The 72,089-nt window shown below is 31.6% G+C and overlaps 1 protein-coding gene across 3 annotated transcripts; it reads right to left on the bottom strand.

Moving 5' to 3' along the window:
• Nucleotides 1–29,053: 29,053 nt before the first annotated feature.
• LOC129951801 (homeotic protein spalt-major) lies at nucleotides 29,054–59,007 on the bottom strand. 3 transcript variants are annotated; one of them, XM_056064122.1, is made up of 5 exons: nucleotides 57,615–59,007; nucleotides 31,718–35,611; nucleotides 31,399–31,535; nucleotides 30,625–30,701; nucleotides 29,054–30,444 (listed from the first exon to the last, which is right to left on the bottom strand). In XM_056064122.1, exons 1-5 carry the CDS (start codon nucleotides 57,757–57,759, stop codon nucleotides 30,441–30,443), a joined length of 4,257 nt encoding a protein of 1,418 aa, XP_055920097.1. In that variant the 5' UTR covers nucleotides 57,760–59,007; the 3' UTR covers nucleotides 29,054–30,440. The 3 variants fall into 3 exon arrangements, 2 of the variants coding, with proteins under 2 accessions (XP_055920097.1, XP_055920096.1); XM_056064121.1 differs by having other exon boundaries at nucleotides 30,621–30,701; XR_008782235.1 differs by lacking the exon at nucleotides 29,054–30,444 and having other exon boundaries at nucleotides 31,711–35,611.
• Nucleotides 59,008–72,089: the final 13,082 nt, after the last annotated feature.

Consider the following 72,089-nt stretch of genomic DNA (forward strand, 5'->3'; position numbering starts at 1 on the left):
AACTTGAACTTTTAATATTTTGATTATTCATAAACAAAAAAATAGAAATCAAAAGATTAAGTGAACTTAAAAAATAGGGGTTGAAGAATAACTGCTAATGTTAAATGCATCCAATGTACGTAGAAGGAGTAGTAGAGGAAAATATACACACCCATAGAAACATTTATAACCATATAGAGAGTATGTATGTATGCATATCTATAGAAGTGGAGGTGCAAAACTAAAATTCCATAAATTAAAGCTAAAGAAAATAAAACTTTTCTCCTGCATATAAATCACAGATCTTCAACATAAATTTATGGTTGCCTTTTGTGTGAATGGATGTGCATGTGTATGATGGTAGAATGGGTAGCAAAATCTCTTTATACAGTTATGTATCTGGGAATAGGTAGATATTACCAAAAGAAGGGGTTATATTTTTCAAACGTTATAAGGCAATGTACCTCTATAATGCTTACAACTTTGGGGTTAAAATCCACCCCCATTGTAGATACATATACATATGTAGATAATATAATATGCCAACATGCAGTTAAAATTTTTTTTTTGTAAAGCGCAAAATGCTCTGCGATCTTATGAACGAACATACATATATAAGTACATATTCGTATATCTGTTTTCAATTGCATATCGATGTGCAGATGTATATCCTTGCTAAATTGCACACGAGTGTGTTATGGTGTAAAATAAAGTTTACCAGATATTCCTATATCCATCTCCATGTATGGTATATCTAAGACTTTACGACTATAGGTATTACAATGTTAAAGAAAGTTACTTTCGAAAAGTAACTAAAGTTCGTGTATGAGGTTATTTATTAACGACATGATTGTGATGGAATATGGGAAAGGAAGAGGGAGCTGTGTTTAAGGGAGTTGGTATAAATCAGATGTGGAAATGGAAAATGTCGAGAATTTATCATGGAAACATGTTTTTTTTTCCAGGGGAAATATTTATTTGTAATTAATCAATGAAGTAAAGATAAATTCAGAGTCAAAAAAGAGGTTGGGATGCAACCCCCACAGATAACTAAACTACCCACTGATTCCCTTATAAAATTTGCAAATAATATTTTTTTGTAATAAAATACAATTTGCCGTTTAAAGATCTTTAGTAAGAATGCAATTAAAAATTGAAGTTTAAGCTGTTCGCAGTTAAAATATGTAAATAGCATTTTAATTTGGATTGTTTTTAAAACAGATTGTTATTTGATTTTTTTTTATTAGATGATAAAAACGTCATTTTTCGTAATATAAACTAAATATTATAAAGAATGTATTATTTTTAGCTAGCGTAGCATGATGGTAAGTATAATACTGTCATGTAAAGGGCGTTCAATCCCTACCTGTGCGACATAAAGTTTTTTCAATAGAATTGCTTTTTAGGAGGAATTGACAAAGCTTCCAAAAGTATTTCTTGTCATGAAAAGTGCTTTCTCAGTTTTGCCCTTGGAATTCCTTATACAAACTGTAGGTCCCCTCCTTTACTGAAATAAATCGCACACAGGAATGGTTGAAGAGTTGTGAGTTACTATAGGTCCCAGTTAACTGCCTTGTTTATTTGTTTGTATTCGTTAAAAATCAAGTTTTGAAAATCGGTCCCAAAAAATTGGAGGCCATGAATTTCTATAAGTGTGCCACCTAAAATGTTAAAAAGACCCGTATAGCGATATCAAAACACATTTGAAAACTTCCTTTTATTTGTGTTTTGTTTGGGGGTGTTCATCCCATCCCGCTTAATTTCGAAACTTGTCCTCTTTCCATTACTATCAGTTTCGAGAATTAGTCGTACTCTAATTGTGCTGCACAGGAGTATAAAGACGCCCGAAAATGGCCTTATGACTTTTTTTTTTATTTTTTTATTTTGCATGAAATAGTGCGCTCTTTGCGTTTAGTTCTTGATTATTTTGTTGGTCTTGCCATTTACGAGATATAAGCAAAAAAGTATACACATTTCATTAGTAAGAACACGAGCCTCTGTCTCTGCCCAGCATATTAGTCTGTTGTCTGTTCCTAAACATGGGAAATCTGCAAATCCGACTCGAAGGACCAAAATGTTCTGAGTTAAAACGCTTAAAGTAAGTTAAATTATTCAAATAAATTCTAAACAAAATAATGGGGCCAGAAGACAATGAAACACACTCTTTTAACGTTTGATAGTGTTCTAAGCTATTTGTGGCGGCAGCATCCAACAAACACTCGGAGCTAATATGCTGTAATAACTTTAAATTTCCAACAAATGTTCAAAATGAAAAAGAGAAAAATATTTTAGTCACTCTTAAAACATGGCTGATGAAATGTACAAAACTGATGGATTTAGATTCGAAACAGCTTAAACAGCCAAGAATAGTCAAAATTTTCAATTCGATAAAACGGAACGATTAAAATATGTACCAATTTGAAGTAAATAATAATAAAAAAAATAGAAGACTATTCTTACCAAGCTATTGCAGGAGTTCTGGCATTTTCAGATCAACAAAATGTTTTTTCATGTTTCTAAAATTACTAAATTATAAAAATTTTCATAAAATGCTCCAAGAAAAACTTTTTTAGAATACAATCATTTAGAAAATGACATTTATGTGACTCCTGCCGACAATTGATTTTACATTGGTCCATTATCAATGAAAACGGACATTCTTTATTAAAATTATTCTAATCTCGGCTGTTTTCACTCCTGACCTAATTTTGTCCACTTGTTGGAGAACCTTCACTTCTTCAACTCACAACAAGACATACAAAATATTTATGCAAAAGTAACTTTTTTAAGGAGCTATCAAATCTTAGTGGGTCATTAAAAACCAGAACGCACTTTCATTTCTATAATTAAATAAAAATTAAATTAAAATTCAAATTCAGTGATTAAACCTTTCAAAAAAGGGTTAATAACAACAATAATTATTATTATATTGCTCTGAACTATTAGCATCGTCGTCGTTGCCACGCCGGCCGCCGTCAGTCGGCTTCAACTCCCATAAATTGTTTGTCTAGTCAAAAGTAGGTATAGTCAAGGTACAGAGCTACATTGTCACGCGCCACACCTGAGCTGTGTTGAGCTTGACTTAGCTACCAACCGTCCACTTTACGTCACAGTGGGTATACATCGTCGTTGCAAGCCTATAACAGCAGCAGCCTAGAAGATTTACGACTCCAAATAGACGCGTAATGAAAATAATTAAAAAAACAAATTGTTAGTAATTTTCTTTAAATACTAATAATAACACTCAAAGCTTTGGCTTAACGGTTTTTCAACGACGACGACGACTACTCGACGTCTTATGACTCAGCCTAGGCATTATAGTAGAGAAGCTAAGGTAAATGGTAATATAAAACTATTAAAGTGGTCAGAATAATGTTGTCATAAAAATTTAAAAAAGAATTCTAACGCGTATTTGAACACCTCAAGACCCAAAGTATCTAATGGACAAGCTTAATGTCTTGTAATACAATTAACCAAAAAATAGTAAAGAAAAAAAAATTAATAACTGGTTTTTGAGTGAGTGATTCTTATCGTTTACACACGTGCCGCTCACTTATGTGTCGCTTTCTACTTTACGCATATCACTGTCACAGGCTTGCAGGTTACTTAAGGTTACGGTTTGGATTTGTCAGATACTTTAACAGGGTGTTCCAAAAAAAACAAGAACAATGTACATAAATCTATCATTATTTAAAAAAAAAAAGGAATTTAATGTGTAAAATTGTAAAAATAAACTTCAACTTCAATTGAAAGCAAAAAAAGAAACGTTAAAAAAAAACTAATAAATCACCGAAAACAACTTCGATTCGTGCTCAGCAACAAAATATCACGATTATTTTTTGGTTTTTAGGTAAAAATCTTGTATCAAATTGGAGCAGTTATATACCATGTATACCTTCCTCTAGCTCCTCACTGTTCCTCTCTTAACGGCCGCAGTGATAATGATGGATAAACATTAACGATGCAAATTTGCGTACGATTATAGTGCCTGTTTGATTTGTTTTTATTTAATTTTTTGTTTTTGCCATTTTAGTGTGAATCAAGTGTCGTCAATATAGCCCACTTTGAGCCATAAAAATAAATTTTATGAAAATCACGATTTCGGACTCTGTCACATTTGCCCGATCAGTGATTTTAGAGGTACCGCTAAATTAAATTTCAAAAAAGAAATGAATTTCAAATCGAATACAAGAGACGTTATAACGTTTAATGCGAACTAAATAAAAATAATATTATATCGTCTTTCATACTATCATTGGAGTAATAATATCTTTATATCGAGAAAGTGGATGGCGTTCGTCGTCGTTGCTCGTTGCTCGTTGCTGGAGCCGCTTCAAACGTACGCGCATGATTTCACGGATATTATCTTCATTATATTCATATGTAAACGGACACCAAAAATGTATCTTTTGTATATAAAAGCGATGGATATCTTTTGGGAAGCAGAAAAATGTGTGATTTCGTAAAAATATATTTTTTGATTGAAATTGATTGGACGTGTGATGGAGTTATATTGTTCACATAATCGACATCTTATTGGTTGCATTTTATTTGCATGCGAGTTGCAATTTTATTTTAACACTTGTGTAACAGTTTAAATTTGTATCTTATGTTGGTAATTTTAGTTTGATAAATTGTTCAGACAATCTTGGACTTCTTCATGAGTATATGAAGGGCATTTCAGAAAGCGGTTTATATTTTTAAAATTAAATTAAACAAACGGGTGTTGGGCATCATAGAGACTGTATTCTTTTGAAAAGTGAATAAATGCTTTTTGGATATAAAAGACAAGTTCTGGATTAAAAGGAAAGAATTCAGTCGGATTTCAACTTCAGAACCATTTTAACTATGATAAGTAAGCGTAGTTTCCGAGATCTTTCCAATATCAAAGAACCTTAAAATGTTTAAGGGGGAGTGGTATCAACCTACTTTCTTATAAAGAGTATAAATAAACTTTTCATGCATTTGGAGAGATTTGTATAAAATACTTCTGAGTTTTGTAAAGTTAAAAAATCTATTATAGTGAAAGAGTAAAAGAAAGAATAAAGCAAAAAGCAATAAAATCAAACTAAAACAATATATGTTAAAAGAGAAACCAAATTGTGTTGCCCGCACCAACTCATCTAAAAAATATGGTAGGAAAAGAAGCATGCCCCATGTGTGGAATCTCAGCATAGCTCAAAACACAAGAAATGAGACCCTCTAAATTGAGCCATCTGCAAAGGTAACCAGTCTCCTGAACAAGCATATAAGATAATTTCTGTCTTTTTGTGCAAACGTCTGTTCGTCAAGAAAATCATAGGTGTGGATTCAGACCAATAAAGTCCACGATTGACCAATAAATTCACATTACGGCAGATCTTCCCATTAACTTAATCAATACCCACCATTTCTTTATCGATTTTAAGCTGTGTATGACAGCATCTATAGAGAAGATCTCTACAGAGCAATGTCTAGTTTTGGCACCCCTGTCAAACTGCAATTGATGTCAAAGAGGTTATAGACAGGGCGATGAATTGTCATGCGACTTCTTCAACATCGTTCTGGAAAGAAAAACGTCACCCTGGCCAGCTATAACTTTAAGGAAGTTAAGGACTTTGTCTACCTAGGCACCGCTATAAATTTAGACAACGACGATAGCGCTAAAATAAAAAAAATTACTCTTGCAAATCGCGAGGGACCGTGCAGCAGAGGTAGACCGTGACTCAGGTGATGCATGCAGATGGGAAAAACCTAACCCAATTTAGTTAGTGATCCTGGAGACAGCTAGCTAGGGGCACATGCCACACAGCACGCGCAGCAATCTATAATAAACAATTATTGAGAAGCGAGTTTGGTGAACATTTTAATTTACGTTCAGGACCAGTCAATTGGCCGTCTAGATCGTGCGATTTAACGTCTTTGGACATTTTTGTTTGGCTATAATAAAACTCATGTCTATACAGACAAGGCCGCTTCAATCGACGTATTGAAAGGCAATATTAAAGCATTTATGTTGGAAAGAGTGTGCCAAAATTGGACAAAGTGGATGGACCATTTGACGTGCAGTCAAGGATAACATTTACATGAAATAATATTCCAACATTACATTATAAGGACCTTACTATCGATTCAAATAAAGATTGTATGCATTTGTTTGAATTTAATGTGTTTTTTTTTTTTGAAAAACTTTCATATAGCTTTTAAAAAATCACCCTTATTTCTGACTTTTCAAAAGATTCATACGGAGCAAGCAATTTGAGCATTTGGAAGTCAGATAAAAGAAATAAAGACAAGAAAAATATCGCACACAAATTGAGATATTGCAATTTCTGAACAAGTATTTCGTGTTTTGTGATAGAACACTTTATCACAACTCTTCCCGGATACCGTTTAAATTTCGAAAATTGTGAATGTTGATATTTCTATACTCTTTATCTCTATTTCATAAATAATTGACAAGTGCCAATTCTACAAACTTCTCACACATGTCTGACAAGTCTGTATATTTTATTAAGTACTGACAAGTGACAAATGTGTCAAAAAATACAATGACAAATCTGTCATGATAATTTCATAGCATAAATTCAAAATGTGTAATGATTGATTTCATCGTTTTTCCAACAAATTTCGTCGTTGTTGAAAGTTACAGAACGCTGACACTCTTTTAATTTTAAAAGTCAGATGTTGCTAAATCGTGTAGTAATAATAATAATCAAGAAATTAAAAAAGAATAATATTGTCAAAATAAAGTGTACTAAACTATATCATCTATCTTTTTAGGTCCTTTGACTTTCAACACTTGACCGTAACTAAGTTTCCTGTTGAAATTCTCAATTAAAACTGACAAACACATATATGCATGTAAATCATAATTTTTTTATTTCATAAAAAGTAGTCAGTCGTAAAATTCCTGACAATTGTAGAAGAACACTTTACAGTTCATTGTCGTGACAATATCTTCCTGAAACAAAAAGATGACAATTTTTCAGGTATTTTTCTAAAATTCTACAAAATTGTTCAATTGTTTATGGAACAGATTTTTACAATTTTTAAGTTCTAAAATAACAAATTGTCAACTATCACCTGTCGCAATTGTCAATGCTTATGAAATAGGTCCCAGCTTATGCTCCAGAGCCCGTTCAGCGAACACACGACATTTTCAATTCAAAACCTTCAGAGTATTTTCCGCTTTAATTTTGATTAGCAACTTATAATCAGCGATTTGCAAAGCTGTTTTACAGTAGAGGAAAAATATTCCAATCGGTATTTCGATTACGCGCTTCAGAAAAACAGTCTAAGCGCAAAGAACGTTTCCAGAATAGAACACTTCAATTTAATGAAAGAATTTTATCAATTGCACGTCTTTTTGAACGCTATATCAATTCGTGGTGATTTGGAAGAACGGAACGAATAAATGTCAATTTGAGAGACGTAACTTCAATTTTACCGTTAGCAACTATCAGAGTTAGGTAGTTTCTATGGAAGACCCTTTGTAATCAGACTTTAAAAACTTGTTACTTGTCTAACACATGGTACTTTAAGAAAACATAATACAATACAAAAATCTGAGAACTTAAAGAATAATTTAAATATTTAAATCCTAATTTCTTGCATGCACATTTTTAACTTAATTTTTACTGATTGGAGATACATTTTCTATGTTTTGTTTGTTTTTATTTCATTTTTTTGTTCATAAGGAACTTTTTCCACACTGCTCGAACTGGCGAACTAATATTTTGTTTACTATCTGGGAAAAAGGACAATTTGCGTGTGCTTTGGTCATGGCAATTACACTGTGACCACAATCGACTCACTCTAATAACCACATCCCGTTGTGTGTTAAACATTGTTTTTGTTGTCCTCCTCCGCCAATTTGATTTAACAAGTATTCGAATGCAAGTATCTATATACATTTTTGTATATCTAGCTTCAGATATATGGGTGGGAATAGGGTGGCAAACACACAAACACCTGTTCCATAATGTATGCACCATAATGTAGTTCTTTTTAACCAATTTTAGCGGATGTTTAATGTCCGCCTTCGATTATATGTACTATTTGCACTCTTGGCGCACTCTCGTCGTCGTGATCGTAGCCGTTAAACGTTGCTGCATATAGATAAATATGTACCTACGTGTGCACGATCACACGTCAACTTCAAATCAACTCTTTAAATCGCTTACCGTCCGCCGTTCGCCGTCGTCGGTCGCCGGTCGTTGTTGGACGGAAAAGCGCAGCCGGACGAGCGACGGACGGTCTTTCGTTGGTTCGCTCACTCGCTCGTCCAGGTGCACGAAACAGCTTTTAAGAGAGCAACCATAATCGATCAGGGGGAGGGGGCTGGAGCCATATGCAATTTTTGTCGAGGAGGTGGTTTAACCTGCTTGCGCGCCCGATGGGTCCAATATACCTGGATGTATAAAGATAGATATGGGTGGGTGGTGGATTCATGATAATTGGCGAATTATTGTATCTGAACGACTGAAATTGCCCCAGACATGCGATTCGATTTTTTGATTGGTTTTCTCCATCGAATACAGATTTGAAATGAATTAAATTTTTTTTTTATTTTACACAAATTTGTGTTATTTTGTTTTTCTTTTAATTTTGGTTTTTATAAAGTTGTTTATTTTCCTCAAGACTTTGCTTTGATTAACTTTTTTTCTTGAGGCTTTGGTATCTTTTATTTTTGAATTTCTTGCAGTTTGTTGGCTGTTTATGGGCGACAACATTTGCTACTCATGTGCAACAACCGAGTGTCATTTGAGTGAATTGTGTAATCAAACAGTTTGTTTCTTCGTCGTCGTCGTTTTCAATTGACGGTCGGTCGGTTGGTCTTAGTAGGATTTCTGGACTATGGTAAGGCGCATGGCTTATTTTCAATTTAGAGTAAGTATGTATGGAGGTACATCGATGATGAGGAGAGAAAAGCTGCAAAATAATTTAATTATTTTTACACGGCTGAGTTGAATTTGATGTTGGTTTGGTGTTTGTTTGTCTTATTTTTGATCTCTTTTTTGTATCTTATTTTTTTTATCAAAATACTTACCACTCCTTTAGGATTTAAGTGGGCTTATAAGTTGGTAAGTGGATGTTTAAATGCATTTTCCTAGTATTTTCTTTTTTTTCTTATTTTTCTAATATTATAAATTGATATTATGTAATTGATTGCATTTAAACCGAATTCGATGAGGTGTTTTTTTTGTTGTTGTTGTACAGTTTGTTGTCAACGTGAAATTGAATAAACTTTCGAAACATGTGTTTTTGTGTTACCGAGATTGTTATAATTGAAAACGAAAATCTATATGATAATCTAAACGCATTTAAAAGTTGAAGACCTGCTTTTGATTCGATTAACATGGGTGTCTATTTAAAGGTATATTTTGGTCTTAACTCTTAAATGCAAAACAGTTGTTTCACACTTTAGGAAAGTGAAGAAGAACTTATGTGTAGGTTGTTAAAAAAGTTTGTTTTATTAACAAAATAAAAGAATTGAACAAAAATTTGTTGACACTTTTGAACCACTTTTTCGAAAAATCGGTTTACAGTGTTGGCAAAAAAAAGCAACTTTAATTGTTTCGATTATTATATAATTAAAAAAAAAATTTAGTGTTCAATTATTGTAAATTTTGGATTTCAAAATTTAAATAAATGTTTGCAGTTTCTAATGGAATATAAAATATAGTTGTTTAATGTAATAGTGCATTAAATATAACACAATTATTTAAATATTAGGCTATTCAAAACTGAACCATTTTTTTTTTAAATACGTCTTCTTGAAATATTGCTAGTATTTGGTAGCAAACCCCTGGTTTTTAATTACTTCAGCACATCTTCCAAGTATGGAGATAATTAAATTGATTATAATGTTGTTTGGGATGCTTAATTCCCAAGCCAATTTAATTTGATCAAACAGATCGTTTTTATTTTTGGAAATAATCTTTACAATCCATCGATCTAGAATTTCAAATAAATTTTCTATGGGTTTGAGATCTGGGGACTGTGCTGGCCTTCTTCCGGTTTTCAATCCGGTTTTCTTAAAACCACGTCTTAACCGTATTGGACGTGTGCTTTGGGTCGTTGTCCTGCTGAAATATCCATTTTAGAGGCAACTGATCCTCAGCATTATATTTTGCAAAATGTCACGGTACATAAAACGATAAATTGTATCATCTTTTCGGTGAATCGGTCCCAGTCCATGTCCTGAAAATCATCCCCGCACCATTTCGTTACCTCACCTTGTTTTCAGTAGCGTGGAATTAAAGTGACTTTTTGGCTGATCTTTGAACACGACGCAAAACATCAGAACACTTAAAATTAAATTTGGACTCGACCGAAAAGAGAACGTTCCTAAAATTCAAGTTGATGTGGTCGTGAGGAAATTTTAATCCTGCAAGCTTGTTTTTGGTGGAAATAAATGTTTTTTTTTTGCATTTTTGAATTATTTTAACGACTCGTTCTCGATCTTCCTTTTTGGTTGAGTTGGGGTATATAACCCGAGTGAAAATGTTGGTCTTATTATGGTCCTTAAAAGGATCTTTTCTCCGCATTTGCTCCTACGTACAGAAAAATCAACCTCATATCATCCTAACCAATTTTGTATCGTCCTCATGCCATCTTACAAGAATCTATAGAATTCTTTCCGTTTTTCTACGCATATTTTGTGAACCTCATATTGTCCTAAATAAAGATTAAACAACATTAAAAATAGATATCGTCCTTTTTTCATACTTAAAAAGTCTACCTGTTCGTGTACCTGCTTTTTTTCTTGTTACTTTTGTGATGAAAATGACAAAAAAGCTTTCCTAATAAATAAAATGAAAAAGAGTGAAGAAAAAGAGCAAACGAAAGTAGGAAAGAGATAGAGAGAGAAAAGAAAATAAGAAAGAAAGTGAAAGAGAGTGTAATAAAATAGTATCAGATAAAGAGAGTGAGTAAATGAACAAAGAAAAGAGCTTTGGCCAAGATGAAAAAGGTTAATTTGAAGCTTTTTGCTGTCGTTCTCATTTGATCCCAAATATCGTATTTTGTCCGATAATTGCCACTATTAGGTTCAAATGAAGAGCATTTTAACAGTAAGTGACCCTCTTTTAAATCTCTTTGAACCTCAGAGAACCTGAATTTTGGGAATGAAAATAGGGCCAACATTTCGACTCGGGAATTGATTGTACTATAGCAGAATCCTGTGCTTTTGTTGTTTTTCGATTAAACATTTGTAATGACTCTTTTGGATTTGTAAAATTTGATCAATCTGCAAATCACTGATTTTGTAATTCAATGTTTTTCCGATATTTTTTTCATTCAACTTTTATATTCTTTTAAAATTTTGTCTACTATTTAGTTAGAGTATTCTGTTTCCATTCATTTTACAAAAGTAAGCTAAGAACACTGATAAGCTTGCCTATTAACTAAATAACACTATACAACTAAATAACTGCACTTAGATGCCATCATACTTATGTCATATTAAAATTATTAAAATGTCAATATTTATTTTTGAATGACATTCGAATGGGGGTAGTTTTAGTTGCGTATGTTTTGGCCAACACTGTAGGTATCTAATTAAATTTTAAACATTGAAGAAGACTTTGTGCCTCAAAGTTTGTAGTCAAATCAAGACACTTTATTATGAGCTTTGAATGTCCCTTCCATATATATCTTCTATACCTATGAGATCTTAACTACCTTAAATTGTCTTCTATAGGATCAGTAGAATGTGACAGTTGTGTAAAATTTCTTTTTAATAACTTTATTTAAATATCAATCTAAAAGTCTCCAAGGTTTAAAGTTTTACTAATAGAAAATATAATAATACAAATCTTTATAATCTCATTTTATTTTTCATAAAAAATTCATAAAGGGTTAACATTTTCCATTTAAACTTTAAACCACCATAAACATAAATCACAGCTTCTTTTAACAATCCACATAATAATCCCAGTTTCACCATAAAGTACTTCCTTTATATTCTGGCTTTCATATCCCCGCAAAAGTAACTTGTACAAAATTGAAAATGACAAACAAACAAAAAAAATCCACAAAATTTCCACTTCAATTATACCACACCATGTTTACACATATGTCGAATCTCATATTTGTCATCGAATCTTTTATGATGCTGAATCTATATATTATACCTTTCTACCCCCTTTGATATGGTGTTGTATATTTCTTCTTTAAAAGAAAGTTGTTTGCATCAAAAATGTGTATGATGACGATGACAAACAAAGACACCAGCAGTGAAATCCTCGCCTTCGTATACTCCGTCGCAATGGTTGACTATAAAATCCTTCTCCAGGACTTAGTGTATACAATATTCCATACCTTCCAAATATGCCCTGCAATAAATTCAATTAATTTCAAAAGAAGACAAAAAATAAATATCCTTTTTATTCGCCAAAAAGGATATATTGTAAATACATATGACAGGCAATTCTATAATTTCTTTTATCTGTCTCTCGACGACAACGACACAAATCCTCCTCAATATCGAACCATCATTGAACCCCTGTGATATTGTATAGTACTTCATAAATGCTTTAGTCAACCTCCAACCACTGCTGTACCGTTCCTTTGCTTTATCGAATATAGTGCATCATGTGTTCTTTGTTACATCCTTATACAAGTTACCTACAGCGGAAGGACTATTTATTTATTATCTTGTCACTTTGTTGGAGTTGCTCTGATTTCCCAACAATCAAAAAAAACTTTTCATAGTATCGCAGCGCGGTGGTGCGGCGCGGCGCACTGCAGGCCATATTCCGAATTCATTCATTCATATATACCTACAACCTCCTTCTCGATTTTTCACATCAATTTAATTTTTGTCAAGGATATTTTTTACACACACCAGTCGTTTGTTTTTTTTTTAAGTTTTATTCATTTCGATTTTTGCCGCCTGTCAACAAGTCCTTGTATAGTTAATAGAAGAGTGTATTGTAAATAGGATTTTTTATCATCCTTTTTTTTTGTGTTTGTCACTGAGTGTTGTCTTCTTCAATATTTGACCAGATGCGACTGTTCACGACCACGAATTATCCTGCAGCAGCCAGGATCTCATATTATTTGACTGACTGTACACTATCATACTATAGGTAGCTATACAGAATATATGGGGTGAAAATGAAACATCGTATCTGAAAGGATATGTTATAGGATTCATTTAATTATTTATGACCCATTTTTGGTGGGAGGATATAAGAAAAAAGGATATCTGTCATATTGAGGAATTGCTTTGGTTTGCATGATACCTATATAAATATCTACACCAATCATACCTACATGTCAAAAAAGAATGAACATTCATTTTAACCACACTTCTCTTTACTTGATACACATATACATATTTATATTTTACCGATATATGTTTGTAGCGACCACTTAATGAGCACCGTCTCAATTAGAACGTATAAGTTAGAAGGCAAGAAAATGCCTAATAGCCATTAAGACAATTGGGTTATGGTGCTGGGTTTAATGCACTACATATAAGTACATATATTTATAGCATTTTTCCCTATATCAACTCTGCCCTTAAGCAGAATGCTCATTAAGGCAACAAATTTGATGAAGTATAATATTATTTTCCTTCTAATATTCCTTTTTTTTGGATGTGATGTGCAACTTAGTATATTAATTACCCAAAAACAAGGACTCGTTGTATCGTTAGACAAGAAAAAACAGTAACAAACAGAAAATGTATCTATAAACGTTTGCATGAGCTTTTGGAGATTGTTTAAGGGGGGAAATTATGTTTAGAGTACGAGGTGCTTACAGCACTCTTTCTGAATTGTTTTTTAATAATTGGTACAAAATTATTGTACAAAAATTATGTAGAAATATGCATTATACTTCAGAAAAGTAATTATAAGCCCGAGTGAATAATCTGATGACTCAGTAGCACGAACTTGCTGCTATATCCAAAAAACCTGTTAACAAATATTACCTACGTTTCAAGATTTTGAAATACAGATGAATCGAAAATTGAAATGCCATTCAATTTTTCAAGAAAAAAATCGAAAACTATTCTAATTTTTCAACTTTTTTTTTAAATAATTTTGCTATGAAATTATTGCTCATACAGGGTGAGGCGTCGTTACTTCCTTATCTGAAATTATTGCAACAAGCGGCTATTATTAGTAGAGTATTGGTTTATGGCTTGTTCGAAAGAACGTTATCTAAGGTTTTCGTTATGACGCAGTACGTTAGCCTGATCGGAAATCGATTTGTTTGTATTTGGACACGTTCAGGGATACCAGTAGTGTGCAGAAGAAATATAATGGATTTTCCAGAATCGTCAGGATGCTAGAAAACATTGAAAGAGTAAGGGTGGCGATTTTGAAATCCCCAAGGCGATCTGCACATAAAACTTCGGCTGCTTTAGAAATGTATGGTCGCACAATGAGACGAATTCTCCATTAGGAACTTAATTTTCCACGCGACTTCCTCGAAAACCTGCCTCAGGACGCTCTTTTTTTCTTTAGTGACAAGGCTCATTTCCATATTTCAGGATGAGTGAACGAACAACATGCGCTATTGGAGGCCCAGTTACCTGAGAGAACTTCATGAGCAGCCTCTGCATACAGAACGTGTGACTATTTGGTGTGCAATATCCAAAATCGGAATTATTAGAACATGGTTCTTTGAAGAGAACGAAAGAGCAGTTACGGTAAATTCTGAACATTATGTCAGCATGATTGTGGATTTTTTTCTAGTCAAACTTGAAAAAAAATGAAGGCGAAGTGTGGTTTCAACAGGAGAATGCCACAGCTCATACGGCAAGAAGATCAATGAATAGTTTGCGTGAACACTTCACCAAAAGGCTCATCTCTTTTAGAGGCGATCTTCAGTGGCCAGCACGATCGCTAGATTTAGCCCCTTAAGATTTTTTCCTGTGAAGCTACATATGCATTTTTGACCATAAATATTATTATGACAGTTTAAAGAACTTGTTCAGAAAACAATATAATGTAAATCGGCTCATTATTTCCTGTGAGAGGTACCCTTCTGTCGCAATTTGAAAATATTTTGCATTATTTTCCTATCAGACCGTTTCTGAAAAGTTTTGAATTTTTGGGTTTAAAAAAATAATATGGCAACACTTGACATATGATTTAACTTCAGTAGGTCTATGACTTTAGTTTTGGAACTCTAATTATTATGAGCTGGGTGTCAACAATCGACTAATAGCATTTGAATAAGGTTGTAAGTGTTTTAATAATTCTTTTGGATCTTTGAGGAAGTGTTACGAAATTTGAATTAAAACTAGGGTCTTGTGACTTACAACTCTCAACCATTCCTGTGAGCGAGTCTTAACAGAGATGAAGGAGACCTACAATTTTATGCCAAATTTGAAGAGGCACTATTCATAACAAGAATTATTGTTGGAGGAAGACTTCTAGCATGACATTTCGACGCACTATTTTTCACGCCACCTCGGGTACTACCACATTCAAAGCAACCTTAAAAAACCGAATCCAGAAACAAACCTTTCTTTGAATGAAATTAATATACGCCGTTAAAAGTAGTTTTGAAATATCAACGCAAAGTGCGTAAAATTCACTTTCCAATCTCCAATCATAAATCAAAAACCTTGCCTACATTAATTTTATTCTTAAAAAAAAAAACAATTTTAAACAAATTACCCTTGTCCTTGTGTCAACGCTATGCACACAATTAACATTCTTGAAAATGAATAAAAACACACATTGTAGTTTTTTGTTTTTGTTGTTGTGTAGAACGTACAATTATTCAATTTAAGGGATGACATACTGATGGCGCATAAACACCACATTCCTTTTCTTTATACATACCTACATCCTTTTTTTGTATTTTAATATTTTTCAACAACCCAATTCCTGTCCAATTGATAAACGAGTGAACCCAACAAAAACAACAACAATTATAAAACAAACATCAACATGACGAAGAAATAAAATAATGAAAATATTCTATGACATATAACATGTTACGTTACACGATGCTTTTATACAAAGTGCACAAAATGCATCCCTTTTTAAAATAACTGTCACATGAATATGTGCTTATACATGTATGCTATATCGGCAGGACCTTCTGTCAGTTAGCCATCATAACAGCCGTGACAAATATAAAAAACACCAACCGCGGCACCCTTCTGGGTTAAATAACGCAATGAAAAGGCATATTTTTAACATGTCTTACTATATGAATGACACAAGCAACAACAACAAATACAAAAAAAAAAACGAACGGAAAACAAACCCTTCTCTTACAATAAAATTATAATTTGTCACCCCCAAAACGGAACGGTTTTTTTTATTTTATTTTTTATTAAACCACCGCCATCCATCGGTTATCCTTAAACGATGACATTTCTGACGACTGCAACTCATACCAGGCTAATTGCTTCCGTTTGGTGAGAGCAGTAGCAGTAGCAGTGCCAGTGGCAATGTCAGGAGGTAGTGTGGCGGATGGATGGTGGAAAAGTCATCATCATGTCAGGGGTATGATCATCATTTGTCATTTTTACTTTTGCTTGTCACGTTTTTTTTTTCTTTTTGCTGACTTGTTAAATATAAAAGCAAGTTCAAACTTAGCTGTCTAGGTATAGGTTTAGTGAAGAAAAAAATGTATCGAATTTGATGGTTTTGACTAAAACATGACACTTCAAGTGTAGGGAAGCGACCAGTTCAATGAGTAGGGAAAAAGCCATACTACTCAAAAAACGTCTTGGGGTGAGGCTGTTTGTAGATCTTATAGCTTTATTAGTTGAGACTTTTCACTTGTTGTGTAAACATTTTTTATATGAAACTTTTGAAATTACTTTCAATATGTTTTGGTGTTTGGTGATTTAAAAAAAAGGATTATTTTTCTAAAACTTCAATTGGCTAAAAGAACTCACGACTTAGTAAACTCAAGACTGTTAGTTGTTTTTAATAGGTCGCATTTTTCATTTTACTTACATACATTTTTAAAAACCCATATATTCAGAGATGGGGTATTCGTACAGAAAATTTGAAATCTGAAAGTTAAATAGGCTTCAAATATTAATTAGCCATGAAACACTTTTAAGCAATGGGTTGCGGTGTTTTTTTTTAATGAATAATATTATTTCATATATTTATTACTTCTACTAATGAGTACTCGGTATTTGGGATATTCGGAAAAAATACACGTTACGACGTTGAAATGCTGTACACGATTTCCCAATTTTAGGATCTGGTATGATTAAGTTTTTTTTATGAGTTTTTGAAGAATTCGAAGGAGTGGGATTTGTGGGATATTTAAAAAAAGGAGCATTCAAATTATGTAGATTTCTAAAGCTTATGAATCTTATAAGCATTTGATTTGTGGGATATTCAAAACAATAGTATATCAAAGCTGGTTAAAATGTAAAATATTATCGGTTTGTTTAAGTTATTGGTTCTGCTTTATCTAAAGAACGTAGCAATTCTATTACTCCAAGGGTTAAGCAAATGTCAATAGTCAATCCCGCTTCGGATGGAACTCATACGGTATCATAAAAGGTCAACAATTAATGTAGGTGTATATTTTTGACATCTACTTTAACTTAACCTTGTAATTGTTAGGCTATAGATTTTTGAAACATTTTACAATTTGTAAGCATTCCATTTATGGGATTTTCGAAAAATATCATATAAAATTTATAAATTTTAGCAATTTTTGTTTCTTCTTTTAATTCATCAAAGGATACGCATTTTCAATAATTTCAATCGTGGAATATTTGTAAGAAATATTTAAAATAGACATAATATTTCGATATATTTAACTTCACATAGGAAGTTATTGTAATGAGGCAGATTTGTCGAATTGAAAATTTTGGCATTTCCCGACGTTTCAAGGTCCCTAGAGTTGAAATAAAAGATTTTTGGAGAGATGTTTGTGCGTGCGTTTATACGTACGTTCGTACGTCCGTACGTTCGCGAAGTTTTTTTCTTCGTCCATTGCTCAAGAACCAGGAGAGATATCGACTTCAAATAAATTTTGTTATGCAGATAATAGTGTAAAAAGATGCAGAAAGGGCTTTCAAGAAAATTGCGTGGGTGATTATTTTACCATAGCAGTTTGTAAAAAGGTGAAAATTTTTACCCCAGAATATCTCACGAACTAAATACGCTAGAGACTTAAATTAAATTTTATATTATATGTTGTAACGTGATACCAGTATATTTTTGAAAAAAAAAAAAACAAATCAACGTTTTTTTATAAATAAAAAAAAAACTGAAAAAAAATATTTATCACCTCGAAAATTTTACGAATCGAAATTTCATTCAAAACAATTTTGTGCAACGAATAATAACATCTGGTCAAATTTTGAGAAAAATCGAATTGACAGTTTTTTTTAAATAAAAAACCCAAAAAAACATTACTCAAAGTTGGTAAAATATGAATTTCAACTCAAAAATCTTTTTAAAAACTTGAGATTATGACTTTCCACAAATTTTCACTTATAAGAAATATTGTTTTCATAATTCTAAAAAAAAAATTGAGAAAAATCGAACACAGTTTTTTTTACAAAAAAATAATTAAAAAAATTGATTTTCGGGTCTTGATATCTCTAAAAATCTATTTAACAAAACTAAATTTTCAATCTAAACTATTTCTTTCTATGAAAAATATTGTTGGTGATTTAAAAACAAAAACTTTTAAGAAAGACAAATCTACAGACGGGATGGGAAATTATTAGTGTGGGTCGCATCCCAGCCTTTTTTTTTAACTTTTAAAATTTTTTCTTTATATTTTCAAAAAATATAAGTGGATATTCTGAGACAATGCATAAAATGTTTCTCCTCCTCTGATCTAGCTGTTAATTTCAAGCCATGCGTCCAAGCTTAAGTTATTTCTACAGCATTGAGCGAAGAGCATTCAAATCGATTGGTAGCTTATACATCATCATTAATTTTATTTTGCACCTTTTTTTACCGTTATTTTAACGAACTATTGTTTAAAGAATATGCTAGTTGCATTTATTCTCCAACCATAATACACACTTCCCAAGGAATTCTCATCAGTATACTCTCGAGTCCAACTTCTCTCGTACTTTTAAGTACAGAGATTCCTTCCTTAGCCGTATAACGCGAATGTGGAATATTTTCGCCAACTCTATCTTTTATATCAGTGCACACCGACACCTCCTTTTATAGCTTTCAAAAAGGGTACCTTACTAACTTATACCCAATTCCGGGGGACGTGGGCCTTAACCAACATGCCAGCTCGGTCCCTAGCTAGCTGTCTCCAGTTTCGCACGCCAAATTGGTTGAGGTCTTCACCCGCCTGCGTGCACCACATGAGTAGCTGTCTTCCTCTACTGCGCCGTCCCTCAGGATTGGATTCGAAGACCTTTGGTCTGGAGCGTTGATGTCCATTCGCTCTACATGAACTGGAAATTTAAGCCGTTGGACTTTAAATCTGTTAACTAGGTCAATATCGCTGTACAGCCCGTACAGTTCGTCTTTATATCTTCTCGTCCATTCTCCATATATGCTTACGGGACTTAAAATCACCAGAAGGATTTTTCGCTCGAAGCATCATAAGACGCTCTCATCTTTTCTTGGCAGGGTAAATGCCTCAGTGCCATAAATGAGAACCGCGATGATGAGTGTCTTATAAATAGTGATTTTAGATGCTCGAGAGAGGAAGCAGCGATTTGCAAAAGTTATTTTTCGTTTGATTTCAGCACTGGTGTCGTTGTCTGTGTTTATAGCGGTGCGCATAGGTAGACAAAATCCTTAACTACCTTGAAGTTATAGCTGTCCATAGTGACGTTTTATTCAAGACGTTGTTGTTCAGTTTCCTTTTTTGATGACACCATATACTTGGTCTTGCTTTCATTAACCACTAAACCCATCTTCTATGCTTCCGTCGCAATGCTCAAAATAAGGCTACCAATAGTGCTTTATATATGGGACTTCAACTATGGGATGTTAAAATCCTCAAATAAAGTCAAAATGTCAATGTGTTCCTGTTAAAGTTTTTTTGTCAATATAAAACCTATTTTCACTGGCTTTTCAAAAGATTACAAACACATTTTTGTGAATGTCCCACAAATTAAGTTCTAAGATCTGTGATCCTTGTTCGATTGTTAAAGGCGATGGTCTTCAATTCAAAACATTGTTCAAATTATTAAAATATTGTGACTTGAGTTTTCATATTTAAGATTTTATCCCTCTTTCCCCTTCGGTTTACCTGATATGAAATTTTGTATTAAGCGCTTTCACTTTAGAATATAAATACATATATGGCTGTCGAAGTCTTGAAAACGAAATGATATTTCAGTGGTCAGTATAAAATCCATAATTTGTGATTATTATAAATGAATATCCGTTCAAATTGTTTATCATATTATACACCAAAAGTATCTTTAAGATCTATTATAATTAAATTAATAATTTATGAAGGTTTTGCAACCGTATCACGCATTAATCCCAAAAACAAACAAAAACAAAAAAGGAAATACCTACTGTTAAATGACCAACAAAATTCAAATTAAATAAAAAAATCTAACAAAAGAAAACAGAGACTATGCCATTCCATAAGCAGTTCCCCACCCAAAACAGCTTCATTAATGAGATTTTTCTACCCTATATCGAATTCAAATGAATGAAAAAGGCCTCATTTAGCTCACTGAATAAACATTTCCAGCTAAAAAACCATCAAAAATTATCTCGTTCACAAAATCTCTTGGCAGGTATATAATCCCATCCCATCTCAACATCCAACAAAATCCAAAAACTAAATTCTTAAGTTAACCGCACAAAAGATCTGTTTATACTAAATAATAAAAAACGAAAATCACTATAAAGTATCTATAAAAATATTATGAAAAATTTCAACAACGAAAAAATCATTTTTTTTATTAAAAACCACATTCACACTCGAAAAAGAGGGCCTAAGATATAGCGAAGTTACATACAGAGTTCGGCACCGGCCGGCTAGCGGAGTGGTGTAGCGTGGACTCGGCGCAGCACCCCCCATTGAGTCAATCGATCGATTAAAATCAATATCAGGTTCAGCTATATAAAGGAGATGAAAACGCGCTATAAGAATACGAGCAAATGCGAAGACCTGAAGCTGAAGTTGAACAATGGCCCGGCAATTCATTCGGTGAAAGATCCAGCTACCGGGGAGCTGGGAAGCGTCATTTGTTTTGGTGCACAGGCATCATCATCAGCATCAGAGGCACAGGTGAGGTCTTAAGGTCTTTTCAAAAGAACTCACGTGTTTTTTTGGTTGTTGTTGGGCTTTGTGTTTTGTTATTGTCTTGGGTGAATATTGTGCTACCGCCTTACGATCTTGCTGAAGATGATGATAATGATGATGATGCGTGCGAAGAAGGTATTGATGCTGAAGCTGATTCGGATGCTGCTGCCCCTGCTGATGATGTTGATGATGATGATGGCTCTTTACCATGTCCATGTTCATTTCCCAGATATGGATGGTAGCAAACTCGGAGAGCGCGGTGGAGTGGGGAAAGATATGACATCATGTCATCATGGAATTTGATTTACGGCTCATTCGATATGAATTTATATGCGAGAGATCTTAGCTTGCGATAGCTTCGTTTTGACTCGTATATTTTTAAAGGCTAGGAATATTATGGTTAAGATTTTTATTTGTTTGTTTACTGAAAATATCTATGAAATATATTTTATAGGTATAAATGTTTTTTTGATTTGTGTTTTATTGCCCTGTGTTTCTCTTATTAACTATCAGCGAGATTTTCTGATTTTTGTCATTGGTTTTCTAGAAATATTATACCCAATACGACTTTATAAGAATGAAGCCCTGATATTATGATGGGTTTTGGGTGATGCGTGATTCGAAGAAAGGGTTTAATAGTTTTCTTATTTTATTTTAGTTTGGTTTGTTTGTCTTACGGATAGTAAATCTTTTTTTTTTACTTTTTCACGATTTATGTGTAGGGCAGAATTTGGTTTTAATTACCCTTTCTGTGGAAATCGTTTGAATTATTTCACTTGGAAACAGCTTGAAGTTCAGAATCGATTTTCCACGAACTTTCAAGATACAAAAGAAGGATTAATTACACTTTTTGATATTTATACACTGTGGTCTTATATCTTGTTATCTGTTAATTTTCTGAAGTCCATAAGTGATACAATTTACTACTATGTTCTTGAAAAATTGAAATCGATCTGGTTCAAAATTAGAACTTCCTCTGAAACAATTCTTAGGGAGAATTCAACCTGGGATATGAAATATTAAAATTGTTATAGTTGTTAATTTTTCCTGTAGGCCGGTATCTAAATCCGAACTTAAGCAGATATATTCAAAAGAGCTTGAAGCTCGCTTCAATTTTTTATATACCTACCTGAATCGAGTTGAAATGACCTTGATTCGACTCGATTGCGGTCGTCAATCGGAGTCGAGTCAAAATTTGTGAAGAAAAACTTGAATCGAGTTGAAATGAGATTGATTCAACTCGATTCCGGTCGTGAATCGGAGTCGAGTCAAAATTTGTGAAAAAAAAACCTGTGTGGAGGAGTTGGTTTTACAGATAATGCATTATGGTCTGTTTATTTGCATGTTCGTGTACAAAAAAATAGAGTTTTGTTTTAGTCAAATTTAAAAAAAAAAAAAAAAAAAAAAAAAAAAAAAAAATTGCACATGGAGTAGGTAGCATATTGTTATATGGTTCTGAACTATTTAGCTCTTCATTGTTTAACAAGAATCAAACTTACTCACTTCCACTTAATAACAAAAATTGATCACCATTTGCTATATAGAAAGTGCTGTCAAACGTAGTCATTTTTAAATCTTCTTGTGCGGTGGAATCACCAAAAAGATTTATTTAATCTAAACTCAGATAAAACTTAAGAGGAAACATAGCAAAACTAAGCTATTTATTATTAAATAACATCAACAGTTAAAAAAAAAATCGCCAATGGAAAACACATGATTCCAAATGTACAACTACTCAACGAACACAGCTATAGAGATACAAATGCAATATCAATCATACCAACATTTGAGAACAAAATCACATAAGATCCATTCGAGACTCGTATAAATGTCAAAAACCCATCTGTAGTAATTATCTATCTATCTAGATAATTAACATTTTTATATACGTGTGTACATTGTTTACAAAAATAATTTAGTAAAATCGATTCTACTTTAACTTTTATCTGCGGATATTGTGTTTGTTATTCATGTAAAATCCTACTATACAACAAAACACGGGGAATGTTGTTAGAATTGATTAAATTAAAAAAAATTCGCATACGCCATTTATATCAAAGTTTTAGAGTTATTTTTAAAGAGAAAATAAAAGCATTAAGAGCATTGGAAAATGGCAAGAACCAGGGGCGAACGCAGAAAAAAATTTCGGGGGGGGTTTCAATAAATATATGTTATATTATTTTTTTTATTTTAAATTTCAAGTTTTTTTTTTGCTTTTTTGGTACTATTTTATATATGTGGAAGGTACTAATAAACATGTTTGAATAAAAATTAAATATATACACATACATACTCGTATGTCTTATGTAGTTATCTACATATCATACATTTTTGGTTAGATATATACAGAATATTTACAAAGTGAAATCCAAGCGCCTTGGTACTTTTGCCATAATGTTTATTACATCCTCATAATCGATGTCTATTTCTTTGTAGATGGCCATTCATGAGTAAATACTTCAACAGTTCTTTTTCTGGTAAAATATTTTGAATTTTGGAAATTAATTCACGATGGTCGAGGAACCGACATTTTAACTGAACCAACAAATGGTCCAAAAAAGGAACATAGATAGACCGACGAAAATATTCTTCCGGACCACCCGCATAATTGTCTCGTTTTGTCTGTTTGGCAATAATTCGTGGGACTACCAATTGTAAGCCCATTTTATCAGCCATTTCCTTAGCTTCTGTAAATATGCTACCAAATCTTGTTTCGGAATTATGTCGCATTTCGACAATTTCTTCGTAAAGATGGTTGGCATATTCTACGCAGCTGTTGAGATCGCAATCTTTTTTTTTGGAGAAACTCACTAAGATTCTTAAATTGGCTTTATCACTGTTAAGGAAACAATAAAATGAGCATTTTGTATTGCTGTTAGTAAAGTGTGAGGTTTGACTCCATCACTTTTCAAATTTTGTTCATCCAGGATCTCTAAAAATATCTAAAAATATTGTCTTCAAACTTTTTGTCTTTCACAGAAAATATTGTTTTCGATATTCAGTAGTTTTTTTTATAAAAATCCAACAGTCCGTTTTTTCATAAAAAAATAAATAAATGTTCGGTTCTTGATATCTCTCAAATTAATTTCATTCATCCAACTTGTAAAAATTTTAAAAATGCTACTTAAATTGGTAAAAATTTGTTTTTGACTAAAAATCTATTTAACAAAACTAATCAATTTACTTATCTATCTTTCAAATTGATGTCGCTTTGTTTTTTTTTTTTGTTATCACTGTATACCAGTATAATATCTTACAAACAAATATAGCTTTTGCTCAGTACTTGTTCTACTTTAAATACAAACTTAATATTGTGTGTCTTAAATACAGTCAGAGTGTACGTACAGTGCCGGTAACAAATATACCACTAATACATTTTTCGCCATAAGAAACATGGCGTAATTTTTAAGGACGGACGAAAGCAAAATTGTTTTGCTTGGAGGAAAATGATCACGCGGAGAACAACTCAAATTTCATTCTCAAAAAGGTAGGTCATGGAGGATAAAGCATAATGGTTTTGGCTTGCTTTTCCTACTATGGCTTTGAACCAATGTTGGATCAACACGTTTATATTGAAATTTTTAAAAACATTATGCTATCCTATGAAGTTCAAGAAATTCCGCTTTTGTCGGTCTTCCAAGAGGTTAATGACCCAAAAATATGAACAAGAAAGCTATTTGTTTGGTTTCAACTCCATACAATAAATGTGAAAAAGTGGCCAGTCCAGTCGCCTAATCTCAATCCAATTGAGAATGTGGTGGGCTGACTTATACAAAGCAGTTCCAGAAATGAAACCAACTAGCAACGAAGCACTGTGGGACGTAATAAAGGTCTCCTGGAAAAATATTTCGCTAGAGAACATTCCAGGATATGAATCGATGACCAGGTGATGTGAGTTGGTAATAGCCAACAAAAACTTTGTCACGAAGTATTAATTTTATTTCAACACACTATTTAGAATACAATTTTGTTGATTGTTTTTTCATGTTTTTCAAAGTAATAATTTTTTGTTAAGAAATGTAGTAGTGCTGCTATTTGAAGAGTAGGTTTTGAAAAAAAAGTTTTCGAATAAATTATATGTATGATTAAAATTTAATTTTTTTTAGAAGTCAGTTGCTTATTTTTCCATAGATATTGATTTAACTTTATTCTTAAAAGACAAGAGAATATGTTTTTGGTGCTATTGTTTTTACAGCAGCTGTATACTGCAATATAATAACTTACATTTCGGTTTTCACTGTGCTGTGACACCTCTAGTTTTTGCTTTTTTGTGGGGGGACTTTTTTCGTCAGCATTCGTAACTGTTGCACTTATAGCATTTGTGTTCACTGTCGGTTTAAAAAACTTCAGAATATTATTTTTACTCATTTTACTCTAAGTTTTCAAAACTAAATATTAATCAGATTCAAATATCAAAAAATACTAAAAAATGACTTGCTTTCACGATTCACAAAACAGTTTGACTTTGACTTCAAAGCTAAAACTTAATTTTCATATGCATTATGCATGTATAATTTTTTTTCTATTATCACAGTTCTCTTTTTTTTGTTTTCGCATTTTCAAATTTCCCGTAGATTGCTTGATTGAATTTTGAAGTTGTAGCAAATTTATTCAAATTTTTCGTTTAACATAGTTTGAGAAATTAAGTTTGTATCATTTCTGTTATACAATAATGGATATTTGTTTACTGCACATATTCTGATATTTCGGAGGGGGTTTTAACCCCCAAAACCCCCCCCTGCGTTCGCCCCTGGCAAGAACACTATTTGAAACGAGGTACAATGGCAAAACCATTTCAAGGTTTAAATTTATTTATGTGACTCGAGAATTGAAACATAACATCCGAAATGTCAATTGTTTATTTTTTTTTTAAACACGATATCCTAAAAATGGTAACCTTTTTTAACGAAATTTAAATATAAATTATATATTTACACTCACTAGATAAGAACACATTAAAAATATTTCTAAAACAAATTTGAAAAATTGTAATATAAAAAGAATTAATTTAAATATGAAACGCTCTTAAGATTTCGGAAAACAAAATTTACTACTTACATGAAGGTTTTTTTTCTGAGAAATTAAAAAGAATTTAAATGTTTAAAACTAAACTTATTTTGCAACGATATTTTTAAACCTTAAGTAATAAACGCTATTTTTAAACAGACTCTTTAAATACATGACCTAGTAGTGCATTTTATTTTAAGTCATCAAAAAACATATTTTAAAAAACCGTTTTGGCAACTATAAAATACACATACAAATTTATATTTTTTGAAATTTTTCCTGACCATTGTACGTAGTTTTAAAAAATGTATAAAACGGGATTTTTTGGCTTTTTCGTAATGGCTGAAACACAAACACGCTTCAGCTTCGGCTTCGTCTGCGTTACGTTGGGCCTGCTTCGAGGTGCTATGAATGACACTTCCAATCACGGTTGCCACATTGGTCATCTGAGACCGAATTTGGTCATCATTTTTTCACTTGGTGAAATGGTAATTTTTTATTTCACTTGGTCATATTTTTCAGAAACGAAAAATGATGTTCGACAATTTGAGTAACGAAAACGTTCTTTAAACATACTCACTTGGCTAAACAGAAACCACGGTTAAACTCATTTAAGCAAGTTTGTGCGCATACAAATTTTATAAAAATATAAACACTTCATCTGAATAAGACTTACGGAACAGAGAAAATTATCTACTCATTACATAAGCCGTAAAAATTCTCAAAATACATTACAATTTTAAAAACAATCGCTTTACATTTTTATTTATGTATAAAGAATTTTTTAAAACGACTGCTACTAGTTATTTAAATAAAACCTTATTTATAATAATTTCGAAATTTCAATACCATTTTTAATTGTTTTATTTTTTTAAACTTTGTTCAACGATAAAATTGACATTATGCGAATTATTTTATTTTTTTAGAATAGTTTGTTTTAAAAATACAGGAATAGGCTTAATTTTAATAACGTGCTGAGCAAAGGGCTTCAGGATAACAAAATAGTCTTACTTTCTGGAGAGTAATAAATTTTCTTAAATTATTATGTTTTTGCATTTACATTTTTTAAGCTTTTAAACTTTGATCTCATCTTAAAACGCTTTATTTTTATGATTATCGTTATATTTGTTTGGGTTAATCTAATTTAATTAAGTTTGTTACGGATTTTGTGACTGTATTTGTGTACGTAACTCAAAAATAAATGTCACCTGCATAATACGTAAACCATGCTTCCAATATGACATTTCAAAAATGGCACTTCTACCATTAGCAGCTATTATTTTTTCCCAAAATAAAAAAAATGAGTTTTGAAATCAAAATTATAAATAAATAAATTATATTAATCGCGGAAGTAGATTACTCAACCTATAATAACTAATGGAAATCCCTCCAAAAGTTTTGTTTGTTGACTTTTGTACAGCTGTTGGGCTGCCAGACAAAGCTAATTTGAACAAGAGCTTCCGTTTGGAGTCACATTACGTAACATTACGTTATTTCCTTACGATTGTCAAATGAAACGTGAGGTCGAAGCTTCATTGTGATAGCATGCATTCAATTCTCATGGCTGAATTCGTAAACGACAGGGGAAGCCAAAGTTGAAGTTCATACAACTACTTTTTACAAAGATACAACTCTTCAAAACACACTTTAAAAAAAAGAAACCAAAGAAATACGTTCTCTTTGTTATTCCAATGAGTGTAAATAAAGCATTTAGATATTATTAATAACACAGAAATCTGTCAAATAGAGAATTCTTTATTATTTTGACACTTCTCTATACAAATATATAATCTGTCATTATGACTTTCAGTGTTGGAGTTAACATTTTTGTTCATGTTATACATACATGAACATTAGGACGAATCCACTAAATTTTGATACGCCACATTTATTGAACCCTGCAACCTTTACTATTAAAATGACAAAAAAGTTCCTAGCACCTTGTCAAAACATTAATTGTTTGTTAAAAACGAGTAATGGATTTTAAAAACAGTAACGGATATATTTTTTAACATCTGAATTACTCTTCTAGTGATTTGCTATCTGTCTGGAAGAACAGTCCTTCAAACCTCTTATTAGCTTACCATGATAACCTTGGATCTTGCATTAAAAATACTGAAAAATCTACAAATTCCACCCTTTAAATAAAAGAGTTTTTTTTTCAATTCCATTTAATTGTTTTATTTTCTTTGTTTTTTTTTTATATTTTTTGGTTTGTAATAACTTATTACATTGTTTTTTATTTGTTTCATTATTATTTTAATTTTTGTATTTTATTTAATTACTTTCTATTTCTAGCTTCAGTGTTTGTTTATATTTGTTCTTTTTGTTGACAAATATTATTTTTTTTTAAATATATCCATACACTAACATCTATTTTTTTTATTTATATAATATATAGTTTCTTAGTGACTAAATTTATTTTGTTTATTTAAATAATTTTGTTTTTTAATATAAATATTTACATATATCTGATGCATTATGAACAAAAGGAAACAGAAAAATAAAAGAAAACTAATTAAGTCATTTTTTACTTATTAATTTTATTTATTAAAACTAATATATATAAAATTATTTTATATTTTATTGATATTTTATTCATATTTCTTTTTATTCAATTTATTTACATTTAAATATTTTATTTATTCTAAAGGTTCTGCTTTACTTTTCTTTGTAAAAATAAAGTGCACAAACTTTATTATTATAATTGTTAAGACTTTAATTTAAAATTAGAACTTTTGCCATAAAATAAATAATTAAATTTGATTTTGTATTTGATTTATTTTTTGTTTTTTTAATTTTTACATTATTTACATTTATATATATATTTTTTATCTAACATTTATATAATATGTATAATGGATAGTATCACAAAATTTTTGTTTATATTTAATTTTTATTTAATCTTATTTTTGAATTTTATATTTAAATTTAATTATTTTTTTCTCGTTTCATTTTCGTGCTTATAAATAATATTTATTATTATATTACATCGACCGGATATTTTATTTTTGTTTTTTTCATATTTTTATCTACAAAAGCAATGACGAAGAATTTATATAGTGTTTTTGTTTTTGTTTTTATTTGTTTTATAAGGAGACAGTGAAAATAAGTTTTTATACATTTTTACAATATTTTGGTTGTTCGCCGAAATAATTTTATAAATTTTATTTTAAAATTTTTATTGCACTTTCTATTTGATACAAAATAATATTTTTCTTATGACGACGATTTGGCCGGCGGCGATGAATTTAGATTTTTATTAAATTCGATTTTTGATTTTAAGTTACATTTATTTTGTCTGCTCAAAGAATTGTTTGCTTGTTTTTTTGTTTTTGTTTAATTTGTATGATTTTTAAGTAGTCTGAGAATTTTTCTAATGTTAAATGAAACGAAATCAGTCTCTTGTCTGGCGTTCTAATAATTTGTTTTTATTTTATTTTTGTTTTATTTGAAATCACACATTGCATGCATCTTTGGATACGTTTCATTTAATAGTTTTTTGTTTTGTTTTTGTAATTTTAGTTTGTCTTTTTCTTTTCTCTTAAGATTCTCGCTCGGATATCTTTTTATAAGAACAAAAGAAAATTAAATCAAATAATTCACTCATAAACAAGATTATCAAGAGATGAAACAACAATAAAAATACTTTGTTTAAATTTTCATCTTTTGTCGCCGATGATTTGTAGAATAATTTAAAATTATTTTTGAGAGATGAAAAATTAAAAATTATTATTTTGCCAGCTTTTATGCTAATTTAATATTCTTTTTCTTCGTTTTAATAAACGAGTCGGATTGTTCTGCTTATGAAACCAGTAATAATGAGATTTTTATTTTGTTGTTTATGAGTAATTAATTGTTTTATTTCCTCTTTTTGTTTAAACATTTGTTTGTCTATGAAACGATTGTTCATTATTTTATAGATTCTTCTTATTTTTTGATACATCCAATATAATTTTTGTATATGTAGATGGCAAATTTGTTCTTATATTAAATAAATTATTTATTTGTAGTACCATCAACATTTACCTTCATTTTTCAGTGTTCAGAATGTTTTTTTGAAGATAACCTTTGCTTTGAAGTTTAAGGTTTGTTCTTAGAGGAATTAAATGAGATCATTTTAAAGCGACAACGTAAGCATTTTGTTTGAGAAAATCACTAGCGGGAATGGAGCAATATTAAAAGGATTCCTTTCGATGGCTCACAGGATCAACTTTTTGGGATTTCAAAATTGTTTGAAAATTGATTTTATTCGTATTCTTCTTTCCAGCCGCTCATCTGAAATGGGGAAAAAACAAAAATGTCAAGAGTTAGTTTTATCTTTGAATTCCGACGCATAAGGATTTTATTAACTTGAGATTGAAATTTTATACAAGTTTTAAAATAATCTTGAGTTCAAAATTATCTTAAATAAACTTAAATTACAAATGAAAAAAAAAAACATTGAAACTTACATACTTGACAGCTCTATTTCTAAAAGTCTCTTGCTCCATGTCCCGAATTTTATGCGTTAGCATATGTTGTTTAAGATTGCCCTGCAAATAAAAAAATTAAGAAATTTGAAATTAAGTTTTTTGTTAAAATCCTAGTGCAAGAATTAATTTTTTTTTATTTTAATATACTTGTATTTTATTTAGTTTATATTTATTTTTATTTTTAGTTTTATTTTATTTTTTATCTCATTTTTATCTTATTTCACTTAATTTTAGTGGAAAGGGTCTTTTTTTAGACGTGGGAAGAAGAATTGAAATGGACTAAATTAATGTTATGGCCGTTATTAAGGCCCTGTTAACCGTTTACCATTTTGATTTATAAATAATTTCGTGCAAGTGGCTGCCTCGGCTGGCTCGAACAAAATCCAACCGAGAGGCCCAATTTTCAACGACATTTTACAGCAATTGGGGTCGTATATCAGAAATAACGTGCCGAATTTTTTCTTCTGCTTATTAATTTGCAGGAATAGGCCTATTCATTATAAAATGAGAAACCAAGCTGAGCGAAAATAAAGTGACAGCTGTAAAAAGAACTCAACTTCGAAAAAGTATTGCCAGATTGAAAACAACACGTAACTCAGAAACACCCGTAATGTTATTTAAATGCAATTAATTTTATTTTTATATTTTTTTGTACTCTACATTGTTTTTCTTTTGCTTTTATTTTTTTAAGTTATTTATTTTAAATTTTAAAAGTTTTCAACATTTTTGAAATTAAGTTTTGTATTACAAAACTCACCTTAGTTGTAAAACCTCGATCACAAATCGAGCATTTAAATGGTCGCTCTTTGGTATGACTCCTATAGTGGATTTCTAAAGCCGAATGGCATGGGAATGTTTTGAAGCAGATACCGCAAGTTGTGCTCCCTCTGACGCCTTTAAAGAACAAAAAACAGAAAAATAGCAAAAAATTAATAAAAACAAATAATTACAATTTCCAACACACAAAAATAAATACAAATATTTTTTTTTTAAATATTTTATTTATTTTCATGTTAATTATTTTTTGTTAAAATATTTTTTTTTTAATAAAAGAAAGTTGGAAACTCACAACTCACCCGAAAGTGCTAGTGGATTGAAGGGTGCCGCTGGCATCACAGACTGAGCGATAGAATTCATAGCGGTGCACATGTTTTGTGTTGTTGCTGGCGGAAAGAGCGGAATGTTGGGGAACATTCCGAATGGCGGGCGAGCGGATATCATGGCCGGATTTGGTTGAGGTGGTGGTGGAGGTTGTAGGGCGTGGTGTTGTTGCTGCTGCTGTTGTTGGGATTGCTGTTGTTGCTGAGCTTCTTGTTGCTGCCGTTGTTGGTGTAGATGTTGCTGATGCTGTTGTTGTTGGTGATGATGGTGGAGTTGCTGGTGGAGATGTTGCTGGTGGTGAAGGAACATGTTCGGATGACTGGGAGCAATCGGGCTGTGTTGCTGTGGTGGTGGTGGCGGTGGAGGCTGTGGTGGTTGTTGGGGTGTCTGTTGTTGAGGTGATGGTTGGGAATTTGATTGAGGTGGTGTTGGAGGAGTTGGTACCTTTACGGGTGCTGGGGCTGGCTGTTGTTGATTCAACTGAGACCTTGGTGTAAGATCCAAGGCACCGGAACTGTCTTCAGGAGATGCCGGTGGTTTGATCGAAGGGGTATTTTCCGTTGGACTCGAAGGTGCCGAGGTGGTGTTGGCCTCGATTTTGAGCTTCTGCTCGAACAACATTCCTTTCATGTCGTCTCCGGACTTCGGGCGGTCTATAGATTCATCGTGAATCGAAGACATATGTTCCGAGGAGACATCATCGTCGAAGTCATCGCTGCAATCCATATTATCATCCATATCACCCTGAGATGACTCAGATCCCATGGCTCCATTATGAGGACCTCCAGGTCCCATGGCACCAAAATGAAAAGCGAACGGATTGAGGAATGCTCCTGGCATCATCGACGGTGGTGGATCTCGAATTTCCGCTGCTTGAATTTGTTCCGGCGTCAGGTCAGTGGGCTCACCAGTGTGCAGCCGGATGTGTTGCTGCAACACCAAGGCATTGGAGTACTTCTTGTGGCATACAGGGCACTGGTGGAAATTCCGCATTGGTGGACGAATTTTATGCACTGCCATATGGGTCTTCAGATTGCCCTTGGTCGTAAAAGCCCGACCACAAATACGGCACTTGAAGGGCCGTTCACCGGTATGCGTTCGATAGTGCATTTGCAAGGCACTTTTGCAGGACAACACTCGATCACATACCACACATTGATTGGGGTCCGTGAGCTTCTTGTTCTTCATCATTTCCTTAAGCTTTAGAGTCTCCGAAGTATTGGACACTTCGATGAAGTTTTCCCATGAGTTGTCATTGCTGTGTGGTCTTGGTAGCAAGGCCATTTCATGTTTCATGGCTGCTCCGAAGAACGGTGACCGCGGGATGCTTGCTGGACTACGGATCGGTGACCGGCGATCAGGAGAAGTTCTTGTGAAGTTAAGGGGAAACCGATCGGCAAAGAAGTCATCTCGATGAAACGATGGAGGTAGTTGTCCGGGAGTTGGAAGAAGTTCAATATTTTGGGGTGGAATTGGCCCCGGCGATGGTTGAGGATGTATCGCTGGCTGCTGTGGTAGAATAACTGGAGGCAAAGCTGATTTCGTAGGAGTTGGTGGTGTTGGAGGAGCCAACGGCCGTACGGAGATTATCGGTGTTGGTGGTGACGGCTGTGTTACAGGAGCAGGCGGGGGGACAGGTATAGAAGGTGGTGCCAGTGGTGGCGGGGTGACTGTTGGAGGACTATCGCGTGATAGTTCATTCTCCTCCTGGACTGTTTCTTGTTTGATTTTTAAGCTTAATGGTTCTTCAGTTGGTGGTGGAGTGACACTTCTGGTGTTGGCCCGTTCCTCCTCGACTTCGGGTTCCTTCACCTGTTCCGGTGAATTGGGAGCCGACGGCTTGCGAAGGTCGGTTGGCAGTTCTTGATCACGTTTTAATGCTGCTGCCATGGCTGGTGGCAAATGCGGCAGGGATGGGAAAAATGGATTCGGGTATGGTCCAAGTGTCTTCAGGATATCTAACGGTGGACGATAGAGGCCAGGAAGTCCGGGATAGCCTGCATTTGGTGGGAATGGTAGAGGCAATGAAACGGGAGGCATTTGTTGCGGCATCTGTGGCTGGTGAGTTGGTGAACTGTCCGGCGACATCTGCTCCAACAATGGTGGATGGAATTTGTCGAGGTGCTCGGGAATGGGTGTTGCATTCATAGGAATATGGGGGAACTTATGTGCGTGCCGCTGGAAGTGCACTTTCAGATTACCCTTGGTGGTGAAGCGACTTCCACAAACATTGCACTTGAACGGTCGCTCTCCGGTGTGAGAGCGAATGTGAATTTGTAATGCCGAATCCGAACCGAACACCTTGCCGCAATATCGACAGCGGTGTTTAAAGAACGGTTCATTGCGGCTCTTGCCATCGGCTGTCTTGCCATCCTTGCCAAAGGCATACTCATCAGCCAAATTATTCGCTAAGATTCCCTGCGAAGCAGAATCAAGTACTTCCTGAGCTCTTCGCTGAAGCATCTCCAGCGAATTGGGCTCATCAAGCGATGGAAGATCATCGTGATTGGTGATTATACTCGAGGCCAAGTCATTGCCGAAAGGCAGCGGCATATTTTCGTCCTGTTTCATGCTCGCGAGCATTTGCAGCGAATTGTTTCTACTATACTCATCGTACTCTTCACGTTTTCGCTTCAGCGATTCATTGTTGTTTGACTCGCTGTGGTTTGAAGCCTGCATTTCCTCGTCCTGGCAGCGGACTTCGTCGTCTAGCCTCTCGCGTTTTACCAGGATCTCACCGGGTTCGAGTTCTTGGTCATCATCCTGGTCTCTGTCTCTGTCACGCTCTTGATCTAGCTCGATATCTTCGTTCTCTTCTTCGCCCTCATTTTCACTCTTACCTCCTTGGTTCATCGCAAGCTGCGACTGCAGCTGCTGAATTAACTGGATCTGGAACAATTGTTGTTGCTGCAGATTGAAAAGCGTCTGCTGCAAGAATGCCAGCTGTTTCATGGCTGCCTCATTGTCGGCACCAGCATTTCCATTCGCAATCGTCTTTGCGGCGAATTGGGCAATGGCCATCTGCATATTTTGTATCGCTTCCAGAGTAACCGGACCTGGAGCGGGGAACTGTGGCATTTGCAGAGGCGGACTACCTACCGGTGGCGACGAGATGGGTCGATTCTCTTCCTCCACACAGTCTTCTTCATTGGGTTTATCATCTCCAGTCGGTGTGGGAACTCTCTGTTCTGTATCCATTGTCATGGGAACAGTCTTCTCTACCTCCTTAGGCGCCTGAATCTGTTCCTTTTCATCAGTCTTCTCGCTTTCTAGCTGCTGTTCTTTAAGAGTTTCCACTCCGACCACCAACTCCGGCGATCGCCTATCGAAAGGCTGATTATTAATCTCAAGATCAGGTGGTGTCGGTGATGGTAGTTTTGTATTTATTCTTTCAATTTCCTGGAGATATGTATGTTGTTCACCGCCTTTCAAGCCTCCACCCATCACCTCCGATTGCTGCTGCTGTTGCTGCTGATGATGATGGTGATTTAGAGGCAATTGGGCATTGGCATGGGCATGCACATCGTTGCTATCTAACGGTGACATTAGGCTATTGTTATTGTTATGATTGTGATTGTGATCTTCCAAATGATGATTTAAACTAGTATTTTGATTGCTGCTTAAATGACTAAATGGATTCAGGTGATTCAAATGATGCATGTGATCATGATGATGATGTTGATTATCTAACATTTTTCGGGTATCGGCTAAATTAAAAGCGGCAACACTAGCACCAGCAGTTATTGTTGCATCGATTTCTTCATCAGCATCAGCTGCGGGCGAATGTTGTGATTGCATTTGAATATCAGGACTATTTGACTTGCAACTGGGTGAACATGAGCCAATATCTTCTTGGTCACTGGTTAAATCTGGAAATAGGAAATAAAAAAAAATTAGGGTTGTAGGAAAGTGGAAAAGAATAATTCTTATGTTAGTTAACTCATATTCAAACCCTTTTAGCACGTGCTAAAACTTAACTTCTACCAAAAAATTTATTTGGTGAATTTCAAAAACATGACTTAAAATGGAGAAAACATTTTTTAATTGGAGCCCAATGAAAGATCATATATTTAAAAAAAAAAGGACATTTTACTCAAAACCCCAAATAAATAACCGAAAAATTTAACATTGCATTAGCACCTATTTGAATACTTAATAGATTGACAATAATTAGAATGGCGCCCAACGTGAAATAACAATTTCTGTTAATACAGATTAATTGCTATAGTTTTCACTGCTTGCTTACTTATGTATGTATTTATTCATTTTCATTGATCAAGTCAGGTTAAATCTATATAATCTTCCCATAAGTAGACCCACACTACATTGTATCGTTAAATGGCGCCCAGGAGAAATTGACAAAATTATTTTTTTCTGGAATTTTGTGATCAAAAACGATTTCTAACTGAAATACTTAAATAAAAAAGATATAACTTAATTTTCAATTATGGGTAATATGATGTACTTTCATTGAAAAACTGTATTCACTTTCGATTTCAAGACCATGTTATAAATTTATGTTTCCTCTCTATATTGCCAGGCCGTCGGCAAATATGGAATTAAAAAACATTCCTTGAATTCTTTAACACAGTTTCAGTTTTAAACCGCAACAAGTTCATCACAATGCCTTTTAAAGAAGCAGCGAAGATCACTTATTATTATTATTTATTATATTTTTTTTCCTTTTTCTTTTTTATAGGTATAAGAAATATTTTTACTAAGATATCTAGATACTTATATGTATGTAGGTATATTCTCCCCCGGCGGATAGTTAGTTTGTTTGTTATGCTTGCTCACTCATTCCTAAACAACAATAGGACACAAGTGGCACGTGTTTTCCTCGAACCACACACGCATCCCGCTGTCATCGCAATATACACACCCTACCTACCTACTACGCCCCTCTCTCATGCCTATTCCTCATTCATCGTCCCACCAACCAACCAACCAACCAACCGACCGACAACAAAATAATCTCATCTCTCCTATATATGACTTGTGTGCATATGACGACGTCGACTTGCTGCTGCTGCTGGTGGAATACCTGTTGTCCCGAACACACCGCGTCTAGTCGACATGTGTGTAGATATTTGCAGTGCAGAAAAAAAAACTAAAAACAATATATTGTATCTATTAGATACTATTTCTTGGTCAGTAGATCGGAAACAGCAAACACCACAATATAGGTAGGTATAACTTCGCTATGACTATATGCACTATGCATGCACCTATAACACGAACACATATCTGCTGCTGATGGTATTATAAATGTGGCATAGTCCACATCCACATGAGGCTTCGCAAATACTTTTGTTGCAGTTGCAAGCTTATATTATATAGATACTATTGCCTTTTTGAAAAATGCTGCATAGATACAATGATGAACATGGAGATGGAGATGAGAGGAAGCACATGCAACTCACACGAACTCAGACGAACGGTCGAACGGACGCGACGTACGAACGGACGACCGATGTCTAAGAAATAAAAACAAAAAAAATGGAAGTTCATTAAAAATTTTGATCGCACCATTAAAATCTATTATTGCTGTTTGTTGCTGTTGCGCTCGGTTCGGATTTCAACAGCAATGTGCAATTCGCTCTCTACAATTTTTACCCCTCTAGAAGTTGTGTTTTATTATAAAGTCTGCCATAATGATGATGGTTTTCTCCTCGCTTGTCCTCCCCCCATGGGATCCTACCACCACCACACAGTATCTACAGTACTTATACTCATACAAATACAAATTACAAAAAAAATTGTAAAATGAAAAATGCACAACAATAAACCATGCGTTTATTGTTTGTTTCTTCTCTCTGGCTATATCATCTGAGAATCTATATAAATTTGAAAAATGCAGTACAATAATAAATTGTGGAACAAAAAATGAATATGGATTTGTATCTTATGCGAGTATACGAGTATGTATTTTGTTGCTGTGCGAAATGTCTTAATCAAAGATTTTTATTATTAAACAATGCAATGTATCTAAATGTATCAAGGTTTGAACTACATTTTTTTGTTTGGTTTGTGTATCTGCAGAAAGTGATGGGAATATAGTGATACTGAAAGTTAATTACCTTACACTTTTATTTTTAACATCATCATACAACAAATTTATAAATGATTTAAATCTTTTTTTTGTTTTTTTTTTTTTCAGGGAGATATATCAGATGCGAAAAGGCGTTGGAGTGTTGAATTTTTCGCACCTTGTCCGTTCGATTGGTGCAATAGATACAAAATTTTTCAGATACATAATTAACATATCACAATAAAAGATTTTGTTTTCGTTTTTGTTTGTATTGTTCAGATAATATTATTGTCGCCTGAGGTCAGGCTGTGTTTTTTTTTTTAACTAATTCCGATGTCATGTTTAAAATGTTAAAGTTAAACACACCCGTGGGCGATATTTCTGAACACGATTATAGCTCTATCTTCGAGTAATAGTATTATATGTAAGTATAGGTTTAGGTATGATGAGCTTGAAAGAAAATATATGTAATTGTAATTGCATGAAGTAGACGTGAAGTTTTGAAAGGTGTTTAGTTTACAGTACTTTTTGTATTGCTTAATTATTCAAGAGATGTCACAGAAAAACAGCCATGTGGAAAATAGTAACTTAATCAAGTGACGTTGAGTGGGCTTCGATGGAGTATAAATAATAATAATTAAAAGCTTCGTTTTTATTTTTAAATAAAACTGTAGAAATAGTGTTGTTGTCAATTATCTACTTAGTTACTTTGTTTAAGTTTTATTTGAAGTGAGTATCCAGTCTTTATTTGAACTTTTTTATTTTTATTATTTATTTCGTCAACTCATTCTTTTCATTTTTATTTGTTTTTATGAATTCTTTTGTTTAATATGTTTCATGTAAACATCAGCTTAAATTTGTCATACAAATCTATTAAATAATAACCATAAAAAAAATAAAACTTAAAAACCACAAAGAAATAATCGTCATCGTTTTCCAACATTCTACAATTCCAACATAGATGATGAAAAGTTAATGAAGTGGAACCCATGAAATTATTAGAAAAATTAGTGTAGGTTTTTTTATTTAATTTTATATTCCCCCTTTTTGTATGTTTTAAAATGTTTCAAGTTAATTTATGAGTATTTATATATCATATCTTTTTTTTTGTTGATGAAGAAGAAGGGGGCGTAGTCAAAGAATTGTTAAATGATTGAAAAAATTTAATTGGATCAATAAACATAATTTGTTCTTAATAAAAATTATATCCCAGTTTTTTGGTGTAGGTGTATTAGTTGGGTTTGTATAGGTATAGGAAATATAACATCCGTAAGGAATTAATTAAATTTTAATAACTTCACGATGAAAGACGCGGTTAACCACATTTAAGCGTTGAAAGTTGCTTTAAAGAAAAAAATAAGATAAAACAAAATCGTATTGTTTAATGTTTTATTAAAGTCATATAAATGCAACAATTTCGAGGCCAAATTCGATTAATAATTCCATAGTCAATGATAAAAACACATAAATTTAAAATGTGCTTCATTTTAAAATGGCGCCCAACTAAGGATCTCTTCATACAAATAACTTCGGATTGAATGTGTTCGATGATTTTCTAAACTATTGACAAGAAAAGCAATGGAAATGTAAGATTTTTGAATTGTATCCACCAGATTTTAAAGGATTTAAGTTTATGAATGGCCCGCAATGTGAAGTAGCATTTTTAAGAATGCTAGAAATTGAGGATACAATTTTTTTTTGGTGAATGACAAAATTCAATTGTTTAATCAAATAGAATATTGATTGGTTTTTCCATAACGCTATTGTTAAATAAAGGCCAATTTTTAAACTTTAATAATTAATGATTCACATTTTTAAATGGCGCCCAACGTGGACATTTTTGCGTTTTGAAAAATAGCTTGCTTTCTTAATTTTAATAATTTTATCGTGTTTTTTTATAAGTGATCAAAAGAACACTAGTGGAAACCTAAAAAAAAAAAATTTAAGAAAGCTATCTGAATGAGATCCTATCTGCACACATTGAAAAAAGAAAAAATATTCTATAGTTAACGATTTGCCTTAAATGTTTACGTCAATATTTGCTTCTCAGAGGTTTATTTTTTTGAGCATTTTTTCACAGAAGTTTATCTCATTCTATTGAAATAGGATCAATTTAACGGCCAATAGGAATTACTCCTTTTAATCCATTCCAAATTTTACTTATTTTGAATAAAATGGCGCCCAATGTGAAACCTTTTAAATTGTTTTGAAATATACTTTAAGCACTTTTTGTTGCAAGGAATCCCCTTCATATTGTCATAAAATTGTATTTTTTTCTAATTATGAATTATTAACAAGATATGTCCACAGATCACAAATGGCGCCCAATGGGAGTCGTACATTATTTTGTGTATTGTAGATAGAAAATAACCATTTTTACAAAACATAAAAGCAACTCATATAATTACATTTAAGTTGAAGATAAACAAAATTCTTTAAATTAAAGAAAGTAAATGTATTTTTTTATGGAATTCATTTCACTACCTCGAACCAAAAGCTGTAAATTCTTATTAAATTTTAAATTTCTTATTATTCCTCATAAATTTGGACACCTTTTAATGCCATGTATTTAAAAGAACATCCCATTTAAATTAAAATATCAAAATTCCACACCAGCTCCATAAAATATCAAAAGCCAACCAAAAATGTCGTGCAAAATTCAAAAATGTAAATCACTTTTTCAGAAATCATATAATGCAGATACAAAATGTACAATAATTATTCATTGAATTATAAGCTATTTAATATTTTTTTTTTTCAATTTTGTCGTCTGAATATAATAAAATTGTATGTATATTGTTGTATATCCATACCTCTCGAATTTGTAAAAAGAAAAATATACAAAATTCTTAACAATTTAATATGCACCCACACCGAAAGATGAGAACATACAATTCATATACCTTCCTATACCAACCATGTTTCCAATCTCACTCGATGACAGCCTTTAAGATGTTTAAAAAAAATTAAAGAAAGAAAAATGTTTAGGTATACCTTATATCTTGAGAGTTTGCGCTTGTCGTTTGGTTAATCAATTTTTATGAGGTGAGGTTCCTTACTTTTTCCGTGTATCCATCGCTCATTTAATATGGCGGCAGCCACAACGAAACGGACCAACGATCCACGATACACAACGTTCGAAGCTGACGCTGAAGACTAAGAAGATACATGGATTTTACAATGGCGATGGTGGAGCGGAACAAGAATCACCACCAAACTCTACAAGATCCCAGAACCAGACGCAAAGGAGGCTATTCATCTACATATATGTGTACATAAGTATATATGTGATATCATTAAAGTTGATTTAAGAACCACAGAGACGATTTTTTTAAGTGTTCTGCGTTAATAATAAATGAACAGTGAATTTAAAAAAAAAAAATAGATTTATTTATTGTATTGGCTTTTCTTTGTGATGCGCGGGGTTACAGGGACTTTAGACGCATAGTATCTTCAGGATTGACTTGTATCTGTATCTTCTGCATTATAATACAATATACAAATTAGACAACAAAATTAAAATAGTTTGTTTTTGTTTAAGTTGGTAAAAGAAGATTTATGAAATCATAAATTTTTAACACTTAAGATGGCTAAAAGACAGTTTTTCGTATATACACAAAAAAAACACACACACACTATTAAGAAACAGGATAAGATTTATGGATGACGATGATGACAACAAAAAAGACTTAGTTACATTTAATTCTCTTAATTTTTAGAGTTGAACAAAAGAAATCTGTCGATCTACTAAAAGAAAGGTAACCAAAAAATTAAAACTCTTGACTAACTCAAAGCCTTATGCATCATGAATATGTAAGTTACAAGTTGAAGATACAAGTATCTTGAAGCTTTTTTCCCAGACTTTCGGTCTCAACTTTAAATTTCTATACATGTTTATTATTCCATCAGCAGTGTGTAACATTACAGATTACACGCTTCGATATAAATGTATATTTAATTTTTTGATTTTTTTTAATATTCCACTTACTTATCTACCATCAATGCTAATCATAGAAACATAAAATGTATTTTATAATGAATTAAAATTAGAGATAGAAGAACAAAGGAAAAAACGAAAAATTAATATATATAAATACAATCATCAGCTAATGTATTTCTAAAATAAAATTTTTTTGGAAGTATCTACTATATAATTTAATCATAAAAAAATATCATAAAAAATACATAAAATTAATACCAAACTTAGTCATATAATAATATAATATAAATAATAAATGAATTCATAGTTTGGACTAATGTTGATGGAGAATGAAACGTATCTGTCCTCGACTTCATTTTAGATTTTTATGAAGGTAGGTAAATTTCAAAAAATACTACACGTGTCTATAATTGAGTGAGTTTTTTTTTTTTTTTTTTGTTTCTTTTTATGTTTTATATCTAAAGATACCTGATTGAAATAAATAATTTAAAAAAAAATTATATATATTAAAATTAAACAATAAAATAGAAAATTTGTTAAATTTATTTCGATCGTGATTTAATTTTATTTATTTTTTTTTTTGGTTTTGAAACCTAACAAGATTTTTATGATTTTTGTTTTATGATTTGAAATAAAAATAACATACCTACAAAAATGGGGTTTATTGATAACAAACAGACAGACAGAAAGAGAGCGAGGAGTATAAACCCAAAAACCCCACATCAAGAAACAAAAAACAATAAATTTATAATTTATTCAATCGATTTAGGTATATTAACACTCTAGGTTTTGTTTTATTTTTGTATAAAGGTAAAATAAGTAGAAATAAAATATATGTTAATGCGCATAAATGAAGATTAATCTTTGGTATTTCTAGCTTCCTTTCCTTCCATTATTAATTTTTGTTTTATTTTTTGGGAGTTCATTAAATTTTTTATCACCTTGTGGGCATTAGATTGTAAAATGCTAATTTTTATTTATTTATTTATAGAGATATGTATGGATTTGTACGGGTTTCTTTTGGAAAATGATCTAGTTTAAATCGGGTTTTTGATAATGGGCGTAATTTGTCATCTCATAAAGATATTCTTATATACTGACTTTTAACTTATAAAGGGACCTGATTGGCTGAGAATAAGTTTGAGTTTGGTTTTTAATATTTTTTTTTCAAGGGGCTTGAGAAATGGTTTTAAGGGGGGATATATGTTTCTATTATTTAAAAGAAATTAATTTTAATTATGTTTTTAACATTCAATTTTGAAAATTATTTAAGCTAACTGATTTTTAACACTTAAGTTTGTCACTCAAAAACAAAAGATAATGATTAAAAAGTAATCGAAAAAATACTCACGATGAAAAGAGGTTAGGTAGATAATTTGACCTTAATTATTTGAGTTTGTTTTCTCTTTAAAAGCAGTAAATATGGTTTACTACCGTTAATTAGCCATCAATTTTAAATTATTTCTTTCAGCGTTTTAATATGGTTTCAAACATGAGCATTCATTGATGGTGTTGTTAGTTATTAGATTTCAATTTAAAAAATGTTGTCATTGCATTGCCAAAATGTGTTTATAATTTTTGGATTAATTCACTTATTATAGACAATACCAAGGAAACCCATACAAAACATTGCACGAAAAAATTGAAACTCTGAATTGAAGGCTGATTTTTAAAACTTGACTTTATTAATAAAATAAGTAATAAAATAGTCCACATATACATATTTTTTTTCTTTTTAAGGAGGAGTTTTTTACCTTATATAAATGACAAGGAAAACATAGAATAAAATTGAAGCTTTATCAACGGATCAATGGAACGCCAATAAACTTAAATAATCACTACTAAATGGCGCCCAACGTGGACATTTGTTTTTGAAAAATATTGTTTTTTAATTTGATTACGTTTTTATTTATAAGAGATTTAAAGAATACAAGTACCTACATACCTAAGAACAAACACAAATTAAATTTAGCTATCAGCATGAGATCCTATATCTGCACATATTTAAACAAAAAATACATTTTTGATGGTTAATGATTTGCCTTGAATGTGTGTGTGTCATTATTTGCAAATTTTATATAAGAAAACTCATTTTGAATTAAATGGCGCCCAATGTGAGACCTCTTAAACTGTTTTAAAATATGTGTTTTAACTACTTTTTGCTGCAATAAAAGGAGGGTTTATTGCTATGAGTTACTAAGAAGACATTTTTATAAATGGCGCCCAACGAAAGTCCTACATTATATCGTTTTTAATTATTGCATGTATTTTAGATATATAGAAATAACATTTTTGAACGAAAAATTAATTCATATAATGGTATTTAAGTTTCTGTTATACGATTAAATTGAAATTCTACCAACGGATTAATGGATTTTTTTAATTTGGTTTAAGAAATAGCGAAAAAAAACATAGAAAAAAAAAATAAATACAAAACAATTACTAACTTTGCATATTGTACTTAAATGCTCAATATTGGAGTTATTTGAAAATGAAAATACCTTATCACTTGGCAAATGTGTTAAAACATAGAAGACAAGACAAAATTAACATCAAAGCAAATTAACAACAAATTCATGAACAAACTTTGAACAATTAACCTCAAATATAGAAAGTTTGTTATTTCGTTTTAATTAATATTTACTTCAAAAAGATGATAAAGCACTTTCAAAAAAAATATAGAAAACATTCCACCGTTATGTATTTAATTAGAATTTTGCTTTGCATTCTGTAAAAACGGAAATCGTTTAGTTGATTTTAATTATATTTATTATAGGTATAAGTTAAAAACTTGAATTTTACACTATTGAAAGATAAGGTAATGGGACGATCATCTTATCAAATTAAAAAAATCATAGAAAATATTGCACAGTCAAATTGAAATTCTCCAAAATATTGAAAAAAAATAGATTAAAAAATCAATCAAAAATATTTAATATGGCGTTTTACTAAATAGAGAAACAAATAACATAGAAAACATAGAATGACGAATTTGCTCACATAGTGGTGAGATTTTAACTACCTAAAAGATGCATTATAGAAGTATACTTTATTAAATTAAAATCAATAAATGTTTATTCACAAAGTGAAACTCAAATAATCGCAAGAATGTGAGTATCAAGCCACTAAACGTTAACAATTAATTCGTTACTGACTGCATTATCAAATTGAAATTCTCCGAAATATTGAAAGAAAAAATGGATTAAAAATTTCAATAAATAATAATACTCAATTTGGCGTTTGACTAAATAAAGAAATAAAAAACATAGAAAACATCGAATTACAAATTTGCCCATAGAGTGGTGAGATTTTGACTGCCTAAAAGATGCTTTATAAAAAATATACTGTATTAAATTGAAATTAAGAAATGTTTGTTCACAAAGTGAAACTTAAATAAGCAAAAGAATTTGAGTATCAAGCCACTTAACGTTGAAAATTAAACATAAATACAAATAGTAATGCGAAATAGTTAGTATTTTTATATAAGGAAATTAAATTACAAAAAAAAGAAAAAGAATTTGAATATTTTTTTAAACAAGTGAATGTTTTAAATTGTTGTAAGTCGCATCTACTTATTATTCATTAAATTAAATCACTCCTCAATAAAGAAACAATGACTCTATTGTTTTATACACACACGTTGCTTTACTTTTATTTAACCTCTATAACCCTTTATCAATTCAAAATAATTAAAATTACATTTTATACTCATATACCTAATTAAATTAAATTAAATTTTCTTGAACAAGAAAAAATAAAATACAAAAAAAAAAAACAATAAATAAATATTAATAATATGATAAGTATTCAGGAAATTCTGAATTCTCCCTCCTTGATGGTTGTTGGTGTTTATAAAATAAAATATATAAATTAAATTCTTGTTCTATATGCAAATTATTCTTCAACATTGCGTTTTACAAGCATTTTTCATACGATTATTATACAAAAAGTATCTATATAGATACTTCTGTGTCGCGATAGCAATATAAGTACCTACATTTTAATTTCACGGACACCACATTTATTCATATACAAATGACTTCAATGGTGATAACTTTCGACTTGAGTAGGTATGGTATACATTTTTATACAAAATATCATTATCACGAATAATAATAACAACAACAACAGTGTATATATAACAATTTAAAAAAAGAAAGAAGGAATGGAATATGAAAATACGATTTCCTTTTATTTTTCAATGTTTTTTTTTAACACAAAACAAAAATTTTATTTATTATTTCGTTTAATGTACAATCAAATAAAAAAATAGTTATCAACCTACAACACCAAAAAAAATACAAGAACGAGTTGAAAATTCGAATTGCAAATATGGTGCGATATATACATTCGAGTATAAGTATGTACGTATCTATATGGCAATGTCACCCTTTTTTACTACTGTATCTATATAATTTTTTGTTATTGTTCCTGTTTTAGACTTTGTTTTTAATATACAAGCCTATATTGCACCCATTTGTATATATGTAGATATATAGATATTTTTGTATATAGTATCTATAGTAGGTTAAATTTATTCCAATGTTGACCTCAGATTGTGTGTACTAGGTAACTGCGGATTGTGTGTTGGTTGCTCTATGGATGGCGCGCAGTACGTAGATAGTTTGAAAATTTGTATATATATTTTCGAACTCATCAAATGTATAGCAATCTCGTCGTCTATTAGATACTAGATATTCCTGTTCGTCCGTCGTCATCGTCATCAACATCATCGTCATGGCTTCTGTGTTTAGGTTTTTGCTCCTGGATATGATGATGACGATGGTTGCTTCGAAACTATAATATATATGTATGTGCTGTTTATACGAGTATCTTTGTATATCTGCTCGCAACACACATCATTTTTATATCCGAATTTTCAATCTATTTTCAAATCCTCGATCAATTCAAATTTTATATGCATATTTTATTTTTGTTGGTTCAATAAGATTTAAATTATTATGTGCTTACACTATCTATCTGAATGCTGTATATCTATGTGTATACTTACTGACAGTACGTAGTATATTATATATATATGGACTATATGGAAGTATTAAACCATCATGATGGCTCGTTATATTGGCCTGGTTAGATATAAATCGTATTTTATTTTAGAATTTCCATAATTCACATGAGATACACTATTAATTTTACCAACAGTGTTCGTCCAGGTACCAAAAGTGCACAAGCGGATTTATCAATTTAATCCAAGGGCGCTACTACAACACCCACCTTTCTCCTGTGCACTACTTTTTTGAAGTAAATGAGTGCGAAATTAACGAAAAACAATATTTACCAATAGAAAAACTATTAAATGGGCAATTTTTTATCAATTAACTTCAAATTATTTAAAATTGGCCGTGCGATGTTTTTGCGATGTTATCTGTTCTTATGTTTTTCATGTATTTACATGAGTTGAAATTATTTTTCATTTGTCTAAAAATAGTTCTTAACTAGTCGTTGACCAATATTCTATGTTTTCTATGTTTTTTCTTTAAACAACTCTAAAGAGATTATAGTTTGAATTGGAAATGGTTTGAGCCGAGATTCCGATGTATAGTGGTTTTAAGGCTCTAAATATCGAAATGATAGGGGTTAAAAAGGTTTTTAAAGTTGTTTTAAGGGGAATCCAAGAATCTTCGAACTTAGCTTAATATTCATCACATTCTTTTATGGATAGAAGAATTTGATCTTAGGCCTACAAACAGGTGAATAGGTGATAAACCCGCTCCTGGTTCATATACAACAACACAAAATGAAAAAAATATGTTTTTTTTTTCTGCATTGAATGAGGAATGTTTCAGATATGTACATAGGTACAAACAAAAACTATACCTAGTGTGGAAAATATAATCATATTAAAAGCGTTTTCATGTGATCTAAAAATTTTATATTTTTTGAAATAATGAAAACAATCTACAGATATATATTTTTTGAAATAATGAAAACAATCTACAGATATGTAAAATGTATGTATATATTTTTTTATAGTGTTTATAAAAATAACACAGACAAAAAAAACAACAAATATTTTTGCCGGAAAATGAATTTGTGTGAATTATGAAATGAGTTATTATCGAAAATATCATCTTTTGAAGGATTTTTTTTGTTAGAACTTTTGTATTTTATTTTTATAAATGATTGAAAATTATGTGTGGTGGGTGGGAAATTAATGTTTAGGTTTTTTTGTAGTTTTTTTCTTTTAATTTTTAATTAATTTGATAGTGATTTATTATTTATTTGGAATTTCATATACATTAATAACAAAATATAAGAAAAACAAAATTGTTAATAATAAATCATATGGGATTTAAAATTTAAAGCTAAGAGATTAATATGACAAAATAAATAACTTAAAATACTATTTTAATATCTGAAAAAATATGTTATTTGGTAACGAAACGGATTAAGTAAGTTTCTAATAAAGTTCTATTCAAGCAATATAAAGATTGGCGCCAGATGATTTTAGTTTAAAATATTTGCAAAAGAAATCAATTTGTTTTATATTTTAATGTCGAATATAAGCTTATAAAACAAAAATATATAAAGTTTATTGCAAAAAAAAAAACAAATTTCTACATATTTTTTATAATCCTTGATTTATTTTTCGAAGGTACGTTGGAAACCAAAGACGTTATCTTATGTGAAAATTGAAATATATTTGACTTTTATTTTGACAGCAAATATGTAATAATTAGCTTTATTTTTATTTGAAAATAAACAAAATAATAAAATAAAAGTCTGAGTTTAGTTGTTTTATCTAAAGAATAAAAACAACAAATACTACAAATAAAAAGAAACAATAAAAAAAACACTACAATATTAAAATGCAGAATAACAAAAAAAAAAACAATATAAAATGAAAAAAAATTATAAAAACAATTAAATATTAAAAATAATACAAGTATACAAATAAAATACAACTAAAAAGTAAAAATAAGAATTTAAATACACGGAAATAAACAAAATAGTTAACCAAGATTAGGGATTAAATGTAAATTAAATTAAAACATAGGGAAATTAATATAAAAACATATTAAACATTTAAAAGTATTAAAACAGTTTTGATTTTATTTAAAAACTTATCTGATTTTTAATTCTTAAAATTGAGCAAAAAGACTTATCATGAAACATCAAAGTTTTCAATATCGATTTATAGTTAAGATATCTTTTTTTAGCGTAAATTATTAGAAAGATTTGTTTGTTAAATTTTAATTTGATGAGATTTTAATTAAGTTAATTTTTTTGCAGAAAGCTATTGGCCGAAAGATTCCTTAGCATACTGTTCTTCTTATATAAAAAAGTGGACTTTTTGGGCCAAAAAACCTTTTTTACTAAAAATATATAATTTTCCATGTACCAAGCAAACACTTCCCCAAAGTTTCAGCAAAAGTGTTGCAATATTTTTTTCATTTTAAAAGTTTCTTTGATTATTTTCAAAAGTCTTAGACGGTCACAAAATAATATGACTAACATCATATTGATAATTGGAAGGGAAATTAATGGAGTACCACACCTTTTTCATGACCAATTCCAACATTTGCGTCTCTGCACTCGATAAGTTTACGAATTGTTTCCTTATGGTTTTGCATCAAATGTGGAGTTTTAAAAAGACTTTATTTCTCATGTGGCCTCAAGAAATAGTTTAAAGGTGCTTAATCACAAAACTGCAAACTGTAGTCCCCTCTTAGCCACATCAGAACTTTTTTTTTAAAGCTCAAACTGTGACCCCAAAATGTTCACAATTCTATTGAATTTCAGCAGTTTCAATGCATTGATGAAGCTCCATTTTTAGTAACGGTATAGTTTTAACTTATCAAATGTCCAAAGATGATAGCAAATGGCGCATTCAAAATGAAACATAAACAAGCCCTTTCCATATTGATTTTAAATCAACTTAAAAGCTGTTTCCAAATCATGTTCTGCCAAATATTTGAGTTTTGTGTTTAATTATTCACATAACCTACCTATTTGGAAACTAGAACTAAAAATGTTCATATAGCCAAGCCATATGACGAACAAGATAAACATGGCCTTTTTTGATAACCTCTTAATTGTATATTAAAATAGTTTTCTGATGACACATCACATTTTTATCTACTTTTTAGGAATTTCATTGACGAACAAATATAACAACAAATATTTGACTCACTGTCTTTTTCTTTTATACAACTACCAAACTTAATATTCAAATTCCAAAACCACAAAATAACTCATCACTATCATGTTTATAATTTATCAATATCAAATTGTGAGTGATTTCACATTTGTATCTTTTTTCTTCTATTTTATTAATTTTTTTCTTTTTTTTCTACGTTATAACTTTTTGACAACAATAAATATGTATTTTTTTGTTGTTGTTTCGATTCGTTCTGCACTCATTTGCCTATCATTTAAGTGGCTCCTAACGAGTGAACATAAATATTTTCTTTTTTTTAATAAAATTAATAAAAATAAAAAATAGAAGAAGTTCCATCAATTATTTTTTTCAACAACGATCCAAAAACAACAAAAAATCTCTACTCAACATCCATTATAATATTTCTTTTAAGATTTTTAAGAAACAAAATGTATCTAAATAATCAAAAATTCAAACATTTTTCCCCCTCTTACCCCTTCAAGAAAATATAAAATTTATTGAAAAAAATCGAAAAAAAAAAGATGAAACATGAAAAATTCAACCAAAAAGAACACGAGAAAAATTAAGTAACAATACAAAAAAAAAAACGAAACAAAATTATTTATTGATTCATTTAAATGTAAATTGCCTCCAACGACGTTGTCGTCTTCGTTGTTGTCGTCGTCTTCTAAGAATGTATCTCATCTTTGCTACTGTCACTAAGGTTGGATCTTAAATGTAGGTATAGAGGTATACCTATATATTCAACTCCACTCCACGTCATTGGGTGCTGAACTCTCTCAAACCAACCAAAAGCCAAATACCTACAAAACAATCAAACAAAAGATACAAAGTCCCAGAGTATCTACCTCTTTTTTTCATTTTTGGAGCTCCGATCGTTGGTGATATGATGATGATGCCTAAAGTGCTAAGACTAGAGTGGCATCTTATCTTTTGACTCCACGATGAGAGTGAGATGAAAATCTATAACTCTGGACCAACACAAAATAGACTCTCTTCTTTCAAACCTTTTTATGCACATTAAGATTAATTTATTCATAATTATACATAGTTAACTTTCATACCTTCATCTAGCATCTCTCAAAAGATACACAGACTCAAAGACATACATAAACCTGCATATTCATATGTTGAAAAATGAACAATTTTTTGAACGTTTTCTGTCAAAAGTTGCTTGATACTTTTTTGATTCCCGCAGACGAGATGAGACCAGACAAAACGTGGGTTTAATTTCCCAACTTTATCACTGTGAAAGCATTTTGGATACCTATTAATATCCGTTGTTATTCATTTTTTCCTTCTAAGGTCTTAAAGATCTTCACCATCAACAGCGGCTCATTTGGGATTTTTTTTTTGTATTTTTAAACATAAAATGGAATATTAATTATTAATTTTAAGAACCAACCACAACAACAACAAACGCTGTATCTGTATCTTTCTTTTTTAATTTTATTCAACAAGATGGAGATGAAAGATAAAAGGTTGGTAGGTAGGTATGAGTATTATAAGTCGAGAAAGGTTTTATACCTACTAAACAAAAAAATATGTATGAATGAAATAAAAATCAAAGATGGTGAAGATTTGATAGCAAAGTGACCACATCTCGATACTAATTAAGCCACCGGAGTTAGTTTTTTAAGCCTCTGGATATGCCAATCTCCATTTTTTATTTTTTATTTTTATACGAAAGATAGGTTTGGTATTTTGTTAAAAATGCAAAGAAATATAAAAAAAGAAGAAGATGAAATTTTTTTGTTAATGGCGGTGCGTTATTATTATTATTATTTCCTTTGTAGATAGATATGAAGTATATAAAGGTATTATTTTATTTTTATTTTTCTGGTATTTTTTTTACTTGAAGACAAGTTTTATACATAATTAACCAGATTAATTGGAATGAGAAGGATTTTTTATCGCATATCAGGAGTCAAGAGAATATTTTCTAAAAGAGCTACCAAATACGCTTAATTGGCATCAGGAAAACAGCTTGATGGTTATTAGGCTGTGTGTTAACTAATCGAAGCGATTAAGTAAGATGGAAAGGATATGATAACGGAACAAAAAAAAAGGATTTGAATGATTATATAGGTAGGTACATTTGGAGTTAAGATTTTTAAATGAATTCTTTTGTCGTTTTAAGTGGCAATTATTTGAATATTTTGACAGTGAAATTAATGATGATTTGAGTTTTGTATAAGGAAGATGAAAAATAAACTAACCTACCTTCCGACGGCAATTTAGAATTTGGAGAAAGAGGAATGTGTTTTTGTTTATGGAAAGTGTGTTTTTTGAGGATACTTGGGAAAATTGAATAACTTAAGGACTGAGAACTGAATGCAATATTGAAAATGTTGTTAACAAAGCATGATAGTTGATTCTTAATTTAAAAATTCGTTTTTGTTGGCCTATTAATACTTTAGTAGAAGTAGGGTCCAGTGATAACTATCATTGAAATCGATCCGGGAACATTTTTGAATCAATATTTGACTATGTTTCCCTTCGATTAGACATGAAAATTATATAATGATCGATCGGAAATCACCCACATAATTTTGTTTAAGGAAAAAAACAGTGTAATTGCTCATTTGTTTTTCTCTAAAAACCTATTTTTCTATTTTCCGGACGGAAATTCATATCCTGAACAGCTGATACTTTTATGTTAAAAAGTGAAACGATTCGTTCCACTGATTTGTGTTTTAATTTCACACAGTTCCAATGACAAATTTCTGTCAGTAAAAGTTTTTCGGTTTATTTTTATCAGGAAATTTTTACAATGACAGAAACTTTTAATGATGGCTTTAAAAACCTGTCAAGAAAATTACAATGTTTGTTTTTAATGATAAAAACCAGTGAGAGCTATAACTGGCGCCATCATAGGCAATTCGATACAGCTGCCAATTTGATTTTAACTTCTTATACTGAATAATTTTTTTATTTTAAAGAGAACAACAGAATTAATAAAACACTCACTAAAGTTGTACAAAAAACCGCTATAACTTGATTGGGACTTTTTACTTTTAAAGATTGTCCCCAAAATGAGCATGTAAATGATATCAACCTCAAAAATGGTACAAAACTATCCAAATGATTGCATTTTACAATTCTGCTTCTTTAGTTCGGAAACACTTAAAACGTTTAAAGTTTGAACACAGTGCAAGCCTTATAGAAAAAAATAGTAGGATTTAAGAGGAGATTCCTATGCCGGTGAATATTGTTCTTTGATTATTAAAATGGGAGGGAAGAACAGAGGTGGGTATTTTCACATTCTTGATGTGCGGTTCGTAAAACAAGAACTTCTTGTTCGTCTGCAATTTAACTCAAGGATAAAGTGATTGGCATTCCTAGAAGTGAGGAAGGAAGATAACTAGCAACTTCTATAGGAAATTGCTTATAAAAGTATCGATAAAACAACGAAAATCATGGAAAAAGTGATTTTTAAAGAAACATTCATTTGCATCGCAAATTAAGTAGATAATACTTCTGATATAAATCAATAACAAATGTCTTGTAAGCAGAACTGCACAAACTTATTATTTCACTTTATAATTTTTTTGACCGATAGAAATGTTTATAAAACATTTGCTATGATTAAGACAATAATCGAAGAAGGTAATTGCTGAATGACATGTCAACTTGTAAATCATGATTTGAGATTTGAGATAAGGTATTAAGTTGAGAGAAGACATAGCCTTTTATTGCGACAAAAACTTGGTGCAATAAACTGAAGCCGTTTAAAAATAGTGAAGGCTTTATTATATATTTTGATGTTTCTTCCATAAACAGACAGAGACAACCACGTATTTCTTTAAACGCTGTTAGACATTATTAGAGTGATCCTTTAACTGCTTCGTATTATGTGTCCAGATTTTTTAGACATGCTAGTCAAAAGTTACCAATAAATCCATTTAAAATGTTTTAAATTAAAGTATTGAAGATAAGTTTAATAAATTATCTTTACGTTTTTTTTTGGAAAAAACTGTATGGAAATTGATCAAATTTGATAGTAAAACTAACTATTTTAGGTTTGAGATAATAAAGAATATTGTTGAGTGGTTAATCTATGCTACATGTCTTTAAAATCTTCTATGCTTTATGGATAAGACATATTCCTTGACAAACGACTTAGTGAAGTCCTAACAACATTGTAATATAAAACAATATTGAAATATCAAAATTATCTGACAATTTGTCTCTTCTTTTGTGAGGTTTTGCTATGCTTTATATCTTTTAAGCGTTACTAGTTGAGAAAATTTTCATTTTTAATAAAATTGGATGAACTTTAACAGAAATATCAAAATATTTACACCGTATTTGCAGTATTTTCATAACTTCTAATATTCTTCTAGTTAAAGATTCAAAGCTTAAGTTAAAAGTGTTGTCATAAAGATGCACAAACAAATAGTTTTATGAAAGACTTTTTTGGTGATTACATTGTTTTTGATCGGGTTTCTTAAAAAGCGATTTTTTCGTATGTGGATATTTTATTCTTGTATTGTGTGAGATTATTGCCTTCTTCTTTAATAAACTCTGAAACAATTACTAAGTATTTATATATCACTTTTAACTACATCTTTCAAATATTCTGAGTTAATTCACTATGTTCTTTAATAAATTATACGTTTTAGGTAAATGTACCTCGCTCCTTCCTTTATGCCAGTTAATCATAAGGAAAAAGACCTTTAAATTATATTAAAAATTGAAAATCGGGCTAAGCAACTATTAGAATATTATCTATCTAACTCAATAAATAAAAATAAATACAAACTAATAGAAGATTAGTTGGCAAAACATTTAAATTAACAAGTTACCCAAAACTTTTTTTCATGAATCTCAGTTCAGTTCAACAAATTAAGAATCATGACAAACAAAAATCATACTGATCTACTTTGATATCCACCTTATGTCTTCTGCTGATACCATTAAATTTTGTAGATCAAAAATAAATTTGATTCAAATTGGATCTATTTAACATTTTTTAATTATAATATTAAAAAACAAAAAAGTTTTTTCTTTGATCGATTCACCATAAACACACAAAAACGCTCATTGACCGCTTCTTCGTGGTTGGTCAAAGGAAACAATTAAGACAAAAAAACAATAAACACGAAATTTAAAGAAGTCAAAAAAACTATGCTAATTATTATGAAAGGTAGGTATATTTTGTATATATATATATATATCAATTAAGTAAAAGGTTAGAATACCTATTATAAAAGGTACCTACCTTATAGACCTATATAGCCGCCTAAAATAAAGGCAAAATAAAAACGACACGTTTTGTAAGTTATCAGTAAAATATATTATGATTATATTCATTCATTTAGAATTAAAATATATTTATCTGTATCGACTGAGGTTATTAATATTGAATTAATGCATTTTTGCTTAGTTTGGTAATATTAATTTTATTATAAATACATAGGTAAGGTAAACATAATTGATTTTAAATACATGTTTAATTATGAAAACAAAATGGCAAAGGTTTTTATGTATAGTTTTGTTTAATATTGACGTAGGTAACTTCAAAAAACTGAATTAATATAAATATTCAAGAGGATTGAAATCTTGGATATAAGAAAGGTGTAGGCATATAAAGCAAGCCAAATGTTAAAGCTATCAAAATGTAGAGAAAGCAGTTGTATGTTTTTAGGTATCTTTTAATGGGTATTAAGGTTTGTTTCTTTAGAAACTAAGAATTTGTCCAGTACAATTTAAATAAACGCAAATTTAGCAACTTCAAAAATTGTAGTAAATACATTGTTTTCCAATAAGAGGTTTCATTTTGATATATAAGAAACTAGTATTTCTCAAGACATCAATATATTTCTTAAATAACAATCTTAGTAGGAGAAATAAATGTATGGAACTATGTATTAAGGTGGTTGGTATCAATCTTTTAAAGCAAGAATTTCATAACTCCTTTGTAGGTAGGTATATCTTAAAACCCTTTTAACATGTTAATACCTATCTACACAATTTAAATACGCTGCTTCTTCTTCTTGCTGTCCTAATATTCAAGTAGTATCATCTTAAAGAACTTGAATCGATTATTAAACGTTAAAATAGAACTTATATTTGTAAACATTGTGTCGCAATATTATCACTTTTTCAACATTGTATGGCTTTCTTCAATTTGTATCAAAAAATAATTAGGATCTCTGCAGAAAACTTATAGTTTGTCATTTGGAGTATGTACATTGTACATTACTTTATTTTTAATTTAATAGGTATAGAGACCTACCTATAAAATTAGTTTTTCTTGGTGAGCTAGTTGATACATAGAGAAGGACATTTGGAAGAAGAATTATATTATTGCGGTGTAAGTATTGTTTCTTTAACTTCTGAAAGTTCTTCACTTCTTTATACTACCTATAGCAGTTGGAGGGAAATTTGATAACCTGCACTCAAATTTAATAATCGATCAGTAGATTTACTTCTTTAAGGGAATCTTTCACACCTTATTCCTGCCTTACTACTATTTAATCAAGATCGAATCTAAGTTTTAAAATATAAATAATAAATTAGGAATGTAATTTGAAATTTCTTTCTACAGAAATTTATTTGCTTACTTCTTCAATTTATGCTTAAACTTGTCATTTTTTTCGGCTTCGGTTTAAACTAAAAACGTGTCGAACATAACATTCAAAACGAAAAAAAAAGTAGATGTAAGAAATGTTTTGTAATGTTTTAATTATTTCTTTTCATTAACTTTAAGTTCGAAAATCTATTGTTATATGATTGAATTTTAAGAAAAATTGTATTTCATTGTTTTCTTGTATTGCCGTTTTTTGTTTTTGAAGATTCTTATGTTTTTATTTTATGCAATTTATGAACGTAATATATCATTCGCGGTGTAAATGAAATATATTCACCAAAATGAGGCATAGGTATATCTTATATAAAAATTTCTTAGCAAAAAGACTAAAACAGTGATGTATTCAGAAATTGATTTTAATGAAAGGAAGCGTTTCAATTCTTCTTATTTGATTTCAACAATTTTTTCTTCCTAAGCTTTACTTGGCGTCTGAAACCATTGATGACATATTGATAACTCTGATAAAATTGGAAAAATAAGTCTATTCAACAAAGATTTTGGTATTGTAGCAAGTTAACAGAACACATACTTATTTTGTGTCAATTTTGTTTATCTAATTCTTCTTAAATCTTAAGAAGGTAAATAAAATCTTAGATGCAGAGGCATGTGTTAGGTGAACTTTGACACATTTCAGTTTTTTAACGGTAAATTGAAGAATGAAATCTATTAATAAAATGGTGCCGCTTGCAGTTGACGACTAAAAGTTGCATTAATGACAGTTTTCATCATAAATAGAAGCTTTCTAAATTAAGCCGCATTAGCTGTCATTTTTGTGTTTAAAAATATTGTAGAGAACAGTAGGTTAAATCTTAAGTGGTTCAGAAATTAAACGTCTACTTACTCTGAGCCTGTTTTAACTATACCGCTCTTATTTAAAAATTGTATAATATTCCGTATAACAAAACGCGACTCAGTACCGTAAATAATTTAACTTGAATATTTCAATTGTCTTATGAATTTAAAATGTTTTCGCGAATTGTTTCTTTCACTATTATTTGAACAGCACTTATTGGTAAATATAGTATTCTAACTGTTATGAAGGATCTACCTGCTTATAGTTGTAAGCCTACTTTAAACTTTTTACCTCTAATCACTCTATTTTAATTTCAAAGCTTATTGGCATCTTATCACGAATTAAAAAAAAACACGCACCAATAACTCACCTCGTTCAGATCTCGTTCGGTCTTTAAGCTGCTTAACAATTCCATATTTAACAGTTCCAAATTGTATCATTTTATTGATAGTATCTGTATTATCTTTTAAATCACTTCGCATTTCACCCAATAAAGTAGCAAAATTATTTTTCATTTAAAAATTATTCTCTCGTTTTGTCAGAACAAAAAACCGGAAACTTTTGTGTTATGATGCAAATTATTCCGATTTTTCAATAAAAATATAAAAAAAACGTATCAAACTGAGGAAACAAATAAACGAACCCGTAACCGCACTTTTATTTTCTTCCGTTTGATTTTTCTGTATTTTTATTTATTTTTTTAACTTTTATTGTCCCCGAAGGTTTTTTATTAATGCTTTCGAAGTATCATCTCGAAAAATTAAATTTAAATCCTCGCTTCATTTTTTGTTTAATCCATTTTTTTCAATCTCGCGTTTCACTTCACTTCATAATTTTTATTTCAGTAATAAAAATTTATATTTTTTTATTACCTATTTTTCTTAAAATCACAAAAATATCCTTTCTTTTGTTTGTTGTGTCAGAATACGCGATACCGGTTGCATGAGTTTCAATATTTTCTTTCCCACAAAAACACTGTTATTTATACAAAAAAGATTGGTAGGTAGGTAGGAATTATTTCATAAAAAAAAGTAAGAAATAATTTTTTTTAATTTAAATTTTAATAAACAATAATTTATTATTTATTATAGAAAAAATATCGAGTGTGTTATTATTTTGTGTGGTGTTGTGATTATGATGTGTGTTTACACTGCACGTTGCCGTCATCAACTGTCATCATTATTTTCGAATAAACGAATAATAACTCTAGGTGCTCATCATCATCATCGTCGTCATAATAATTGAAATACATATATGTATATGTATATATGCGTGCATTACATAGGCATATACTTCACTCATCCATCACACAGTCTGTTTTCTGTTTTCTGTTATTCGCCTACCCCTCCCCACGTCAACGGATCGGATCGGTTCGATTTCGATTTTGATTTGGTTTTGGACGTCCGTCGTCGTTGTCGTACTCTTACGTTACTCTTATTGCCGTATCAATATAAAAGTATGTGCATGTGTGTAGATTGTATGAGTTATTACGGGTAAAACGTCACGTTATGGTCTTTTCATCAAACACTGACCGGACGAAAACAGTTAAACTTTTATATCACTCAATATACAAACAAAAATTCTTTTTTTTTTCTTCAAAAATCCACAATTAATTTATTTGATAAAAATCACGATTATTGTATCTGTTGATGTTTTGTGTTTCCGATAATAACTCGTTATTATTTACGAATCGAATTTCTTATATTCGACTGTGATTTGCGATATTTGAGCGACCGCGGTACCTTCCGTGATATGGATATGTTCGGAACGCGCGTCAAAATAGCACTGACACAACAACAGTGCGACAACAGGAAAAATCACTCAATTTTCGTTTCTTTTTTCATTATTTTGCTCACTTCAAGTTTTGCTTCCATCTCCTTCGTTCGCATTCGCAGTGTAGTCGATGTGTTTCTTTTCATTTCATCGCTCTCTATCGGACAATCGTATTTGTAGTATGTTTTTTCTTTCTCTCGCTCATATTGGCTTTCTCCCTTACGCTCATCGGGTAGAAATTATGAGCGAACGGCGAACCAGCGAAGACCGAAGACCAACTGTAGATAATTATTATGATATTTTAAAATCTCCCAGTGTGTATGAGAGAGGGAGTCAGTTGGTTCATAATTTTGTTGTTTTTTTTTCTTGTTCTCTTCTTCATTTTTATACTCTGCTTACACAAAGAAAAAAAAAAGAAAAGATGAAATTATGATTGCTTCTCTCACTCACCTTTAAGTGAACATCAAACACAAAGTCGAGACTCCATCTTGAAATTTCTCATAACTTATGGCCCGCCTGTCAAAAATTCATATTTGCCCCACCCCTTTTCATAATCATACATCATAATCACTGACACCAGCAGCGCCACCTTCACCTAACAACCCCTTCTCCAATTGAACACACCAACAAAGCCGACGGAATTATGAAAAGCAACACAAAACATAAAAAAACAAACAACAAGAAGAAGAAAAGACAAACCCATATTTATCCCCTCTCCTTTTCTTTTTGCCAACCAAAAAACAAATAAAATTCATAATTCTCCTACACACACTCATAATAAACCAAAATAAAAACAAATAACCCCAAACCTGAAGAAAGAGCGAGAAAGAAAACCTGTCATATGCATATTAACCGCATTACCCCACCACCGCACAACAACCAAAAACACAAAACACCACTCACAAGTCTCAAGCTCAAGCTGATCAAAAGGTAAAAGAAAAATAAAACATACAAAAGATGAAACAAAAAACCTCTCCATATATGATTTTCATCATAACTCTGTTATTCCTTTATTTCCTCTCAAAATTTTTGTTGTTCCTGTGGTGGCTGGTTTATTGCTTTTTATTCTCATCCACCTTCCTCGTTCCACCTTTTTGGAGAGCGATCCGAATCCATTGAATATGATTTCCAGTTTTCTGAGTTTTACAACTGGTTTTGGTGGGATATATGCCCGTCTCACCCTAACCTGAGTGTTCAATTGGAATTGCTTATAGTTGGGTAAATGTATATTGTTATTGCTGTTTTTGTTCATTGGGTTTGTTTTGTTTTTCGATGAGAGAGAGATTGATTTTGATGTGAGTATAAACTCTTATACCATTGGATTTTCGAAGATAAAGAGAATTTTATTGAATAATGGCCGCGTGGTAAGAATTGTATGTGACCGTGGTGAATTTAATTTGATTGTAGTTTGTTTGTTTTTGCAGTGTGTGATTTTTTGGTGTGTATGTTTTGTGTTATCAGATTAAAAATGGAGGAAACCTGTAAAAGTGTAAATTGTAATCCTTTGAGTGGAATACATAAATATAACGTTATTTTTAACATTTACAGTTATTGATCAAGTTTCTTGATATTTTTTACGCAGTTTTAATAAGAATCATGTATTCTAAATAGGTAAGTGAAATTTTTCAAAATACAAACAAGTACCTATAGGTGTATTAATTAAATCCGTTCAGTTATTGGCATCAGACCATTTTGTAATTAAGGAATTCGCAATAATTTATTTGCATTTCTATACAATTTACAAAGGCTTGGGTACCTATCTGGATATATTACAAAATTAAAAAGGTAGGTCCAGTGTTGTGCAAAATATTTTTTTAAATTTTAATTACCTATACTAAGTTATCAACTCAGACTTAAGTAAAACAATGATTTTTTTATGATTTAGAAAATTTAGATATCTAAATACATTTTATTAAATATTTTTTTATTAATTTGTGCAACAATTTCAAAAGGCTGTGCATAACATTTGCAAGTTTATTGGACCAAATATTAAAAAATATAAATGTCTTTATATTTGGTCCAATAACCCTTATTTTTTATAACAGTTTTACATCTTTTTGGCATCGAGGTTATAAGGGCGTTTAATGTCTTCACGGGAATTAATTGCCATTCGGTATGTAGTTCTTCGAATAGGGGTTTTGTCGACGAGAACCGGTAGCCCCTTACTAAGCGTTTTAAAATTCCCCACAAATTTTCGATGGGGTTTAGGTCAAGGGATTTAGCTGGCCAATCTAGTGTTTCAACATTTTTAACCTCTAACAATTCTTTAACACACTTCGAGGTGTGTTTTGGGTCGTTGTCGTGTTGGAATCGCTGCACCAACGGCTTCTCTTCCTTGGCATATAGAAGCATTACTATTTGCATTATATTTTTGTAGCCGAATCGATTCATAATACCACTTCCTTGATAATGAAGGGGAACACATCCCTGACATGAAAAATAACCCCATACCATTGTCGAGCCACCTTCATGTTTCAAAGTAGTCCGAACATGATTTGGCTTGTATCGGGTCCGAGGTTCTCGCCGCACAAACGCTATACCGTCCGAAGAAAGCACATTAAATTTGCTCTCATCGCTAAACAGAACTCTCTTCCATCGTTACAAAGACCAGTTTGAGTATTTGCGGGCAAAATCCAACCTAAATTTCATGAAATGAGTACCTTTACAGAGTTTCGCACAAGTCTTACCTTCTTTAAAGATGTTTTATGGTCAACAAAACAACGGCTTCTTCACTGCTCGATGTGCCCCTAAATTTACCTCTTTGGCACGTCTACGCATAGTGCCGTTAAATTCAGGTCCTTTAAAATAGAATGTCGACGAGATAAATGGTTTTTGCCGAATCAGATTCGATGGTCCGTTTTACATGGACGAACACCTGAGTTTATTATTTCTGTCGGGAAAGTATTTCGATCTCTTGAAATAACCCTAGAAACAATCAATTCATGGATTTTTAAACTATTTCCCTTTGCTTTCCTATTAACACTTTTAAATTATACAGCTTAAAAATCTATGTCAAAAGAATGTGATTGACTAAAGGACAAATTAATTGTACCCGACCACATTTTTTTGTTGAAGGACCATTTTTAACAAAATAGAAAAAAAATAGACAAAATCTTTCTTTTAGATTATTATTCCAAGTGATCATTGTGTCGAAGAATCTTTAGAATAGCGTTAAAATCAGCTTTATCGGCAGCTTAAACTAGGGAGAAAGCGAATGTTAAGGCCAGCTCATCAACTGTTAAATGCACAATTCGCCATGCTAAACACTTAAAGCACCTGAAGTTTAAGAAGCTATAGACTTGGTAGTCCAAGATACCAAATGACTAGGAAAACATTCAAAGCCTTCCTGGAATCATTATTCCCCGATATTATCGAGCTTTTTGGACCAATTCAATGGATTGTTCAGCAGGAAAACGATCCTATACACACAGCCCGAGACGTTAAATCCCTAATTGCAAACGAAAACTTCTACTTGCTGCCTTGGCCACGATATTCCTCGGGCCTTAAGTAATTGTAAATGTGTGTACCTAACTAGCTTACACGTATAAGGTACATGAGGAAGGAAAGCAATACAATGACAAGGAAGCGCTAATTCATGGTATCAAATTGGCCTGGAGTGAGATTGCTCTGGACCACTTGGAATCTCTTTATAAATCCTTAAAAGATAGAATTTTTGAAGGCTGGTGGTATCACACATTATAAAAATCCTAATAAAAGTTAAAAAACATAACAAAATATAAACACTTGCATTTTATTTCCATTCATTTGATGTGCTTCTAATCTAATGACCCGACTTATTTTCGCATATTCTTGACTCAATTAACAATTTTCCATGAAAGTTCCGTTAGCCAAATCTCTCCTTTGCCCAAATTTTATATTTTGTTGTTAAAAAAAAAGTCCGTCATGTAATGGGAGAAATGACGATTCTTCTTCTTGAAAATGCCTGCTTCTAACCTAATGACCGACAGAGTACATACATTTATACTGATACTTACTTACTAACTTACTTACTGCTTCGTACATATTGAATTATTTTTATTATATTTTACATTATTTTCATTTTATCAATCTTAAGACTGCTCGCTGTTACTGTTTTTATGTGCAAATCAGCAGTTTTATGTGCTTATAGGACTCATAAGGTTACGGCACAAAAGATACACATTATATAGAATATGTTTAAATAATTATTAAAATCTATTTTTAAATATTTTTAGAAGCTTATACTGTACAAAGAAACGTGAAGTGTCATTTACAATATTTATTTACAAAAAGTATTCGCAAACTAAAATATAATGCGGAAGTGATATTAAATAATATTGTAGTAGTTAACTAATAACAATATACGATGTATTTTAAAATTAAAAAGAATCTTAAAACATCAAAACCAACATAATTTTGTTATTTTGTTAATTAGAAATGCAAAGAAATATAAAACACTTTTTTAAGCCAGTAGCTAATTTACGAATTTGCCAAAATTTAAGAGTAAAATAATTTATTATATAAGAAACTATAACAACCAGATCTTTTTAAGTACTTTTCTTCAGATTCAACTAGTAATTATTTAAGAAATAAATAATTAAAAAAATGTTGCCAAAATCTAGAAAAATTGCTTAATACATTCTCGAACATTTTTAAAAATCAAAATTTAGGTATTCAAAAATATACAAAATATTAAGACAACGAACAAACTTAACACATACCTAATTGTAGCCTTTTCCAATATGGAAAGACGGGAAAAACTATTTGTTCTTATGAAATTTGGTAATTCAAATTCATGTTTCCATTAGGTGATGGAAAAATGTACGGAATTAGCCAGAACTAGAAGTTCATAACTACATACTTATTTCAAGAAATGCTTAGATTATAAAAATACCTTTAAAGAAAATTAAAATATTTTATAGCTAACTAGGCTTATTAATAAAACTTAAACATAAGACATTTTCTTTATACATAGATCACTTAAAAAGCTGACATTTTGGTAAATTATTGTTTAACTATAAGTTCTAAAGAAAACGCAGTACCTTTCTAGTTACATTAAAATACATTTTATCAAATTGAATAAATCTAATGTACGGATACTAGCTCAATATTTTAAATTCGAACGTATCCATTTCTAAAAGATTGTTAAAGTTCAACCCCTCTGCTTATCCAAATTTGAGAAGATTTGTAGTCCAAGGTATGAGAAATTTACAATTAGGTAGTGGACGTTCAATTTTGTTATTTAACATAACATATCTATAGAGAAAAAATCAAAAACAACCCGAATTAATAGCAATATAACTAGTGTGAGCTATAATAATAAAAATAGTATATATTAGGTTAGGTTAAAGTGGCTGTGGACTCAGAATCCACACACTTAGGCCAAAAGAAAAGGCTCATTGTGATACCACATAGATCTAGAGAATTACTTCTTACTTTTGGAACCATTTTCAGCTTTTTATAAAGCGAAGAAGATATTTGATATACTTTTTAGTTAGTTCACTGGATTATCAAAAGAGTAGTCTCCCAGATGAAGTTTGCGTCTTAGTGAAAGAGCAGGGCAAGTGCAGAGAAGGTGAGTGATTGTTTCCTCTTTTTCCTCGTCAATACAGCTCCTGCAGAAGTCATTTGAGGCTAGACCAAGTCGTATTGCGCGTCCGCCTATAAGACAGTCCCGAGAGGACAACTACGAGTATTAGGGAGCTAATATGAAGTCTGCTTTGAGATAACAAGTCCTTAGTGCGCCTTATAGGTCCAGTGAAGACTATATAAGTTTTGTGGCTGCGCAGGTTGGTAAATTGTGCCACCTAGAGTTTGTTATCGCAAAAGGTGTTTCCTTTACCAGAAGTTTGTAAGCAGCTATCGGTATACCTACCTTCTCCCTTTTAGGTGAAATAGGTATGACGATTCCATTTTAAGCGAGTTCATCGGCTCTACAACAGAGGTGATTGTTAAATAGCTGCGCCATCTCCATAAGAGACGATCGACAATCGAGGGCCGTTTGAGATTTGGTTGAGACACCGTCAAGAGATTTAATAGCAGCCTGACTGTCAGAGAAGATGCGGATATCAGACGTTGATATCACGTTTTCTCTTAGCAAGGAGGGAACCTATTTGATCGCTAAAATTTCCGCTTGGAAGACGCTACAATGATTAGGGAGGTGGAATGAGATGCTAAGATTAAGCTATTCTAAGTACACAACAGTAGCAACTCCCCCATTTGTTGGATCCATCTGTATAAAATAATATATGTACTGTCATTTCAATTTTTAAAAATTAAGCTTCCATTAAGACTACCTAAATAAGTCTGTTCCGTCTCCGTAATGTATTGGCTCTGTAAGCGACTTGTTTCGAATCTTAATGACGGAAGAAATTGAACTACCCAAAAATAAAATTCTAATTATTCTGTTCTCTATTTTTATCTTAATATCCTTGACAGTAACAACTAGGTCAAATATTAGCCGCTTTTTATGAATATGTATCTTAACTAACCTTCTTTAACTCCTTACCTTGTATTTTTTTTAAGTCAAGTGTTATTCTTGTTCTAATTTATAAAGAAATCTAAAAATAAATTTTAACGTTTTTATCTATAATCTGTTTAGCAACAATTTAAACAGGAACCTTAAAAACCCAAGGATACTTGTAGACATAAATTATTAAAGGAACCGAAATTCCTGTGTATATTAAAACAAATCATACCAAGTTGATATCACATGATATATAAATCCTCCTGAATTGTAACTTGAACTTCTTAAAAATATGAAATATACAGGTATTTAACTAAAGATATATGAACGTCGGTTCAATAAAAATAAAAATGAACAACAATTCTAATAACCCCCAGATCCTACACATCCTTTCCCATTCCCATTTAAACTTAAGGCCCAACTATAATAGGCATAAGCAAACATAAGCTTATGTCAAAAACCCAACGATAATTCACTTAAGTTAGCGAAATTACTGCATAGCCATAATGCAATTTTGCTCACGTATCTACATGTCAGATTTTACTTATGCGGCGAGCGACTGGGATCGCTCTTGCTTAAGTGTGCTTAAGTTAACGAAACTGAGAAAAATTGAACGAAACGGAGCTAGACTCCATTATGTTCACTCGTATTGAGATTCTTTGTATTCGCACGTTTACTTATGCGCGCATATGCTAGCTTATGCCTATTATAGTTGGGCCTTTACATCTTTCTCCTTGCACCCAGCCTAAGCAAACTCACTCATACCCCTGACCAGTTAAACTTTCATCAAAACAATTTCGAATTTCGAAGATCTCAATTCAAAACCACTCATTTGTTTCTCCACTCATAGATTCCACTCATTGTTGTATTATTATTATCTCAACTCAATAAAATGCGCAAAAGTCATAATCACACACACATCCCCATACAATACCTCCGACACCCACACCTTAAAAACACCTATTAAATTATGTCTTTCTCTCTCTGACTGTTGCAAATATCTGCACCCTCCTTCTCTGATCATAAGAGATAATATGAAAAGATGAAATTTTATAAGGTTATGACAAGGTTAGGCGGAGCGATATAATAACCACTGGCTTGTCAGTCGCTCGCTCGCTCTCATACAATTCCACTTACCCGTGCAACAGTGGGTTCTCCTCTTTTGGTGGGTCGTATTCGTATATCGAATCGTGCTCGTTTAATATCTCTTCTCATATCCTTTTCCTCAACCCCAAGCAAAATATAACTTCCTAAGGATGGTTTGTTTGTGACTTCAAAAAGTTAAAAAAGGAAAAACTATTTTTCATAAGGGTGCAGAACTTTTACTCTCTTGAGTTTTATTTTTCTTGCCAAGTAAAAAGAGAGATTCAATTTTTTGTTGTTGTTTTTGCATATTGCATTTTATATTACATATTTTATTTATTATTGTTTATTTTCTTTCTACAGTTATTTTGGTTTTTCTCCGTAGCAAGGTATTGGGTGAGAAAAGAAAAATAATATTCTCTCTCTTCCCACTTAGTGAGGTACCGAAACGAGGTACGTTACGTAGTAAAAAGCTCCTTCAAAATATGCTCTTTCCTTGTCTAATTTCGCTTGCACAGTTATTATGTTTCTTGCAAATGCAATGAGATTATGAAAATGTTCTTCTTTCTTTCGCTGCCGCTTGGGCTGGGGGTGGATAACGGTGCTTGATTGTTGTATTAATAATTTTCCTATCTGCTTTTTGTTGTTGTTGATTTTTTATGTTTTTTTTTTATTGTAGTTATTCGTATATCTCTGCTGATTCGCTCTATCTCACGATATACGGCGGTAAATAAGGAGATGAACGCATAATATTGTAGATAGGTGGCTCTGTCGAGGACGAAGTTGACGAAGAATGTAAAAGACGATGTCGACGATGAGGTTGGAGGTAGCGAGTATGTGTAGGTAACAAGGGTTGGTGGAGTGGGCAAATAATAATACAGAAAAAAAAGATGAAAAAAACACCCTTAGAATTTTTTCTTTGGGTAAGCCGCTTGAGTGTAGGGGTAGTTTTTCCAGCAGCGCGCATTATGTGAAGAATATCCTTTATGTGTGGTTCGTTTTCTCTTCTTCGTCAGGTGCTTGGAGCTTGGAACTTGGGTGCTGCCCGGTCGGTCGTTCAATCTATGGATGGGGTGAAAGGGGATGACGACGACGGTGAAATGAAAGAAAAATATTTTGCTGTTGTATTGTGAAACGAAAGGTGAAATTTTTATTTTTCTGGGCGTGGTCATAAATTTTTATTTATCTGGTTAAAGTTTTCTCTGTTATTTTTTATTTTCTTTGCTTTTTCTTTTCTTTTCTTTGCTGCTGATGGGGTCGTTTCGTTGTTGTAGCTTGTGGGTTTGACGGAAAATAGGGGGTGTGTAGGGATAGGTACTACCTGCACCTACCTACATATGTAACTATCTAGCTACCTATAACTTTCATATATTTTCTTGATAAATGAGAATAAGAATTTTCTTTCAAGCTTTTTGTGTTTTTCTTTTTTTGCATATAGGTAAGTATACAAAAAAAAGAAGAGGAAAAGAAAATTCATTCGACCTTACAGATGAGACAGTGGCCGAGTTAAGAGTACGAGGTCCATCGAGGACACACTCTTGAGTCTTGGTATGATGTTGCTTGCCTCCTCGTCCTCTGTGTTTAGGTTAGCTTGAAAGTTAAGGCACTTTATGTGCATAAAGTCGGGGTTTGAGAGTTCTGGGATTTTGGGTGGATGCTTCGTTCTGACGACGACGTAGGTATACTTCGACCTAAGAGTGCCTCAGGTGGAAAAGCGAATTTTCTTTTCTGTTTGTTGAGTTGAGATACCGAGTTGAGTTAGGAAAGAGGATGTTGAGCCATATAGGGTCTTATTGTGGGTTGGTACTAGTAGATATACAGAAAGGATGATTGTTATCAAGTGTGATGAAAGGTAAGAGTGGATAATTGCTTTCGGGGGGAGCTTTTAGCTATTAACATTGTTCGTGTTAAGATAATTTTTGATTGACTGCAGCACAGCAGGATCTTGATAATGGGGAGAAGACACCCACAGCAGTTAGGTAAGCAGGTTAGCTAAGGAACTAGCTTAACTAGTATAATAGGTATTCTACCCTTTTACCTACATAGGATAACATTGCAGAACAAGCTGGTAAAGGATGGTTTTACCGACATTTTACTAGAATCTGGTCATTTTTACAATTGCTCATTTTGAAAATATGAATTCGTATTGGTGTTCCTACTAATGGCGAACATTAAACAGTATTGAAATTTGAACTGTATATTGCGGGTGATACGTAAAGGAGTTATTTCATTCTAACCTTCCCACGTGGACCGGCTCGAATGTAGCTTCACCATTGTAAGCTGTGACGTTTAGCTAAAATGTTTGAACTTAAAATTTGATTTATTGTTGCTCTAGCATCGTCCTTCAAAATCAAGGTAGGATCAGTCCAAAAATATTCTTTCACCGAACTCGCCCCACAATTGGTACATTGTTACCCATGCTGTGTGGAATGTGGTGCAGTTATTGCTGAAACCCTTATTCATGCAAGCAACAAAAGTTTGTTCACAGTATCGTTGCGATTCGCATTATCTTTGAAAAAATTCGGTCTAATGATTCCGCCCGCCAATAATACACAGCAAACAGTGACTTTTTTAGATGCGTTAATAACCCTTGACTGCTTTAATCCGTTTACCAGAAATGACCTTCGTCGCTGAAAACAATTTTTCGATAGAAAAGTGGACCTTTGGCCAACTTTTTCCGAACTCTTTAACAAAAACTTCTGAATTGTGGTATGTCATTCGGGGCCGAATCGATCATTTATAAACAGCGTTGCAAAAAAGAAGAAAGAAGATGAAACACATCTCTGCCTCTCTTTCTTCCTTTGCCCAAATTGTCTATAGTTTTTTATAACTTATAACTTCAATAGGTACCTACCTTACTACTTTCGTCATATTTTCTTCCCGCTTTAATGTTCAACAAAGCCGTCCCCGTCTGTCTATAACTTTTCGAATATCACATGAAGAAAGGATGTGCATGTGCAGTGTGCACCCAGGACGCATAATAATTTATATCATTTAATTTTATTTACCTACATTGTGTCAGTCTACATTATAGTGCTACTTTAAGGTCTCATAAAGTCGTAACAACATCAGTTTTCGTATTCCATTTGTGGCACCTAAACAACAACATGTATCTGAAACTTTTATGATTGTTTTCCTTTGAAAATGTATAAGAAATTTAAATTAAAACATACAAATATGCCCGCTCTGCTACTATACTACATAAGTTCTAAATGCGCTACTGCTTCAAAGGATCTCAACAAGTCTTTCTAACAAAATTTTTATGAGGGAGTGTGTGCATGTGTATGCATTTATAATTTTATTTGCTTTTAATATTTTCCGCTTGATTGATCGTGAGATGATTTTAACACAAAAATGAAAAAAAATATATAAACAAAAATATAACACCCAATCGGTCAAAATTAATGGATTTCTGTATGTTTTTTTTACAGAGGTGTCGACAATGTATTGAAAAATAATACGGAAGTAAAAAAATCAAATTTAGCTGAAACTGAAAGGATGTAAAAAACACTAAAGAGCTCACAAAAGGTTACAAAAATATTGAATATGGTATCTTAGCACAACATAAGGAGAAAAAAAATGCGGGAAAATTTGTCAACGTCGAGAATAAAAACCCCGATGACTACGGCACTGGTGGTTCTTTTATGATCCTCCAGAGCTTCAAACTCTCTCTATGGCTACTGGCGTGGAGACCCCAAGGACGAGGAAGAATTGCTCATAGTTCGTAATGACTTTTTCAAGGGATGCGTCTTCGAGCTCATCGCCACAAATATGTCCCCCGCTTTCGCTTACTACCTGGAGAAAGACTTTCTGGTAGCTCCGTTAAATCACAAGTATTTGGGAGATATGAGAAAGGTGATAAGTTCATTTGTGGAGGAGAATAAATATGAAAAACATTCCACAATGTGGGAATGGTTGTTCCAGTGAATAAAACCACAACAGTGGGCTATCGCAACTTGATGAACAGCCTGCCAACATCAAGAAGATCGTCAGTGCATTGGACAAACCAGGCGAGTCCTCAAAGGAAGAAGCCACGGAGAAATTGCAGCCCATCATAACAGCTTCAGTGATCGCTTTGGATGAGTGTGATTTTGGTACGAATCTGGAACTATGAATCGACCTTTTCTGCTCCGGCCATAAGGACCTACACAAAATCGTTCGGAATATTCTCAACCCCGGCGATTCTGAAGACACATTTGGCCAACAGAAGCAATAGTCATAAGCTCAGTATTTTGGATTGAATTTGTTGTTAAAGAAGAAGAAAATGTTTTAAATAAAATGAATTTTTATTGCAACAGTTTTGTTTCTTTTTGATTCTATGATATATTTTTACTAGCTTTTACTTAGTGAATTGTTTGCACCGGTTAAAGTTAACTAAGAGGATAGCTGCAGCCAAGCGAGCTTCTCCTTGTAGTTCTTGTTGGTTCATGTCGTGAGCCCAATCCACCCGTCCCCAGAACTTCAGTTGAAACTCTTTTTCTAGACGAGCTAGTGTTACTTTAAAATCAATTTGATTTTAAAGTAAATAAATTGAGAAGAACAAAACTTTTTACTCAAATTTTTTTTCATCAATACAAAAATTGACAGCCGGTGTTAAACAAATTAAAATGTCAAATGAAAACGTGTTAATGTTCGGTGTGAACGATTTTCGGGTTTTCGAAAACATTTTGCCCGATTTTGGGTGTGAAAATGCTATTAGACTTCAAGTAATTAAAATAAGTAGAGAATATTGGCTTACGGAGTACTTGATTTTTCCTGAATTGTCCAATATACTCGTAAGTGTTTCTACGATTTCCTGGACATTGATCGATAGAATTCCACGTAGGATAAAAATCGAAAAAAAAAATCTATTTAAAAGGAGACTTATTTGTCAAAAGAAGTTAATTGGTAGAACTTAAAGAAAATCCCAGATAGATCAAGAGATTGGTTTAATGTTCACAATTATCAAATATCTGGCAATCTTTCACACTTTCCAATAACCTATTTTGAACTTGGATTATCATTCAGTCTGTTTTAAAAATGTTAAATTTATATCTACTATTCTTGATCCCAATTACATATACATGGATAGTGAATAATTTGAATTGTTAAAACAGCATATTTGAGATTATGGGCAAGAAAGTTGAAGAAAATAAATAAAAATTGAATTTTTCCTTGTTCAGCATTAAACCTAAAACCTTTTAAATGAAATTACTATTTTTGTTATAAAGAAGGTTTCTCTTTTGCTTCCTATAGGATTGAAAAAGCTTATGGGATTTTTAAGGAATGAAAAACTAGACAACTATGGGAACGTGGCTTTTCCCTTGAATTTGAATTATTATAAACTAAGTTGTTATTCAATAAACAAACACTACTTTCGTAAGTACTTCGACAGCGCTGTTATTTTCTCTAGAAGTGCCAACGTATATAAAAACGGATCAAATTTAAAGGGTTTATAATTGCTGATCCTGCACACATCCCTGCCATTTGGGTTATAAAATTATATTTGTCTTTTTTTTTGTGATACATGTATGCCGCCTGCGCACTATGTTCGGTGTGTCGCGT

The sequence above is a fragment of the Eupeodes corollae genome, chromosome 3 (genome assembly GCF_945859685.1).
Source record: "Eupeodes corollae chromosome 3, idEupCoro1.1, whole genome shotgun sequence".
NCBI classification, from domain to species: Eukaryota; Metazoa; Arthropoda; class Insecta; order Diptera; family Syrphidae; genus Eupeodes; species Eupeodes corollae.

Excerpts from the sequence above, each read along its gene's own strand:
- LOC129951801 (XM_056064121.1), bottom strand. The coding sequence starts at position 57,759 with ATGAAAAATAATTTTGCTACTTTATTGGGTGAAATGCGAAGTGATTTA. Across the intron at positions 31,536-31,717 it reads CAATCCACTAGCACTTTCGG|GCGTCAGAGGGAGCACAACT; the intron begins GTGAGTTGTGAG and ends TGTTCTTTAAAG. Across the intron at positions 30,702-31,398 it reads ATCGAGGTTTTACAACTAAG|GGCAATCTTAAACAACATAT; the intron begins GTGAGTTTTGTA and ends TTTTATTTGCAG.